This window comes from Rutidosis leptorrhynchoides, chromosome 7 (assembly GCF_046630445.1).
Source record: "Rutidosis leptorrhynchoides isolate AG116_Rl617_1_P2 chromosome 7, CSIRO_AGI_Rlap_v1, whole genome shotgun sequence".
NCBI lineage: Eukaryota > Viridiplantae > Streptophyta > Magnoliopsida > Asterales > Asteraceae > Rutidosis > Rutidosis leptorrhynchoides.
Genome location: NC_092339.1, coordinates 14,419,465 through 14,491,553, shown reverse-complemented (window position 1 = coordinate 14,491,553; position 72,089 = coordinate 14,419,465). Strand labels below are relative to the sequence as shown.

The following is a 72,089-nucleotide window of genomic DNA, read 5'->3' as shown; positions in this document are numbered from 1 at the left end:
TCTGGGCGGAGAATCACTTCTTTTTCCGAAATAGGAGAAGAATTGTCTACATCTTACATCCTCATATATGTGGGATTGAGTTTTGTTATTTTTGTATACTTATAATTAGTTGTAGACATACTCTGTCGGTGGATTTATCCGTTTTATGATGTATTTAACATTTTCAAAGTCCTTAGGTACGTCATCAAGATTGTCGGCTTCTACCTCTCCAATGAGGCGTATATCATTAAATGCATGAACACCCCCGCTAATGCAATAGCGTATCAACCGGGCTAACATCTTATAATTCGGCTCTGGAAAAAAAAAACATAAGATGATAGAAAAATAAGATTTTTCATCAAACCCTTTACATCTCGTCCTGAAATATGCCACAACATTACGACAGCATACGGCGTTGGCAACGTCGTGCCGGAGGATGAGCTTGAGGACAGGTTTGAGGGCGGTATCCTTAGGAATCCTCTTACTACTTAAACTCCAAAAACAAAAAGAACAAACAATCTGAAATTGGTACTTTGTGTTTCTTCCCAGAAACTAAAGCCCGATAATTTGAGTATTCCATCTTCTTCATTGATGATGTTGTTTGCAGTCAAATTATTATGTGAAGAACCATGTTTGTGAAAAAATGATAACCCTTCAACTATACTTATGTAACTAAAATAGATAATAATAAAAAAATATAATAATTTATAAACAGCTATACTTCATAAATAGTATACGGAGTATTATTTTTATTACTACCTGAAGTTTTCTATAGCTCCACAAAGGTTAAACTTCTATCTCGTAAGACATCCCATATGTTATCGACAACATATTTCCTCAGAGTTTTATCCGCCAACTCGAAGGCCATTAGCCAATGGTTTTTCTTTTCATGGTGCTGTGCACCGAAAAACTTGACAATGTTAACACAGACGGATGTGTTGGCCCACATCATTTTGTATAAATCAGTATAACATGATAACTTCGGAACAATCCTCATTGCTACCTTTATGTCACCAAAACGTCCATGATACCAATGAACTTCTTTTTCATCGTTCATGACCCTTTTCTCTTCATTTGCATGTTTGTCTATTGTTATTTCGATTGAGTGACTCGTAGCAATATACCTATGGAACATAATTTGATCAAACGTGTCCTTATGAAATGAAGAAATCTTTAAAGAAGAAACATTCATGACCAATGTTTGGTATATCATAATCTTTACTGGGCGAGTTTGAATTTCTTTTGGAGATTCCTACATTTGGTGACGAAATGTTTAATCAAATTATGTTCCGAAGGAGGATTGCCACGACTCACTCAATCGATATAACAATAGACAAACATGCAAATGGAGAGAAAAGGGTCCTGAACGATGAAAAAGAAGTTCATCGATATCATGGACGTTTTGAAGACATAAAGGTAACAGTTAGGATTGTTATGAAGTTATCATGTTATGCTAATTTATACAAAAAGTTGTGGGCCAACACATCTATCTGTGTTAAAATTGTTAATTTTTCGACGCTAAGCACCACGAATAAGAAGACCATTAGCTGATGGACTTCGAGTTGAGTGATAAAACTATCAAGAATATATATTGTCGATACAATATGGGATGCCTTACGAGATAGAAGTTTAACCTTTATGGAGCTATGAAAAACTTTGTTTAGATAGCAATAAAAAACATACTCCGTATACTATTTATGAATACAGCTATTTATAAATTATTAAATATTCTTTACTATTACTATTATTAACTACAAAAATATAACTAAAGGGTTATCATATTTTTACAAGCAAGACTTTTTACATAATAATTTAACTTATGACAACATCATCATTGGAGAACATGAATAACCAAATTATCGGGTTTTAGTTTCCAGGAAGAACTCAAAGAAACACGACGTAAGTACCAATTTCAGGTTGATTTTTTTCTTTCTAAGTTCGTGTTTTTGGAGTTTAAGTAATAAGAAGATTCCTAACGGTACCGCCTTCAAACCCATCGTCAAGCTTGCCCTCTATCATGTCATTGCCAACACCGCGTGCTGTCGTAATGTTGTATATTTCAGGACGAGATAAAAAAAGCTTGATGAAACATCTTATGTTTCTATCATCTTATGTTTTTTTTTTTAAGGCTGAACTACAAGATGTTAGCTCGGTTGATACGCTACTGCAATAGCGAGGGTGTTCATGCGTTTAATGATGTACGCAGAGAGGTAGAAGCCGACAACATTGATGACGTACCTAAGGACTTTGAAAATGTAAAATACCTCAGAAACTGATAAATCCACCGTCGAAGAATGTCTCAACTAATTATAAGTATACAACAACAAAACCTAATCCCACATATGTGGGGTACAAGAGAGGTAAGATATAGACAATTCTTCCTCTATTCATAGAGTAAAGAGAAGTCATTTCTTCACCCAAAGTGAAGAATAAAGAAAACTCTATGGATAGAGAGATTGCTTTCAAATGGGACCTCTGGCCAATAAGCAGGTAAAAAAAAGGAGACGTCATGGAAATGGTAGAATCAAATTTTCCATGGGTTTCAAACCTTCCTGAAGTTCAATTTAGGCTCCAAGCGGCCGACAAGTCGCCAATGAATCGATGCTTGTTGACTCGATTAATAGAGCCATTAATTATAAGTATATATGTTCGTATTTATTGTTTTATAAAATGATAACGATAATTCTATTCCATTCTATGCAACATGAAACTAGGTGAGATTTTAACTCACTTGTGGCTGAAGTCCATTACTGACATTATCCAGTTTGTGAGAGATGTAAGCAACTTTTTAGAAGAATATGTCCTTGCGAACGATCTCAGCTCGATTGACGAAGTCACTCTTGAACAAGGAAAACTCATCAGGACCATCGATCCTAAAGTCCTCCCTTTTTATACGAACGAATTTCTGTTCTTCCAATTTGATGTTCGCGGGTCCGTCGTGATCATGAGTTTCGGATTTAATAATTGCTCCAATACGTCGTTCAAGGTGTTGACGGTCACCAGGCTTCATATCAACCTCAACCTCAAAGAAGCAAGAAGATTACGAAGTTAATTACTGATAATTTCTAAAACATTATCTAGGTGATTACAAAGTTAATAATTTCTAAACCATTATCTAGGTTTAGAAGATCAACATAAGATTAAAGGTATATAGTATGGTGTGTCCAATTTTATCTTCTTCGAATTGTTCAAGTACCAAATTGTTATTTACAAAGTGAATCACTTTGATGTGGTGTTATTTTATCTCATTTCATTCATTTATATTTATATTTATATTTATATGTATATATGTATATGTATATATGTATTTATTATGAAAGAATTAATAAAACGGAAGTTGCATTCATTCCTGAAGTAAATGATTGGATACTCAAAACTGCTCTAAATATGAAGAGGTATGTATTTTAGAGGTTGTAAGGGTAGGTCTGGTGGGCATTCCGTTGGACATCGACTTACGATGAATATGTGTTTAGTATATTTTGGTATTGTCCTAAATGTGAGATACAAACCATTATATTCGGATAGTTTTCAAGAAGATTCTCCATGTTTCTCCTCGTTTTCTTTTTCTAGTCCACAAACACCTTCAACTAGAAGAGTAATAAGTTAAAAAAACAAAGGATGAACAAAACAATAATTTGAAATAACATGCAAGTTAGGTCTAAGTCGGTGTAGATTTATTTTTGAATAAACAAAGGCTCGGTATCTCCCCTCTATCACATAAAAAGTTGCTTATACAGGGCATATGGCTCCATAGCACCATAACCCTAACCATAGTCCAAACACACGGATGGGCCAAACCCAAGTGCACAACTTATTGTGGTTAAGGTGGGCCTAAAATAGTTTGTTAATAAAAGACTTTTCTTTACCGACTCATATATTCATGCTTTCCTAGATCTAGCTAGGAGATGTTACAATGAGCATTCATAAGTTACATATCCAAACATACATCCATACGAAAAAATAAATACAAACTAAAACCCGGTCATATATATTTTTTTCAGCTTTTTTCAGTTCCAAGCCAAAATGTGAGGTCTAAAATCTTTAAATTTTTGCCAAAAACCCATATTCTCATGACCGCGAGAATGTCTATCGCCACGGGAATAAACTTTGCTCGCAACGCTGAGAGTACTCAGCTCGCAACCGCGAGGTTTAAGTTTTACCTCCCGCTCATGAAAATTTCACAGATCTTAGTAAGCCATTTCGCCACTTTTTGACCCGAACCATCTTATCCAACCACATTCAATTCAAAGATGTCGGAACCCAAAATGGCATCTTGCATTCAATCTTACTACAAGGTTCCAAATAGTCAAAAGTAATACACTCACCAACTCGTTGTGTAGTAATACATCCACAAGCAACTCTATTCTTCTTCCTCAATTTGATTTCTCCTTCCCCTTCATACTTCTGATTCCCCTACGAAACATGATAATAAACACTTCAATATGTAAGATAAAGACTTGTATATGCAATATGGAACGAAGACTTTACGAATTTCAACCGCCAACAACATCGCATCAATGTAACTTATTCATGTTTGCTAAATCCATTAACGAAACTTCAATCGTTATTTCGCAAGAAGAATACTCAGATATAACAGATATAACAGACCAATTAGTTCAATATTACTTACTCCGTAACCATCCGGGCCTAGCCTGGGTGGCCACCCATGAAATCTCCCCTGTTTCCAGCAATGGTGCAGGTTCGATCCTCGTGGGGGGGAGTTTTCCCTGATTTAATTTCCAATGGCTTTGAGAGTGAAATAGATCTCAGAGCCCTCTTGTGAGATTCGATCCTGGGTTTCTCCTCGACGCGTGCGTGTGTCTTACCAACTAACCAAGCCGTTCAAAAAAAAATATTACTTACTCCGTATTACACTAAGCTATATCACACAACGCAAATAAAGGTACAATATGATATACCATACAACACGAGTAAAGGTACCCCTTAAGTTCCACTATGCGATTTTCCACCATCAATAACACTACATCAATAAAATTCTTTCACGACTTGAGAATTCAATTTACAAAACCATAGCCCATTAACAAATATGAGTTGTAATCACTTGCATCCATAAATTTGCTTGAAAACAAAGGGACCAATGAGAACGCGACATGTGGCGCGAAAATCACATGTGATAGAAAAAAAATTTCGAAATTTTTTTTTTAAATATTTTTTTTCGAAAATTTTTTTTTTTCGAAATTTTTTCCCGAAAATTTTTTTTCGAATTTTTTTTTTTTAAATCATATGTGATTATGCATGTCAATCACATGTGATTGTAAAACCAATCACATGTGATTATGCATGGCAAATCCAATCACATGTAATTGTACAATTCAATCACATGTGATTGTGCAGGTAAATCACATGTTATTGTAAAAAAAAAAAAAAATTAAATTTTTTTTTTAAATTTCAAAAAAAAATTAAAATTTTTTTTTTCAAAAAAAAATTTTTGAATTTTTTTTTTCAATCACATGTGATTTTCGCGACACATGTCGCGCTCTCATTGGTCCCTTGAATCTCAAATTAATTTATGGAATCAAATGAATATTCCTCTAACAAATATACAAGTTCATTTAAATTTATAACACTACTATTTTTACAACATTTATTTATTACTTCAAATTATAAACATGCTTCTACCCTTCTGTGAACCAGGTGGTTATTTATAACCTTAGCTATCACAATCTAAAAATCAGAACAAATGCAATTTAAGAATTAGTAAAATATATCATACCTAGGTTTAGGGTTTGGTAATATTCTAAAATCCACTCCGATAAATCAGATGAAAGACAAATTGTCAAGCTAAGCTTTTGCTAACAGAATCTGCTTCTGGTGGAGAAACTGCAGCAAAAGGTACGACCGCCGGAGACGGATTCCGGCAAGGAAGAAATAACCAGAGGTGAAAAAGCAAAACGGGAACCAGGGATTAGAAAACGCGGAAACCTGCAAAAAATAACACTCCGGTGAACCCAAAAAACCGCCGGAAAAAGAGGCACCGACAGAAATTCCGGAGACCGACAAGAAACAAGCGAAAGAAACAACCCCTTACTCGTCGCCTGTTGAGAGAGACGAAAAAAGAGTGTCGAACGAAACAAAGATCAGGTGACCGGAAAACGGCATGGAATATCTCAGAATAGATCTGCGATGAAGAAAGCCGAACCACACCATACCAGACCCAACAACCCACTAAGTACCAAAGTAGTCGCCGCCAGTTGGCCGGCGCTGGAAAAAAAAGTCATATGGCTGAAAACATGGCCAAATATCCGGAAATGGAGGAGAGAAAGAAGAAGGCGGAAGAAAAGGAAAAATGGAGAAGAACTGCTGAAAGGAAGAAGCGAGTGGCCGGAAAAGCTAAAACAGTCGGATCTGAACCAACAATTTGAATTCTAGGGTTTTGTGCCTGAGAAAAAAACGAAGAGAGAAAATGATGAAGGGTAGAAGTGCTAGGGATGTCAATACTATCCACCCTATTTTAATGCATATGAATGATATGAATGATGAATGAAATTAAATGTATATAGATACGGATATAGAAAAACCTAAATGGATATGAATATGGATATGGATGAAAAAGTATCATCCATAGATATATTCATTAAAATCCGAAATACATATGTTAATACATAAATATAGATATATGTATACACGTCTACTATTAAAAATGCATTTACTGTTACACATACATTTTGCTTGCAACCATATAATAAATTAACTATTAACTATGATAGTTTATAATAAAACACATATATCTAACAAGATAAACATACAAATTACAAATTTAATTTGTCATAATCTATGTTTGATGGTAAATTCAACAAATTGTGTTCTATTTTCGACAAAAAGTACACGTTTTTGTAGATATTCGGAAATATTATAATAGTTTTTGAATATCCAACGGATATCCATTAACCCGCTTAATCCAGTGGATATGGATATGGATGGATGAACTGAAATTAAATGAATATGGATATGGATATGGATGAACAAAAACTAAATGGATATGGATATGGATACGGCACTACCCGATTCATATCCGATCCATTGTCATCCCTAGGTAGAACTCTAGGGTTTTATGTCTAATATTTCTATGTTTTACATTCTTCTTATACTGTAGTTTTTTTTTTTTCTCAAAAAAAAAAAATTAAATCGTAAAAAAAACTAGGTAAATTTCATTAAAGGTAAACCTTTAGAGAGAGCAAGTACGAGCTCACAACACGATTACAACAAACCAAACATTCTTCTTATAGTTTGGATTATTATCCTACATTTTAATCATGAAACTAAATCTATATTTATATGTCGATTAACCGATATTTATTAGCAAATGTTGAATTTTTAACTAACGATCACATGTAAACATTATGAGAGAGAGGAGCGATTTTATGTTTAAACATCTCAGTTGATTATTTTGCATTTTACTCTGTAACACGTATTACATCACATGAGTCTCAAACCTAACAAAAAATAGCATATGAAAGCATTCTCTGTAGAAAAGTTATGTATGGTCAAGTTGCAGTAGTTGTTGCTATTTCGATGCAATCGGTTTGTTGGTTGTTCTTCAAGTCTTCAAAGACGTTCGATGCCATTTTTGACAGGGTCAAACTATGTGAGGAGTTTCAGTTGTGGTTTCACATGTTGGTTTTCAAGTGATTTGTATTTGTGCAACGTATTGGGATGTAATTTGATTTATCTTCATTATATATGTCAAATAGATCATTGGATTTATTGACTTAGTCGAGCCTGAATATTATATTGTAATACTTTTAGATCTTTTCAATCTCTTTTATTTATAATTCATGTTTTTTTCACTAAAAAAGGTCTCGTACATGCGAAAAATACGTATAACCAACTTGTCCCATAATACCACAAGGGTGGTAGCTATTGGTCAAACTTTACCTCTAAAAATGGTGAAACTCCCAGAGGTCCCATGTTCGAATCTCTCCTAGTGCAAATGTTTCCCCTTTGTTCATGGAGGTTCATTCGTATGGAGGTTCATTCGTGATGACTCCGGACTATTCTTGCACGGGTGGTCGCCTGGAATAAGTCGGATCGCAAAGCAGATCGGAAACCAATATATACCCAAAAAAATACTTGTCCCACAACATATGTGTCTAATGTAGGTGGTTCAACGCCTAAAAAAAGGTCTTCATAAAAATAAAAATAAAAAAAAGTTGTTGCAAGTGAATTGGAATGAAAGGAAGTAAAAACCTATGGAATTTGGAAAGATACCAAATAGAGCAACTACCACCTATTTACGTTAACTTGTATAATAATATCATTCAATACAAAGTTCATTTTATCCATCCACCGGTTTCTTAACAGCTAAACTTTCACGAGGACTTCATCTGTAGTGATAAAACGTCCCCATCCCTTCTGTGTGATTGTTCTGTGTTTGTTTCTTCAAGAGACAACATCAAGTCCCGAAGCTGATAACCACATAGGAAGATCAGCAATACTTCAAGAGACAATTTCGACTCAATTATCATTATCATTTTTGGATACAAAATGGTACTGTTTTTTAGACTTGGATAAAAAAAAAAAGGAAGCGGAACAAATCAGTTGACCAGGCGAAAATCGGCCAACGTGTTTCCAAATGCTTAATAAGTTCATAAATTGCATTATCAAACAAACAACACTTTTAAAAATTATAGTTTCCACAACGCTTGTGGTACATTAACTTTTATTATAATTATAAATTATATTATAAATAAGAAAATAAATATATCAATGGCCTGGACAACCTGACCAGAACCTCTTCCAACTCATTACCAAACCCACCCATTTTGCCACCAAATACGTAATACAAGTTTAAATAGCTCGAAGAATCATCAATGTGGAACTGTACCTGGGCCTCCAGTTCTTGTATCTTTTGATCTTTGAGCCTTGAAGCCTCTTTCTCCCTACAAATAAACAATAATAAGTTCATAGAAAAAATGACTACGGGAACACGTATAACTTAGCTATTTATCAAACTTGAGTTTTATTTACAAAATTAATCAAAAGAACATAAACAAGATTAAAGATCTCTTGCAAAAATAATGTGTTAAGGATACCTTTCTTGATATTTCAAAATGATCCCTTCCCAAAAAATATTATTATTGATTTTTGTTCTTTTTCGTGTACGTATCAATCAATCAGTACGGAGATAAACAATTACATCGTCTAGAAACTTCTTCTCTTTAAGAGCTTTATCTAGCTTGGCTTGCATCTTTTGCAACTTTGTATTGTGCTTTAAAGAATCTTTTACAGCACCTGAAATATCTCTCTCGTTTTGTTCTTCAAATTCATTGAGTAAAGATTCATAATACTGCAAAAAAGAAACAAATCCAGTATGTAAAGCACTAATTTCATTCATTAATACATGCATCATTAAACAGTATTATAATATTATAATAATTTATAAGTGCAAAAATTAAAGAAAAACTTTATGCTAATTCATTCCTGTGAATTATAAAAGTGAACTTACAGTCTTTTGATTCTCGAGTTGGGTAGTAAGAAGCTCGTTATACTCGTTAACAATCTGCAAATAAAACAAGAGTGATCACTCGTGATTTGCACCGTAAGAGGCAGTTGACCCATATACTTATAAATGGGTCAATTGAGTTATGCTATACCTCTAATGGATCAAACAAGTCAAAAATTGCTTAATTTTTGTATTTTGTAAGTATAGAACCTCAAGTAACTTTAATTAAAATATTAGGTTTTATAGAATACTAAGCCTTGGCTATCAAACTTCACAGTTATATAAAATATTTAAAATAAAAAGTTGGACAAACTGTTTCATGCCAATCCCGCCTGACTTGTTTCAACCCGTAACACTAATACCTTTTTTGACCCTTTATCCAACCCGCCCATTTTCCACCTCAAATTATTACTTCCGAAATTTTAAATTCAAAATGAAGACAGAAAGTAATAGTACAGATTCAACTCGACTATTCAAAAGAGCCTCGTGAAATCCAGGGCAATCACCGTCATTACGCTCACTGTAATTATTCAATTCCACCAGTTTTCCATCCGTTTTAGATTGAATTAAACGGTGGACATAATTGTCTCCAACATAATCCCAGACACGTTGTGTTTCAACTTCAAGAGAGTAACAATGTTGTGTTTCTTTCCAGTGTTCAATAGCATGTCCTTCTTTATACCTACACCACAATCAACATTGTGTTGTCATGCTGGATGATGCTGCACATCGATTAAATCACAAATGAAGTAACAACGAGTCACCTGCCACATCCAACAAAGCCACAAAGAAGACATATCCAGACATTTTCTGAGGTTTGACAGATCATGCATTTTGACTTTTCAGGTTGTTGTTGGCAATATCGACATACCTACAATAATATTGAGAGTTTTAAGAACAACTACATGGACACCCACAATTGACTATTTATCAATCATGCGCTCCCCTTGACCTTATATACGGATATAAACAAGGTTCAAACGGGAAGGTTGATATCAACATGTTAGATATGTTTTTAACTGAACTTGTGCCAAGTACAAAACAACTTTTAAACTACTATAGGCTTGTCATCACTCATCAAAGGGGGCACAAAATAAGACGGTATGCACTACACTTATACTTACAGGACATGAAGAGTCCGTCCACTTCGATATACACGAGCAGTGGAATGAATGATTGCACATAGTTGTCAAAATCCCACTCGTATCTTGGTCCAATCTCTCTACATAGAAAGATATGTTAATATGTGATAATTCACATAGAAGGAAAAACAGCTTATGTTCTATAATTCATGATTTTCAGATATGAATATCGACAGTTTCATGGGGACATTCATAAAACTTCTTGGATGCAACGTAAAAATACATTCAAACGCATCAATAAACCAAATACTGCAGCATTTAAGAAGGGAACAGAAAACTTATTAAACATAAAGAAGCCAAAGAGATAATACACTGATCAAAATAAAGATCAAGTCAAACAAAGGACTATAAAGCTAGAATGGAGGGTCAGAACGTTATGATAGATTTGCATAAACACTTGACGATATGTAACACCTTATTCCTTCTTTGGTAAAAATAGCATATAAGTGTGGAATCAGAAGTTACAAATTACCGAGACAGACTGGACAAGAAGGCTGCTCTGTATTTGCAGCAGAAGTATGTGCGTGTTCAATTGAGCTTGTATATTGCACATCAACCGTGAAAAGCACACGGCATGACTCTGTCTGCAATCATCCACAACAATTTACTACAAAGCATATATACACCACTAATTCTCAAACAAACTATAGCTAAAGAAGAATAGAAACCTCCAGAGATGAAAAACGTCGTCCATTGAAATGCTTATGAAATGCATCAGTTGATTTTTGCTCATCAAACCTTACCAAAATACTGTAACAATTCTCCATTCCATCATTCCTAAAACACAAGACGTTAAGCAATAACATAAGCTAGGTCATATAATAAAAGCTTTTATACAGAGTACTATATGCAAATTAATTGTAAATAGCAACCTGATTATGCGCATGTCCAAGATATGATGAATAAAAGAGCCACAAAACTGACAAAAGTCGGCATACGTCATGTGATTTGGTACTCCAAGTACACATATAAGAGGCATTCTTCCAACCTAAACAATATCAGAGAAATTAAAAGATCATCACTAACATCACGTAGTATCGTGATCGATTGTTAATTAGCAAACTGAACATGTTATTAGTAGCCAGTATCATGCTGCAGTTAATAAATTGAGATACGAATACATATAATCTAATTAATTAGCGAAAAATTAGAACATATGATTATAGAAAATAGTACTAGACATGTGAGAATTTACAGGTAAATTGGAGGATGACGAAACGGCGTCGTCTAGAAAGAGTTGCATCACGGCTCTGATTTCTTCGATTCTAGGGTTTCCGGAAGAGAAAGGGAAGGCCTGAGTTACGTAAGCATTGGATGAGGATGGGGAGGATGAATCACCGACATCGGTGATCGGAAGCTTACTGACGGACGACGGCCGGAAGTAATCATCGGCGACGGTTGATGTAGGAATCGAAATTGCGTTTGCTGAAGTTGCTTCCGACATTGTGCTTTTTTCTTTCCCGGTTAGAATGACTGACTGATCATACACGCTTGCTTGATGAGGTTCAAAGAGAACAAGGTTAATCGTGAGGCGGTTAGACCGCGAGCTAAGAGTGGTTGAGTGCAACCCGAAACTGGAAGTCACGTTAGCGGCCCATCATGATTTTCACTAACGTGAGAACTAACCACTACTAATCATGACATACTCCTTCAAATAAATTGAGACCCACTTATATTATTTAATTAAAAAATATACAATCTTTAATACTACTAGTACAATAAATAAATACATATGCTCCGTCTTCAAAAATTTTACAAAAAAGCTAACACAAGGACCAACTGGAGGACTAACAGGAGGACTAGCCGCTGCCAATGGCGTCCTGTCGGGCTAAGATGTGGACGTAGAGCAAGACACAACCAATTGGAGCAGCCTAAGGGTAGAAAAGTTACCTAGCTTGTTTCGGAAACGCCAAAGTATCCACCAAACAAATGTGTTTAAATGACGAATTTCATGTATTTTTCTACCGAAAACATTCTTTCTCACTTTAATATTTTAAGCAACAAAATGATACACTTGGTCGGCAGGGGCTAACTACTATTCAAAAGGTTACATCCGTTATACGTCAATTAGTGTATAGTATGACGCCAGATATGTTTGTCGAGTATTTAAAAATAAGTGAAATGACATCATTGAGATGTTCTCAAATCTTTTGTCAATGCGTATATGATTTATATACTGAGTATTAAAGAGTGTCTGAGGGAGCCTATTGCATAGCACGTTATATAGTGCACACAAAGAAAACTATAGTTTACGGGACACCATCGTCTAACTTGATGAAACATGTCGTCACATGTTCCCGATCAATTTCCCGTGTGCACACTTTCCAAACCTTCGAGACACGAGTACATTTGGTACTCGCTACCAGACAATATAAACCCTCATACTTCTCTCCCTTCATCAGGACCTTCCTGCCACGTGTGATTTTCATAACTCCACCTACGGCCGAATAGCCGTATCCTTGAGAATTCAACTGGCTTAAGAAAATTAGATTCTTACACATCTTTGGTGCGTACGCCACACCACCAAAAGTGTAAGCAGCTCCGTGAAACAATATTATTTTCACCATGCCAACACCCTCAACATCACATGTTGAACCATCACCTAAAGTCAGCACCCCCGCTTTCTTTAATATTAGCTTATCAAAATAAGCTTTCTTGGAACACACATGCATCGTACAACCAGAATCTAAAATCCATTCATCTTTAGCAGAAGTAGAACCTTTAGAGACTGTGAGAACATCTCCTAAATTAACGGACTCATTAACTGCTACTACAGCTGATGAACCCCTAGATTTATCTTAACCATTCTTCCAGAGTGGACAATCCTTCTTGTAATGACCCCACTCTTGACATTTGAAGCACCGGACACCCTTCACACCGTCTCTTGATCTGAACCTACTTTTATTACCAGATCTCTTTTCGGCAAACCTTCCCTTTCCATGACCAACCATAGCAAACTCATGATCATAACGGCCATCAGATCTTTGTCTCTTATCCTGAGATAAAAGTGCCGGTACTACCTCCTCCATCTTTACAGTAGCCTTTCCGTAAAGAACAGTAGTAACCAAAGTATCATACGAACTGGGAAGAGAGGTAAGAAGAATAAGGGCTTTATCTTCTTCCTCAATATTAACCTCAACTTTTGCAAGTTGATCCACCAGACCATTAAACACGTTCATGTGTTCAATGATATTCCCGCCATCCTCCATCTTCAACCGATAAAGATCACGCTTCAAGTTTAGCTTTGTGGTCATATTCTTCCCGAGATATAACTTCTCGAGGGCCACCCACAACCCTGTCGCGGTTGTATCGCCACTGACATTATTAATGATCTTATCACTGATGAAAAGGCGAATGGTACTGACACATCTTTCCTCGATGTCATTCCAATCGTCATCCGTCATCTTTTCTGGCTTGCCGTCCTTTTTACCCTTCAACGGCTTTGCCAAGCCCTGCTGAACCAGGACATCCTTCACCCTTGCTTGCCACAAGGTGAAATTCCCGGTTCCATTAAATGGCTCCACCTTAAACTGCATACCGCTATTTCCCGCCATCTCAAACCAAAAAACTACCCGATAAACCTGGATACGCTCTGAGACCACTTGTTATGACAATTTGCCTAGCACACCCACACCAGCGGAAGCGAGGATATAATTTGTTTGAGACAAATTTGCGAGAAATAATAGAAAGCAAATAAAGTAACTGATAACACGACGATTTAACGTGGTTCGGCAAACCCTGCATACGTCCACCCCAAGAGTCTCCTTTATTCGTATAATATAAAAGAACCCGGTACAAGAAAAATACACTATGAGTTAAACCCAAACCCAAGCCCCTTAGATTTTGGTATAAAATCTAAGTTTCCCGTACACTCGTTTACACTCCTTACAAGAATAAAACTCTCAACCTCACAAATACACACTCTCCGTTGATATTATCGATCAACTGTGTTTTTCTTTTTGATCTTATTTTTTTGGATGATCTTCACCTTCTCCATGGCCATGTATTTATAATGCATCTTACACGTGTATTACGTACATGTGAACACAATGTATGAAAACATACCACAAAACATAGCCATACTATTCTTCTTTCAACTTCAACATTTTCACATGCATTAAATGTTTGTCAAAATGGTAGGCTACCGTCCAACAGATCGTTTACTTCAATCAAAGCATACATCACATCGGCTCGTTTGAGATTATTGGAGTTTCGATCAATGTGAATAACTCTACCAAAGTTTTTCGCCATTTCAATAGTGCAATTAGGAGAGCCATTGTTGAACGGAATGCCCTCGATCATAACTTTGGTAATTCTGAAAAAACTATTCTTCTTCTGGATCATTGGAATAACCTCCATAGATTTTAGTTCATTCATTGTTGGACCCATAGTCATTCTTTTGTAGCTCTGCTCGTCACTACATTGAACGATATAAGCATATGGGTCCCAAGCAGAGATCGACGAGATTGCAATATAATGGCTTTTCCACCATTTAAATAACTTAAGAGATTTAATTGAACATTTATCAAAAATAGCCACTATGATAAACGATCACATGTTTCTTGATTAGGAGAAAGATTGATATTGAAGTTCGTGTTTGGACTATTGGGTTGTAAATTCGAATCTTGTGCAGGTTGTTCTTGTGGTGTGATTGTGGTATTAAGATCCTTTTTGCCGATTCCTACATAAAGGCACCTCCCATTAATGATATTACCATTCATCACTGAAACGACACTGTTTGCTTGATTCTTGTCGTCGAATTTTACAAAAGCAAAAGAACGATCCTGCTTTCATGAGATATCTTTGATTGTTCCAAATTTTTTAAGGATGTTGTAAATTGTATCTGTTGTGGTAAACTTTGATAATCGACCTAAAAATACAGTACATTTTTTTGGGAATGACGAAAATTGATGATTAGGGGTGAAGGGAATCTGTTGTTCAATGGGGATGGAATTGGGGTATGAAGGTTTGAATTGTTGAACCAACGGATCTTCGGTCCAGCGGTACCGCGGTTACACTTGTGTACTCGCCGGGCTAGAGGTCTCGGGTTCGAACCTCGTCACCCGCTCCAGGAATTGAAATATATTCCTTGAAGGTGGCCCAGAGGGAAGGTTTTACCGACCCGCTCCGGGACTAAGGTCCGGCCCGCCTGCCCCTCGGGATGGTTTAAGGGTCGGATCCTCAGAGTGTGGTTCGGGTTTCCTGCCCGAACGCGCGTGTGTGTGCAAATGATGAGTGTCGTTGAAATAAATGATACGCTGATTCAAGCTTGCCGTTCAAAAAAAAAAAAGGTTTGAATTGTTGATGGTTTATGCTGTTTGAATGTAGGTTGGAAGGATAGAGAGATGGAGCCATATTTTTATGGGTACCAATTATTATAATATTGATTAGTCACAACTTTAAAGTTATAAGACACTCAAATGTTGTAACGACCCGACCAAAACCGTTATTGACGGCGCCGTTAACTTAGGTCCCGTTGCGTGGTCGTAGTCCCTATATGAGACTCGTTTGACCAAAATTATGTCGCATTCATTTGAAAGGTACAAGACTTGCAAGTTTAGTTTACAAAACCGTTCGACAACAAGTCTAAGTTTACAAAAGTCATAAAGTATAAATGAAATAACTTGCGACATAATATAAGTTGAAAAACACAGTTGCTATAAATAGCGTAAGTATGTAAACAAAAGTTTGAATCCAAAAGTGCTATCCCTAGCGTATGTATGTATGTATGCTTGACCCCAAGCAAGAAATCAGAGTGTATGCATGTATGCTCGACTCCAAGCAAGTATGAGTGTACGCGGAAGCATGTATCAAATAGCCAAGTATGAACCTGAGAAACATATAGAAAACTGTCAACGAAAAACGTTGGTGAAATCATAGGTGTTTGTAATAAACGTTGTTTTTGAACCACAAGATTTAGTATTTCCATAACGTTGATTATCATAATCGTTTGCATTCCAAAAGTATTGTTCGCGAGCACCCAATTATCAAGACTTAACGTTTCCTTCCATAGAACCCCATCACAATAGTGTTAGAACATACACTGTTTCTCGAAAATATATTTCATCCGTAGACGGTAGCGAACCGTCCGTAATGAGGGTTTGTCAAACCCGTATGGCCACACAATATAAGTTCTCGCTTACACCCTGCAGGTGTAACTAATGATAATCGAATTGAGGATTTTTGTTCTAACTCGCTGTGGAATGTTTGTTTTCCTTGTACTTGTGTTCAAAGTATAAAAGTAAGTAGTACAAAATGTAACAAAGTATATGTTTCTCAGCCCACAATTTAAAAGTATAAAAAGTTGTTGAAAAGGTGGGACTATGATCTCACCTCGAGTGCACGAGTATAAAGGTACTTCAACAAGTAAACGTGTACATGAAAGTTGCTTAGCCTTGACCTAAACAAGTAAGTTATATCAATTAACCGGTTACGATACAAGGTCGGGTGAAATGTGTTCAATTAGTCCTATGGCTCGTTACGACTCGAATAGTATAGCATGTGAATCACGTTGTCAAGTTTCATGCAAGAATCACGTATAAAAGCATGTTAGAACGTTTGCATAAAAGTTTGGTTAAGTTTGACTAAAAGTCAAACTTGGTCAAAGTCAACGAAAAAGTCAACACGTTCGGGTCGGGTCCCGGACTATTTTTCTATGCTAGTTATTCATATACAAGTATATTAGAACAAGTTTCATGTGAATCGGAGGTCGATAGCTAGTCAAACATTTCGCGTGAAATGCGCCAAACAAAGCAGAATCTGGCCAGGCCAATCCGCGCGCCGCGCGGGGATGGGGCGCGCCGCGCCACCATCTGGGCAGACACTTTTCTGTTTTTCAAAGTATGCACGAACCAAAACATTTTCCAACCCAACTCTTGACCCGCAAACACTTATAATGCCTATCATATATCGTCGAAAAGGTATTTTGACGAGGAATACAACTAACCACATATCATCAATCAAAAACATCATTTTCAACAACCGATTTCTCGTCAAGTGATCAATAAAAGTCTATTTTCAAATTTTCAAGTTCCTCAAATGCATTTTGAGTTTCGGGAATCCAATTCTCACATATGATATGCCGTTTTGAAGGTAATGAAGCATACATTACAACTAAACACTAACAATTAACATTCCATGGCATTCAAGCATCCAAAAATTCATGTCAAGAACTATCAAACCCTAGTCAAACATCTCAAAATCAATAATCATGCTTTTGAAGTTTTCTTAATCAACCTACACATCAAATTGAAGCTAAAGATGCTAGTAACACATTTAATACATGAACTTTAACAATTAAACAACATTTAATCATCCAAAATCAAAGATTAAGCACACCCATTTCAAAGTTCATACTAGTTACTCCCAATCAACAAATCGAGCAAACAAAACATATATTCATGTTATACACGAGCCATAGACACTAACTAACACAATTTCAAGTCAAAAACACGAATTTAAAGAAAATTAGTGATTTTATAAAGTTACCCAAATGAGATGAAGTTGGTATCAAATTGTAGAGGATGAAGAGAGGATTCCAAATATGTAATTTGTTTTGTTGTAAGCCTCCTAGATCGAATTTAGATGATGAATGATTGAATTGGGTGTTTGTGTGTGTGTTCTTGCTAGAGAGAAAGAGAGAGAGATGGAGGTGATTGAATGGTGGTGATTGGGGTGGACTAGTTGACCTAGTCAACTAGTTTGCCCCGTGTCAATTTTAGTCCCTCGAGTTTAGAAGCGGGTGCGGGATTTTACCGAACGGATATTTTTAAAACGCAAGTTAACGAGAGATGTTATAATTAAATAACGAGAATATTATAAACGTTAGTCAACGGAAATTGGGAATTTAAATAGCGAAAGATATTATTAAAAAAAAAGACGGTGTTAAAAATAAATTTAACGGAAAAACGCGGGATGTTACATTATCCACACCTCAAAAGAAATTTCGTCCCGAAATTTAGTTGGAAGTAGTAGTCGTTGTTTCTTCCTCGAGATCTTGCGTTGTCGGTTCTACGAATAGGTGAAGGTACGTCTTTGGGCATTTCAACGAACTTGAAGGTCGGGGTCGTATGTTGTTTTAAGGTTTGGCTTCACGATTTACGGTTTCAACCGGTCCTCCTAGGAAGTGAGGGTTATCGTCGATAGTGAGTTCATCAAAGGAGATAACAAGTTCTCGTTTCGCAAAACACGTCTTTGAGTTGATACATCGCATGTAGGATAAACGGAGACCCAAAATGAGTCGGAAAAATCTAAACGGCTAGCGACGGGTCCAAAACACCCCAAGAATTTAAAGGATCGAAATATAGCGGATTTAGCTTCCTACGTTTCCCGAAACGGATTGCACCTTTCCAAGGTGTGACTTTTAACGTGACGCGGTTTCCCACGTGGAATTTGAAATGTTTACGTCTAACATCGGCGTAGCTCTTGGTGATTACGAGTCGCGTAGGGTTTTACCTGAATATGAATAAATTTTCTCGGTTGCTCATGAATAACCTCGGCCCCGGTGAATTGATCATCGTTTACTTGGTTCGACAAAGGAAAATGACGTTTCCGGTCACATGTGGTTTCAAAAGGAGTGACGTTAAAACTCGAATGAAAATCATTGTAGTACGAGGATTCGGTTAAAGGAAAATACTTTTCTCAAGTAAATTTGAAGTTGGTAATACAAATTCGTATTATGGTTTTCAAGACTTAAATCGTATGTTTGTTCGGTCCGTCGGGTTGTGGATGGTACGCGGTACTCATGTCTAAACGCGGTCCCGAGGCTTTTTGTAAGGTACTCCAAAATCTAGAAGTGAAACGAGGATCTCGATCCGAAACGAGGTACATTTCCTTAAGGCATATCAAACAAGTTTGTTAGGACAAGTTTCTCAAGAAAATTCGCGTCGCGGAAGATTTATCGGTTTCCAAAAACGTTCGTCGGGGCAAGTTCTTATCGGGTTTTGAAAACGATTGTTAGGACTATCCACCCTCGCGGCGAATACTTGTACGACGTGAAGAGTCGCTCTCCATTGAGAATTTAGAATAAGGACCTCCTGAACCGGAAGTACGAGGGTGATGCAAGAGAAGTTTCCGCCCCGATGTGAGCATAACGAGTAAATTGTAGTCAGTCAATAAGACTGCGCGAGGACGAGCTAGTATACCCGTGTGACATACGGTTGAAGTCGAATGGAATCGGTAATTCATTCGGAAGCATAAATATAATTTGACGATAATTGAAGGTGTGTCCCCGGTATGGTTGTTATAAATATTCTCGGAGTTTTCGGATGTCCAAACCTGAAAAGATGAAGTCATGTACATGGCACATGGTGGTGTTTAGGTTGATCGAGTCTAACCACCATCACGCGTCACTAGAACTTTGGTATGTCTTACCGTAATATAACTACGTTGATCGAGTGTAGTTATATTACGCTAACTCATACTTCCATTCCCACATCACTCTATAGTTTCAAGTTCGTGTCATCGCGAAAATCTAAAATGAACAAAATGTAACGACGTCTCTAACGTGACTCGTATTGAATCGAAAGAATTAGTGCATCTATAAAGAAGCGTTCCCCGAGGGAAGTGTATAAATGATTGTTCACGTCAATGTGGTTCGAGTCAGACAATAAGGTATTCAGGTATGAAAAGAGTAACGAGTCATGATAACGAGTAGCACGCAACCGTAGTAATAAATGTTGATAACGATACTCCCCTAGAGTAGTGATGGTAGTAACACCAAAAAGTAAATAGTAAGAAACACCAGTGGGAAACCGACAGTAAGTTGAAACGGTGGCAAATAACAATCCGGGAGACAGAGTTCCCGAACAAGTGTGACTAATGAAGTCGTCGTCATCCATACGTGTATGAATCATGAATTTACGTGTGTTACCAAAAAGTGGCGGAATACGAGTTCGTATGATGAAGGTTGGGTACCATTAAAAAGTTTGCCTAAGAATGATTCAAGTATAATGCACAAGTAGTCAAGTAAGTGCTATCTATAGCAAATGTATGTCAGAATGCAAATGCTAACTATCCGGTTGTAGTCTAGACTCACTAATGCGTCCTAACGACTCTGTTAGACACACTAATGCACGTCCTAGTTCCCTACAACCAACGCTCTGATACCACTTGTAACGACCCGACCAAAACCGTTATTGACGGCGCCGTTAACTTAGGTCCCGTTGCGTGGTCGTAGTCCCTATATGAGACTCGTTTGACCAAAATTATGTCGCATTCATTTGAAAGGTACAAGACTTGCAAGTTTAGTTTACAAAACCGTTCGACAACAAGTCTAAGTTTACAAAAGTCATAAAGTATAAATGAAATAACTTGCGACATAATATAAGTTGAAAAACACAGTTGCTATAAATAGCGTAAGTATGTAAACAAAAGTTTGAATCCAAAAGTGCTATCCCTAGCGTATGTATGTATGTATGCTTGACCCCAAGCAAGAAATCAGAGTGTATGCATGTATGCTCGACTCCAAGCAAGTATGAGTGTACGCGGAAGCATGTATCAAATAGCCAAGTATGAACCTGAGAAACATATAGAAAACTGTCAACGAAAAACGTTGGTGAAATCATAGGTGTTTGTAATAAACGTTGTTTTTGAACCACAAGATTTAGTATTTCCATAACGTTGATTATCATAATCGTTTGCATTCCAAAAGTATTGTTCGCGAGCACCCAATTATCAAGACTTAACGTTTCCTTCCATAGAACCCCATCACAATAGTGTTAGAACATACACTGTTTCTCGAAAATATATTTCATCCGTAGACGGTAGCGAACCGTCCGTAATGAGGGTTTGTCAAACCCGTATGGCCACACAATATAAGTTCTCGCTTACACCCTGCAGGTGTAACTAATGATAATCGAATTGAGGATTTTTGTTCTAACTCGCTGTGGAATGTTTGTTTTCCTTGTACTTGTGTTCAAAGTATAAAAGTAAGTAGTACAAAATGTAACAAAGTATATGTTTCTCAGCCCACAATTTAAAAGTATAAAAAGTTGTTGAAAAGGTGGGACTATGATCTCACCTCGAGTGCACGAGTATAAAGGTACTTCAACAAGTAAACGTGTGCATGAAAGTTGCTTAGCCTTGACCTAAACAAGTAAGTTATATCAATTAACCGGTTACGATACAAGGTCGGGTGAAATGTGTTCAATTAGTCCTATGGCTCGTTACGACTCGAATAGTATAGCATGTGAATCACGTTGTCAAGTTTCATGCAAGAATCACGTATAAAAGCATGTTAGAACGTTTGCATAAAAGTTTGGTTAAGTTTGACTAAAAGTCAAACTTGGTCAAAGTCAACGAAAAAGTCAACACGTTCGGGTCGGGTCCCGGACTATTTTTCTATGCTAGTTATTCATATACAAGTATATTAGAACAAGTTTCATGTGAATCGGAGGTCGATAGCTAGTCAAACATTTCGCGTGAAATGCGCCAAACAAAGCAGAATCTGGCCAGGCCAATCCGCGCGCCGCGCGGGGATGGGGCGCGCCGCGCCACCATCTGGGCAGACACTTTTCTGTTTTTCAAAGTATGCACGAACCAAAACATTTTCCAACCCAACTCTTGACCCGCAAACACTTATAATGCCTATCATATATCGTCGAAAAGGTATTTTGACGAGGAATACAACTAACCACATATCATCAATCAAAAACATCATTTTCAACAACCGATTTCTCGTCAAGTGATCAATAAAAGTCTATTTTCAAATTTTCAAGTTCCTCAAATGCATTTTGAGTTTCGGGAATCCAATTCTCACATATGATATGCCGTTTTGAAGGTAATGAAGCATACATTACAACTAAACACTAACAATTAACATTCCATGGCATTCAAGCATCCAAAAATTCATGTCAAGAACTATCAAACCCTAGTCAAACATCTCAAAATCAATAATCATGCTTTTGAAGTTTTCTTAATCAACCTACACATCAAATTGAAGCTAAAGATGCTAGTAACACATTTAATACATGAACTTTAACAATTAAACAACATTTAATCATCCAAAATCAAAGATTAAGCACACCCATTTCAAAGTTCATACTAGTTACTCCCAATCAACAAATCGAGCAAACAAAACATATATTCATGTTATACACGAGCCATAGACACTAACTAACACAATTTCAAGTCAAAAACACGAATTTAAAGAAAATTAGTGATTTTAGAAAGTTACCCAAATGAGATGAGGTTGGTATCAAATTGTAGAGGATGAAGAGAGGATTCCAAATATGTAATTTGTTTTGTTGTAAGCCTCCTAGATCGAATTTAGATGATGAATGATTGAATTGGGTGTTTGTGTGTGTGTTCTTGCTAGAGAGAAAGAGAGAGAGATGGAGGTGATTGAATGGTGGTGATTGGGGTGGACTAGTTGACCTAGTCAACTAGTTTGCCCCGTGTCAATTTTAGTCCCTCGAGTTTAGAAGCGGGTGCGGAATTTTACCGAACGGATATTTTTAAAACGCAAGTTAACGAGAGATGTTATAATTAAATAACGAGAATATTATAAACGTTAGTCAACGGAAATTGGGAATTTAAATAGCGAAAGATATTATTAAAAAAAAAAGACGGTGTTAAAAATAAATTTAACGGAAAAACGCGGGATGTTACAAATGTGTCTCAACTCAAGCTTTAAAGTTCAAAGAAACTACGTTTGTTAAAGGGTGGTATTAAAGTTTGGAATTTCTCTCATAAAGATCAAGACGAATCTCAACTCAAGCTATGTGATAATGAAATTAAATCACTCAAAACTTGCTTTCTATGTCGTGATCTCTCTGATGTCGAATTGGCGTTTCTTGCCGAGTTGAAATTAATCAAAAAGAGGTTATCAATCAGAATTGAATCAAAACATCGTCTTCACTCTCGTTTTTTATGGTTAAAATTGGGCGACATAAACTCTCGTTTCTTTCACATGGTATCAAGAATCCGACTTCAATCTTCTTATATTTCTTATATTTCTGGTCTAAACATCAATGATTCGTTCACGGCCTTCAAACTTACGTTTGGGAACAAAATCCGTTTCTTCTTTGTCAATCGGTTTTTTAGTTTGCACTCTTTGTTGTAATTTATTTCAAGACGATGTTTAGTCGTTCTCTTGTAATCGGTAGCTTTCATCGATTTGATGAAGCCTTATATTAATATATTCTCTTTTTTCGCCGAAAGAAAAAGACACTCAAATGTATGTGAAGTCTTAAATCGATGTGGAACGGATTATTAACATATCAGTATTTATGAGTATGTGTGATAATTTAGCAAATAGGTGCGCTATAATGTACGCAGTACATATGTGAATGGTCTCAAATTTTTGGGAGCCAATGCTTATGTTTCAGTTTTCAACAGTAACGATCTTGGATCTTGACAAACTTCAATACTGCAACGTAAGTATGAGAAATCACCTTGGCCCGGGCTGGCTTTTTGGGAAGCCCGTTCCGACTGTGCTCACAGCCTGGTTGGCCTGCCTGCGGAACAAAATAGCTTGCCTAATTATTAAAACGACAAATTATTAAAACTATTTTTTACCCTACAATTTAACGACAAACATAGACCAAAGTGTTTTCAAACGCTTTATAAGTTCACAAACAAATTGCATTACAAGAAAAACAACAATTTTAATACTCCGTAATATACTTTTCACAACTCCTATGTGGTACACACAAACCTAAGCTATTAATCAAACTTGAGCTATAATCCGTTTGGGCCCACTTAAAAGTAGACCTGGCAAAATGGACCCAAATTCTTAAAAATGGGTCCATTGGGTTTACTTGAAGACCCAAATGGGTCAAAGCACATAATATAACAAATATCTTAAAGACCCAAATGGGTCCAAATGGGTCCAAATGGGTTCACTTCAAAATATTTGTTTTTCGGAGCGCGTTTTCGACGCGCGTTTTTCGGCGTGCTTTCAGGGCGCGATTTCGGCGCGCGTTTTCTCTGCGCGGCGCCCTTTTTCGACGCTCGTTTTCGGCGGGCGATTTCGGAGCGCATTTTCGGCGCGCATTTTCGGCGCCCCATTTCGGCATGCGTTTTCGGCGCCGGTTTTCGGCGGGCGTTTTTGGCGCCCGTTTTCGGGGCTCGTGTTCGGAAGAGATACATCAAAAAATACAAACAAGAAATTTTTTACTAGCCCGACCCAACCGACCCGGGACTCGACCCAACCCGTTCGACCCATTTTAATTCTGACCCGTTTCAACCCATGACCCATTTCGACCCGAACCCATTTGATCTTTGACCCAACCCGACCCATCTCGACCCGTTTGCCAGGTATACTTAAAAGCTACCAATTTTGACCCGAACCTGTTCCAAATCATTACCAACCCGCCCATTTAGCCACCTCCAATAATTACGAAATACAAATTTCAATAGCTCGAATAATCATCAATGTATGTACATGGACCTCCTATTCATGTATCTTTTGATCCTTGAGCTTTGAGGCCACTTCCTCCCTACAAATAAAGCGAGATAAGTTCATAAAAAGAATGAATATGGTACACATAAACCTAAGCTATTAATCAAACTTGAGCTTTAGTTACAAAGTTAGAAGATCATAAACAAGTTTTATTATTTCTTGCAAAAATCCTAGATCACGTGTAAGTGTAAGCTGCAGCTACATGTGTTAAGGATACCTTTCTTGATATTTCAAAATGATCCCTTCCCATATCTCCTTATTTCTCAAAAGATTCTCATTGATCTACAAGTAGTGCAAAAGGAAAAAAAGAATTAGTAAGAAAATGTTCTTAATCGTGTATGAATCAACAAGACAAGAAGTAGGGAGGAAAAACAATTACATGGTCTAGAAATTTCTTCTCTTTAAGAGCTTTATCTAGCTTGGCTTGCATCTGTTGCAATTTTGTATTCGCTTGTAATTATTTAATATCACATAATCACTCTCAATCGCACATCCAAACGACCCCTATGTCATTGTTGACGCATACAAGAGTGAGTATTATTTACATTCAATATTTGAATACTATTATCATCCAGTAGAGATTATAAACAGTAACAAGCCAATCCGCCACTATCCAAGTAATCATATAACCGTCTCTACATCTCTTGGTCCATCCAGACCATCCCATATTACATCTGTTTGTTAAACTAAATTATTACAGTATAATGTAAGGGACCATTATTGCATCATTTTTGTTAGTTATTCTAACATCGGCTATAATCCCACAAATCTCTTTTTTACTATTCCATGTTTAAAACAGGTGAAAATATGTATTAATCAACTTGTCCTACAATAGCAACCATATGTGCGTCTTAGATCGGCAGCACAACGCCTATATCTTTGGAAAATAAAACAAAACTTCTTAGGGTTAAGCTGGAATGAGAGGAAGTAAAAAAAATGTATGGATTCAAAGTAAGATAAAAAAAATGGAGCAACTAACACTTATAGTATTATTTACATTCAATATGTGAATATTATCATTTAGTAGAGTAGATAGATAGAAGGTTCAATTTATCTGGCCACTAGTTTCTAAACAGCTAAACTTTCACGAGCACTTCATTTGTAGAGATAAAACGTCCCCATCCTTTCTTTGTGAAGTTGGTGATTGTTCAGTATTTGTTTCTCGACAACATCGAGCACCACATAGAAACATTGCATACTTGTAATTGATAAATCAATCAACAATTTCAACCCATTTACCCTGAAACTAGTCAACTAGAGTTGTATACCAGTAAAAAAAAAAAAAAAAAAAAAAACGCTTTTATAGATATAGACTTGGATAAAAAGGAAGTGGAACAAATTGGTTGACCGGGCAAACATCGGTCAAAGGGATTTCAAATGATTTTAAAAAAGTTCATTTCATAATGTAGTAGATTAACTCTTATGAATAAATAAAAAATTATCAACAACCTGACCTAATGATCCCCTACCCATTTGGGCACACTTAAAAAGCAACCAGAATGTAGAAGAATAACTAATACTGTATAATTCTTTCAGTGTATAAATGCCATACTGTGATCTAATCCCATAAAAATTTTCTATCAACACTGATAAGATTAATATTACAGGATTTTCAATTCGTGTAGCAGCGTTTTTATCAGAAAAAATACGTAAAAATATACCCAAAAAAACCCCCTAACACCTTAATACTTACACTGCTAATGGAATCATAATATTTATAACATAAAGAACCTATCAAAGAATCTAAGAACTAAAGTTCAATTAAGGGGTGTTTGGATTTGCGTTTTGAAAATTGATTATGCGTTTTATATAATCATAATCAAATAATCAGCTTTATCAAAACGTGATTTCACTGAATGGTGTTTGGATTTGATTATGTTGTTTGATATCGTAATAATCAGATGATCAGTTTTTTTAGTGTTTGGGAAAATCAAATTATTTCATAATCTGAAGGTAAATTACCAAAAAGGACATTTTTCTAAAAAAAAATGTAAGGGTTTAAGATGTACACGTAATAAACATATTGTATGAATTGTTCAAGCTATTATCAAGTACTCTATATATTATAAAAATATTACGTAGTAACATATACCGTCTACGCAATAATAATGTAGATACAGTACTTCTTATATTCTATTGTAATTCATAAAGAGATGTGTCATGCATGAATTGAAAAAGAGGAACAGATTCTTCGTATAGGTAAAGGGTACGCTTGTAAATTAAATTAGATGGGATAATTGCGTTTAGAAACAGTAACAAGTATGTGGATTATTAAAAACACGTTTTGAAGGCAATTAAAACGTGAAAAATCAATTTTCTTGTAAGATTGCCAAACACTTTAAAAAAATTATTTGCGTTTCTAGAACGTGATAATCAAATAATCAGCATCAAAACGCTACCCCAAACACCCCCTAAGTAATACAAATGACACTTGCATATAACACAAACACAGTACCTGATAAAAGCAATTTTCCTAAAATGATAGAAGCACCAGTCTGATATGTGATAACAGTGGGATCAGCTGCAACCATAACACCATATTCGTTAACCGCATCTTCAACTATATTATATTATATTATATTATATTATATATAAAATATTATATATATATATATATATATATATATATATATATATATATACATATATATATATATACGAGTTTATCTAGATTTTGAATTTTTGTATGTACGAGCCTTCGAGCTTGGTCAAAGGAACAGACAACTTAAATTTTTTATGTAGTTTTATTAAAAAAAATTATAAGTTAAAAACTATCGAGCTAAGGATAGAATATTTTGACTGTTATGTTATGTGATTCAACTCAACAGCCCTAGCCCCTAGCCACGGTAGCCGAATTATATAAAAGCGTCATTTAATTACCTGGCATAGCACTCCAAAACATTTGCTGGCAAGGAGACTACTTTTGTCGTTGTCACGTTAGGTGCCAAAATATTGTAGACGTCTAATACTAGTGAGTCGTTTTCGTGAAGATTGATGTATTGCTTCATAAGTCACACCGAAATTCATCCTGTTGGACTCGCTGACTGAAAAGGTATGACCAGCGTAATTACTTATATGGCATAGTACTTGCAAAATTGACGTCGGATCGTTGTACTTCTTGTGATCCTTCTCCATCCCATAAATAGAATTAACGAGAAAGGCGTCGGTCCACTTGCCGTCTGAATTTTTCTGAATGTCGTTGACTAAAAATTTGATGGGGCGACATCCATTTACCACATCACGATGATCTTGATTAAGATAAATTTTTGTCCCTTTTAAATATTCTTCTTAAAATTTGCTTACATCTCTCACAAACTGGATAGTTTTGGTAATGGACTTCAGCGACAAATGACTCGAAATCTCACCTAGTTTCATAGAATGAAATTAAATTACCTTTTTATAAAACAATAAGTATGAACATATATACTTATAATTAATGGCTCTATCGAGTCAACAAAGCGTCGATTTATCGGCGACTTGACCGCCGCTTATAGCCTAAATTGAACTTAAGGCAGATTTAAAACTCATGGAAGTTTGATTCCACCATTTCTATGGCATCTCATACTTTTTTTTACCTACTTATTGGCCGGAGGTGCCATTAGGAACTCTCTGGGCGGAGAATCACTTCTTTTTCAGAAATAGGGGAAGAATTGTCTACATCTTACATCCTCATATATGTGGGATTGAGTTTTGTTATTTTTGTATACTTATAATTAGTTGTAGACATACTCTGTCGGTGAATTTATCCGTTTTATGATGTATTTAACATTTTCAAAGTCCTCAGGTACGTCATCAAGATTGTCAGCTTCTACCTCTCCAATGAGGCGTATATCATTAAATGCATGAACACCCCCGCTAATGCAATAGCATATCAACCGGGCTAACATCTTATAATTCGGCTCTGGAAAAAAAAAACATAAGATGATAGAAAAATAAGATTTTTCATCAAACCCTTTACATCTTGTCCTGAAATATGCCACAACATTACGACAGCATGCGGCGTTGGCAACGTCGTGCCGGAGGATGAGCTTGACGACAGGTTTGAGGGCGATATCCTTAGGAATCCTCTTACTACTTAAACTCCAAAAACACAAACATAAAAAGAAAAAACAATCTGAAATTGGTACTTTGTGTTTCTTCTGTGAGTTCTTCCCAGAAACTAAAGCCCGATAATTTGAGTATTCCATCTTCTTCATTGATGATGTTGTTTGCAGTCAAATTATTATGTGAAGAACCATGCTTGTGAAAAAATGATAACCCTTCAACTATACTTATGTAACTAAAATAGATAATAATAAAAAAATATAAACAGCTATACTTCATAAATAGTATACGGAGTATTATTTTTATTACTACCTGAAGTTTTCTATAGCTCCACAAAGGTTAAACTTCTATCTCGTAAGACATCCCATATGCTATCGGCAACATATTTTCTCAGAGTTTTATCCGCCAACTCGAAGGCCATTAGCCAATGGTTTTTCTTTTCGTGGTGCTGTGCACCGAAAACTTGACAATGTTAACACAGACGGATGTGTTGGCCCACATCATTTTGTATAAATCAGTATAACATGATAACTTCGGAACAATCCTCATTGCTACCTTTATGTCACCAAAACGTCCATGATACCAATGAACTTCTTTTTCATCGTTCATGACCCTTTTCTCTTCATTTGCATGTTTGTCTATTGTTATTTCGATTGAGTGACTCGTAGCAATATACCTATAGAACATAATAATTTGATCAAACGTGTCCTTATGAAATGAAGAAATCTTTAAAGAAGAAACATTCATGACCAATGTTTGGTATATCATAATCTTTACTGGGCGAGTTTGAATTTCTTTTGGAGATTCCTACATTTGGTGACGAAATGTTTAATCAAATTATGTTCCAAAGGAGGATTGCCACGACTCACTCAATCGATATAACAATAGACAAACATGCAAATGGAGAGAAAAGGGTCCTGAACGATGAAAAAGAAGTTCATCGGTATCATGGACGTTTTGATGACATAAAGGTAACAGTTAGGATTGTTATGAAGTTATCATGTTATGCTAATTTATACAAAAAGTTGTGGGCCAACACATATATCTGTGTTAAAATTGTCAAGTTTTTCGACGCTAAGCACCACGAATAAGAAGACCATTAGCTGATGGACTTCGAGTTGAGTGATAAAACTATGAGGAATATATATTGTCGATACAATATGGGATGCCTTACGAGATAGAAGTTTAACCTATATGGAGCTATGAAAAACTTTGTTTAGATAGCAATAAAAAACATACTCCGTATACTATTTATGAATACAGCTATTTATAAATTATTAAATATTCTTTACTATTACTATTTTTAACTACAAAAATATAACTAAAGGGTTATCATATTTTCACAAGCAAGACTTTTTACATAATAATTTAACTTCAGACAACATCATCATTGGAGAACATGAATACCAAAATTATCGGGTTTTAGTTTCCAGGAAGAACTCAAAGAAACACGACGTAAGTACCAATTTCAGGTTGCTTTTTTTCTTTCTAAGTTCGTGTTTTTGGAGTTTAAGTAATAAGAAGATTCCTAACGGTACCGCCTTCAAACCCATCGTCAAGCTCGCCCTCCAGCATGTCATTGCCAACACTGCGTGCTGTCGTAATGTTGTATATTTCAGGACGAGATAAAAAAAGCTTGATGAAACATCTTATGTTTCTATCATCTTATGTTTTTTTTTCAAGGCTGAACTACAAGATGTTAGCTCGGTTGATACGCTACTGCAATAGCGAGGGTGTTCATGCATTTAATGATGTACGCAGAGAGGTAGAAGCCGACAACATTGATGACGTACCTAAGGACTTTGAAGATGTAAAATACCTCAGAAACTGATAAATCCACCGTCGAAGAATGTCTCAACTAATTATAAGTAAACAACAACAACAACAACAAAACCTAATCCCACATATGTGGGGTACAAGAGAGGTAAGATGTAGACAATTCTTCCTCTATTCATAGAGTAAAGAGAAGTCATTTCTTCACCCAATGTGAAGAATAAAGAAAGCTCTATGGATAGAGAGATTGCTTTCAAATGGGACCTCTGGCCAATAAGTAGGTAAAAAAAAGGAGACGTCACGGAAATGGTAGAATCAAATTTTCCACGGGTTTCAAACCTTCCTGAAGTTCAATTTAGGCTCCAAGCGGCCGACAAGTCGCCAATGAATCGACGCTTGTTGACTCGATTAATAGAGCCATTAATTATAAGTATATATGTTCGTATTTATTGTTTTATAAAATGATAACGATAATTCTATTCCATTCTATGCAACATGAAACTAGGTGAGATTTTGACTCACTTGTGGCTGAAGTCCATTACTGACATTATCCAGTTTGTGAGAGATGTAAGCAACTTTTTAGAAGAATATGTCCTTGCGAACGATCTCAGCTCGATTGACGAAGTCACTCTTGAACAAGGAAAACTCATCAGGACCATCGATCCTAAAGTCCTCCCTTTTTATACGAACGAATTTCTGTTCTTCCAATTTGATGTTCGCGGGTCCGTCGTGATCATGAGTTTCGGATTTAATAATTGCTCCAATACGTCGTTCAAGGTGTTGACGGTCACCAGGCTTCATATCAACCTCAACCTCAAAGAAGCAAGAAGATTACGAAGTTAATTACTGATAATTTCTAAAACATTATCTAGGTGATTACAAAGTTAATAATTTCTAAACCATTATCTAGGTTTAGAAGATCAACATAAGATTAAAGGTATATAGTATGGTGTGTCCAATTTTATCTTCTTCGAATTGTTCAAGTACCAAATTGTTATTTACAAAGTGACTCACTTTGATGTGGTGTTATTTTATCTCATTTCATTCATTTATATTTATATTTATATTATATGTATATGTATATATGTATTTATTATGAAAGAATTAATAAAACGGAAGTTGCATTCATTCCTGAAGTAAATGATTGGATACTCAAAACTGTTCTAAATATGAAGAGGTATGTATTTTAGAGGTTGTAAGGGTAGGTCTGGTGGGCATTCCGTTGGACATCGACTTACGATGAATATGTGTTTAGTATATTTTGGTATTGTCCTAAATGTGAGATACAAACCATTATATTCGGATAGTTTTCAAGAAGATTCTCCATGTTTCTCCTCGTTTTCTTTTTCTAGTCCAGTCCACAAACACCTTCAACTAGAAGAGTAATAAGTTAAAAAAACAAAGGATGAACAAAACAATAATTTGATATAACATGCAAGTTAGGTCTAAGTCGGTGTAGATTTATTTTTGAATAAACAAAGGCTCGGTATCTCCCCTCTATCACATAAAAAGTTGCTTATACAGGGCATATGGCTCCATAGCACCATAACCCTAACCATAGTCCAAACACACGGATGGGCCAAACCCAAGTGCACAACTTATTGTGGTTAAGGTGGGCCTAAAATAGTTTGTTAATAAAAGACTTTTCTTTACCGACTCATATATTCATGCTTTCCTAGATCTAGCTAGGAGATGTTACAATGAGCATTCAAAAGTTACATATCCAAACATACATCCATACGAAAAAATAAATACAAAATAAAACCCGGTCATATATATTTTTTTCAGCTTTTTTCAGTTCCAAGCCAAAATGTGAGGTCTAAAATCTTTAAATTTTTGCCAAAAACCCATATTCTCATGACCGCGAGAATGTCTATCGCCACGGGAATAAACTTTGCTCGCAACGCTGAGAGTACTCAGCTCGCAACCGCGAGGTTTAAGTTTTACCTCCCGCTCATGAAAATTTCACAGATCTTAGTAAGCCATTTCGCCACTTTTTGACCCGAACCATCTTATCCAACCACATTCAATTCAAAGATGTCGGAACCCAAAATGGCATCTTGCATTCAATCTTACTACAAGGTTCCAAATAGTCAAAAGTAATACACTCACCAACTCGTTGTGTAGTAATACATCCACAAGCAACTCTATTCTTCTTCCTCAATTTGATTTCTCCTTCCCCTTCATACTTCTGATTCCCCTACGAAACATGATAATAAACACTTCAATATGTAAGATAAAGACTTGTATATGCAATATGGAACGAAGACTTTACGAATTTCAACCGCCAACAACATCGCATCAATGTAACTTATTCATGTTTGCTAAATCCATTAACGAAACTTCAATCGTTATTTCGCAAGAAGAATACTCAGATATAACAGATATAACAGACCAATTAGTTCAATATTACTTACTCCGTAACCATCCGGGCCTAGCCTGGGTGGCCACCCATGAAATCTCCCCTGTTTCCAGCAATGGTGCAGGTTCGATCCTCGTGGGGGGGAGTTTTCCCTGATTAATTTCCAATGGCTTTGAGAGTGAAATAGATCTCAGAGCCCTCTTGTGAGATTCGATCCTGGGTTTCTCCTCGACGCGTGCGTGTGTCTTACCAACTAACCAAGCCGTTCAAAAAAAAATATTACTTACTCCGTATTACACTAAGCTATATCACACAACGCAAATAAAGGTACAATATGATATACCATACAACACGAGTAAAGGTACCCCTTAAGTTCCACTATGCGATTTTCCACCATCAATAACACTACATCAATAAAATTCTTTCACGACTTGAGAATTCAATTTACAAAACCATAGCCCATTAACAAATATGAGTTGTAATCACTTGCATCCATAAATTTGCTTGAAAACAAAGGGACCAATGAGAACGCGACATGTGGCGCGAAAATCACATGTGATAGAAAAAAAATTTCGAAATTTTTTTTTTTAAATATTTTTTTTCGAAAATTTTTTTTTTTCGAAATTTTTTCCCGAAAATTTTTTTCGAATTTTTTTTTTTTAAAATCATATGTGATTATGCATGTCAATCACATGTGATTGTAAAACCAATCACATGTGATTATGCATGGCAAATCCAATCACATGTAATTGTACAATTCAATCACATGTGATTGTGCAGGTAAATCACATGTTATTGTAAAAAAAAAAAAAAATTAAATTTTTTTTTTAAATTTCAAAAAAAAATTAAAATTTTTTTTTTCAAAAAAAAATTTTTAAATTTTTTTTTCAATCACATGTGATTTTCGCGACACATGTCGCGCTCTCATTGGTCCCTTGAATCTCAAATTAATTTATGGAATCAAATGAATATTCCTCTAACAAATATACAAGTTCATTTAAATTTATAACACTACTATTTTTACAACATTTATTTATTACTTCAAATTATAAACATGCTTCTACCCTTCTGTGAACCAGGTGGTTATTTATAACCTTAGCTATCACAATCTAAAAATCAGAACAAATGCAATTTAAGAATTAGTAAAATATATCATACCTAGGTTTAGGGTTTGGTAATATTCTAAAATCCACTCCGATAAATCAGATGAAAGACAAATTGTCAAGCTAAGCTTTTGCTAACAGAATCTGCTTCTGGTGGAGAAACTGCAGCAAAAGGTACGACCGCCGGAGACGGATTCCGGCAAGGAAGAAATAACCAGAGGTGAAAAAGCAAAACGGGAACCAGGGATTAGAAAACGCGGAAACCTGCAAAAAATAACACTCCGGTGAACCCAAAAAACCGCCGGAAAAAGAGGCACCGACAGAAATTCCGGAGACCGACAAGAAACAAGCGAAAGAAACAACCCCTTACTCGTCGCCTGTTGAGAGAGACGAAAAAAGAGTGTCGAACGAAACAAAGATCAGGTGACCGGAAAACGGCATGGAATATCTCAGAATAGATCTGCGATGAAGAAAGCCGAACCACACCATACCAGACCCAACAACCCACTAAGTACCAAAGTAGTCGCCGCCAGTTGGCCGGCGCTGGAAAAAAAAGTCATATGGCTGAAAACATGGCCAAATATCCGGAAATGGAGGAGAGAAAGAAGAAGGCGGAAGAAAAGGAAAAATGGAGAAGAACTGCTGAAAGGAAGAAGCGAGTGGCCGGAAAAGCTAAAACAGTCGGATCTGAACCAACAATTTGAATTCTAGGGTTTTGTGCCTGAGAAAAAAACGAAGAGAGAAAATGATGAAGGGTAGAAGTGCTAGGGATGTCAATACTATCCACCCTATTTTAATGCATATGAATGATATGAATGATGAATGAAATTAAATGTATATAGATACGGATATAGAAAAAACTAAATGGATATGAATATGGATATGGATGAAAAAGTATCATCCATAGATATATCCATTAAAATCCGAAATACATATGTTAATACATAAATATAGATATATGTATACACGTCTACTATTAAAAATGCATTTACTGTTACACATACATTTTGCTTGCAACCATATAATAAATTAACTATTAACTATGATAGTTTATAATAAAACACATATATCTAACAAGATAAACATACAAATTACAAATTTAATTTGTCATAATCTATGTTTGATGGTAAATTCAACAAATTGTGTTCTATTTTCGACAAAAAGTACACGTTTTTGTAGATATTCGGAAATATTATAATAGTTTTTGAATATCCAACGGATATCCATTAACCCGCTTAATCCAGTGGATATGGATATGGATGGATGAACTGAAATTAAATGGATATGGATATGGATATGGATGAACAAAAACTAAATGGATATGGATATGGATACGGCACTACCCGATTCATATCCGATCCATTGTCATCCCTAGGTAGAACTCTAGGGTTTTATGTCTAATATTTCTATGTTTTACATTCTTCTTATACTGTAGTTTTTTTTTTTCTCAAAAAAAAAAAATTAAATCGTAAAAAAGACTAGGTAAATTTCATTAAAGGTAAACCTTTAGAGAGAGCAAGTACGAGCTCACAACACGATTACAACAAACCAAACATTCTTCTTATAGTTTGGATTATTATCCTACATTTTAATCATGAAACTAAATCTATATTTATATGTCGATTAACCGATATTTATTAGCAAATGTTGAATTTTTAACTAACGATCACATGTAAACATTATGAGAGAGAGGAGCGATTTTATGTTTAAACATCTCAGTTGATTATTTTGCATTTTACTCTGTAACACGTATTACATCACATGAGTCTCAAACCTAACAAAAAATAGCATATGAAAGCATTCTCTGTAGAAAAGTTATGTATGGTCAAGTTGCAGTAGTTGTTGCTATTTCGATGCAATCGGTTTGTTGGTTGTTCTTCAAGTCTTCAAAGACGTTCGATGCCATTTTTGACAGGGTCAAACTATGTGAGGAGTTTCAGTTGTGGTTTCACATGTTGGTTTTCAAGTGATTTGTATTTGTGCAACGTATTGGGATGTAATTTGATTTATCTTCATTATATATGTCAAATAGATCATTGGATTTATTGACTTAGTCGAGCCTGAATATTATATTGTAATACTTTTAGATCTTTTCAATCTCTTTTATTTATAATTCATGTTTTTTTCACTAAAAAAGGTCTCGTACATGCGAAAAATACGTATAACCAACTTGTCCCATAATACCACAAGGGTGGTAGCTATTGGTCAAACTTTACCTCTAAAAATGGTGAAACTCCCAGAGGTCCCATGTTCGAATCTCTCCTAGTGCAAATGTTTCCCCTTTGTTCATGGAGGTTCATTCGTATGGAGGTTCATTCGTGATGACTCCGGACTATTCTTGCACGGGTGGTCGCCTGGAATAAGTCGGATCGCAAAGCAGATCGGAAACCAATATATACCCAAAAAAATACTTGTCCCACAACATATGTGTCTAATGTAGGTGGTTCAACGCCTAAAAAAAGGTCTTCATAAAAATAAAAATAAAAAAAAGTTGTTGCAAGTGAATTGGAATGAAAGGAAGTAAAAACCTATGGAATTTGGAAAGATACCAAATAGAGCAACTACCACCTATTTAACGTTAACTTGTATAATAATATCATTCAATACAAAGTTCATTTTATCCATCCACCGGTTTCTTAACAGCTAAACTTTCACGAGGACTTCATCTGTAGTGATAAAACGTCCCCATCCCTTCTGTGTGATTGTTCTGTGTTTGTTTCTTCAAGAGACAACATCAAGTCCCGAAGCTGATAACCACATAGGAAGATCAGCAATACTTCAAGAGACAATTTCGACTCAATTATCATTATCATTTTTGGATACAAAATGGTACTGTTTTTTAGACTTGGATAAAAAAAAAAAGGAAGCGGAACAAATCAGTTGACCAGGCGAAAATCGGCCAACGTGTTTCCAAATGCTTAATAAGTTCATAAATTGCATTATCAAACAAACAACACTTTTAAAAATTATAGTTTCCACAACGCTTGTGGTACATTAACTTTTATTATAATTATAAATTATAATTATATTATAAATAAGAAAATAAATATATCAATGGCCTGGACAACCTGACCAGAACCTCTTCCAACTCATTACCAAACCCACCCATTTTGCCACCAAATACGTAATACAAGTTTAAATAGCTCGAAGAATCATCAATGTGGAACTGTACCTGGGCCTCCAGTTCTTGTATCTTTTGATCTTTGAGCCTTGAAGCCTCTTTCTCCCTACAAATAAACAATAATAAGTTCATAGAAAAAATGACTACGGGAACACGTATAACTTAGCTATTTATCAAACTTGAGTTTTATTTACAAAATTAATCAAAAGAACATAAACAAGATTAAAGATCTCTTGCAAAAATAATGTGTTAAGGATACCTTTCTTGATATTTCAAAATGATCCCTTCCCAAATCTCCTTGTTTCTCGAAAGATTCTCGTTAATCTACAATTAGCGCAAAAAATATTATTATTGATTTTTGTTCTTTTTCGTGTACGTATCAATCAATCAGTACGGAGATAAACAATTACATCGTCTAGAAACTTCTTCTCTTTAAGAGCTTTATCTAGCTTGGCTTGCATCTTTTGCAACTTTGTATTGTGCTTTAAAGAATCTTTTACAGCACCTGAAATATCTCTCTCGTTTTGTTCTTCAAATTCATTGAGTAAAGATTCATAATACTGCAAAAAAGAAACAAATCCAGTATGTAAAGCACTAATTTCATTCATTAATACATGCATCATTAAACAGTATTATAATATTATAATAATTTATAAGTGCAAAAATTAAAGAAAAACTTTATGCTAATTCATTCCTGTGAATTATAAAAGTGAACTTACAGTCTTTTGATTCTCAAGTTGGGTAGTAAGAAGCTCGTTATACTCGTTAACAATCTGCAAATAAAACAAGAGTGATCACTCGTGATTTGCACCGTAAGAGGCAGTTGACCCATATACTTATAAATGGGTCAATTGAGTTATGCTATACCTCTAATGGATCAAACAAGTCAAAAATTGCTTAATTTTTGTATTTTGTAAGTATAGAACCTCAAGTAACTTTAATTAAAATATTAGGTTTTATAGAATACTAAGCCTTGGCTATCAAACTTCACAGTTATATAAAATATTTAAAATAAAAAGTTGGACAAACTGTTTCATGCCAATCCCGCCTGACTTGTTTCAACCCGTAACACTAATACCTTTTTTGACCCTTTATCCAACCCGCCCATTTTCCACCTCAAATTATTACTTCCGAAATTTTAAATTCAAAATGAAGACAGAAAGTAATAGTACAGATTCAACTCGACTATTCAAAAGAGCCTCGTGAAATCCAGGGCAATCACCGTCATTACGCTCACTGTAATTATTCAATTCCACCAGTTTTCCATCCGTTTTAGATTGAATTAAACGGTGGACATAATTGTCTCCAACATAATCCCAGACACGTTGTGTTTCAACTTCAAGAGAGTAACAATGTTGTGTTTCTTTCCAGTGTTCAATAGCATGTCCTTCTTTATACCTACACCACAATCAACATTGTGTTGTCATGCTGGATGATGCTGCACATCGATTAAATCACAAATGAAGTAACAACGAGTCACCTGCCACATCCAACAAAGCCACAAAGAAGACATATCCAGACATTTTCTGAGGTTTGACAGATCATGCATTTTGACTTTTCAGGTTGTTGTTGGCAATATCGACATACCTACAATAATATTGAGAGTTTTAAGAACAACTACATGGACACCCACAATTGACTATTTATCAATCATGCGCTCCCCTTGACCTTATATACGGATATAAACAAGGTTCAAACGGGAAGGTTGATATCAACATGTTAGATATGTTTTTAACTGAACTTGTGCCAAGTACAAAACAACTTTTAAACTACTATAGGCTTGTCATCACTCATCAAAGGGGGCACAAAATAAGACGGTATGCACTACACTTATACTTACAGGACATGAAGAGTCCGTCCACTTCGATATACACGAGCAGTGGAATGAATGATTGCACATAGTTGTCAAAATCCCACTCGTATCTTGGTCCAATCTCTCTACATAGAAAGATATGTTAATATGTGATAATTCACATAGAAGGAAAAACAGCTTATGTTCTATAATTCATGATTTTCAGATATGAATATCGACAGTTTCATGGGGACATTCATAAAACTTCTTGGATGCAACGTAAAAATACATTCAAACGCATCAATAAACCAAATACTGCAGCATTTAAGAAGGGAACAGAAAACTTATTAAACATAAAGAAGCCAAAGAGATAATACACTGATCAAAATAAAGATCAAGTCAAACAAAGGACTATAAAGCTAGAATGGAGGGTCAGAACGTTATGATAGATTTGCATAAACACTTGACGATATGTAACACCTTATTCCTTCTTTGGTAAAAATAGCATATAAGTGTGGAATCAGAAGTTACAAATTACCGAGACAGACTGGACAAGAAGGCTGCTCTGTATTTGCAGCAGAAGTATGTGCGTGTTCAATTGAGCTTGTATATTGCACATCAACCGTGAAAAGCACACGGCATGACTCTGTCTGCAATCAACCACAACAATTTACTACAAAGCATATATACACCACTAATTCTCAAACAAACTATAGCTAAAGAAGAATAGAAACCTCCAGAGATGAAAAACGTCGTCCATTGAAATGCTTATGAAATGCATCAGTTGATTTTTGCTCATCAAACCTTACCAAAATACTGTAACAATTCTCCATTCCATCATTCCTAAAACACAAGACGTTAAGCAATAACATAAGCTAGGTCATATAATAAAAGCTTTTATACAGAGTACTATATGCAAATTAATTGTAAATAGCAACCTGATTATGCGCATGTCCAAGATATGATGAATAAAAGAGCCACAAAACTGACAAAAGTCGGCATACGTCATGTGATTTGGTACTCCAAGTACACATATAAGAGGCATTCTTCCAACCTAAACAATATCAGAGAAATTAAAAGATCATCACTAACATCACGTAGTATCGTGATCGATTGTTAATTAGCAAACTGAACATGTTATTAGTAGCCAGTATCATGCTGCAGTTAATAAATTGAGATACGAATACATATAATCTAATTAATTAGCGAAAAATTAGAACATATGATTATAGAAAATAGTACTAGACATGTGAGAATTTACAGGTAAATTGGAGGATGACGAAACGGCGTCGTCTAGAAAGAGTTGCATCACGGCTCTGATTTCTTCGATTCTAGGGTTTCCGGAAGAGAAAGGGAAGGCCTGAGTTACGTAAGCATTGGATGAGGATGGGGAGGATGAATCACCGACATCGGTGATCGGAAGCTTACTGACGGACGACGGCCGGAAGTAATCATCGGCGACGGTTGATGTAGGAATCGAAATTGCGTTTGCTGAAGTTGCTTCCGACATTGTGCTTTTTTCTTTCCCGGTTAGAATGACTGACTGATCATACACGCTTGCTTGATGAGGTTCAAAGAGAACAAGGTTAATCGTGAGGCGGTTAGACCGCGAGCTAAGAGTGGTTGAGTGCAACCCGAAACTGGAAGTCACGTTAGCGGCCCATCATGATTTTCACTAACGTGAGAACTAACCACTACTAATCATGACATACTCCTTCAAATAAATTGAGACCCACTTATATTATTTAATTAAAAAATATACAATCTTTAATACTACTAGTACAATAAATAAATACATATGCTCCGTCTTCAAAAATTTTACAAAAAAGCTAACACAAGGACCAACTGGAGGACTAACAGGAGGACTAGCCGCTGCCAATGGCGTCCTGTCGGGCTAAGATGTGGACGTAGAGCAAGACACAACCAATTGGAGCAGCCTAAGGGTAGAAAAGTTACCTAGCTTGTTTCGGAAACGCCAAAGTATCCACCAAACAAATGTGTTTAAATGACGAATTTCATGTATTTTTCTACCGAAAACATTCTTTCTCACTTTAATATTTTAAGCAACAAAATGATACACTTGGTCGGCAGGGGCTAACTACTATTCAAAAGGTTACATCCGTTATACGTCAATTAGTGTATAGTATGACGCCAGATATGTTTGTCGAGTATTTAAAAATAAGTGAAATGACATCATTGAGATGTTCTCAAATCTTTTGTCAATGCGTATATGATTTATATACTGAGTATTAAAGAGTGTCTGAGGGAGCCTATTGCATAGCACGTTATATAGTGCACACAAAGAAAACTATAGTTTACGGGACACCATCGTCTAACTTGATGAAACATGTCGTCACATGTTCCCGATCAATTTCCCGTGTGCACACTTTCCAAACCTTCGAGACACGAGTATATTTGGTACTCGCTACCAGACAATATAAACCCTCATACTTCTCTCCCTTCATCAGGACCTTCCTGCCACGTGTGATTTTCATAACTCCACCTACGGCCGAATAGCCGTATCCTTGAGAATCCAACTGGCTTAAGAAAATTAGATTCTTACACATCTTTGGTGCGTACGCCACACCACCAAAAGTGTAAGCAGCTCCGTGAAACAATATTATTTTCACCATGCCAACACCCTCAACATCACATGTTGAACCATCACCTAAAGTCAGCACCCCCGCTTTCTTTAATATTAGCTTATCAAAATAAGCTTTCTTGGAACACACATGCATCGTACAACCAGAATCTAAAATCCATTCATCTTTAGCAGAAGTAGAACCTTTAGAGACTGTGAGAACATCTCCTAAATTAACGGACTCATTAACTGCTACTACAGCTGATGAACCCCTAGATTTATCTTAACCATTCTTCCAGAGTGGACAATCCTTCTTGTAATGACCCCACTCTTGACATTTGAAGCACCGGACACCCTTCACACCGTCTCTTGATCTGAACCTACTTTTATTACCAGATCTCTTTTCGGCAAACCTTCCCTTTCCATGACCAACCATAGCAAACTCATGATCATAACGGCCATCAGATCTTTGTCTCTTATCCTGAGATAAAAGTGCCGGTACTACCTCCTCCATCTTTACAGTAGCCTTTCCGTAAAGAACAGTAGTAACCAAAGTATCATACGAACTGGGAAGAGAGGTAAGAAGAATAAGGGCTTTATCTTCTTCCTCAATATTAACCTCAACTTTTGCAAGTTGATCCACCAGACCATTAAACACGTTCATGTGTTCAATGATATTCCCGCCATCCTCCATCTTCAACCGATAAAGATCACGCTTCAAGTTTAGCTTTGTGGTCATATTCTTCCCGAGATATAACTTCTCGAGGGCCACCCACAACCCTGTCGCGGTTGTATCGCCACTGACATTATTAATGATCTTATCACTGATGAAAAGGCGAATGGTACTGACACATCTTTCCTCGATGTCATTCCAATCGTCATCCGTCATCTTTTCTGGCTTGCCGTCCTTTTTACCCTTTAACGGCTTTGCCAAGCCCTGCTGAACCAGGACATCCTTCACCCTTGCTTGCCACAAGGTGAAATTCCCGGTTCCATTAAATGGCTCCACCTTAAACTGCATACCGCTATTTCCCGCCATCTCAAACCAAAAAACTACCCGATAAACCTGGATACGCTCTGATACCACTTGTTATGACAATTTGCCTAGCACACCCACACCAGCGGAAGCGAGGATATAATTTGTTTGAGACAAATTTGCGAGAAATAATAGAAAGCAAATAAAGTAACTGATAACACGACGATTTAACGTGGTTCGGCAAACCCTGCATACGTCCACCCCAAGAGTCTCCTTTATTCGTATAATATAAAAGAACCCGGTACAAGAAAAATACACTATGAGTTAAACCCAAACCCAAGCCCCTTAGATTTTGGTATAAAATCTAAGTTTCCCGTACACTCGTTTACACTCCTTACAAGAATAAAACTCTCAACCTCACAAATACACACTCTCCGTTGATATTATCGATCAACTGTGTTTTTCTTTTTGATCTTATTTTTTTGGATGATCTTCACCTTCTCCATGGCCATGTATTTATAATGCATCTTACACGTGTATTACGTACATGTGAACACAATGTATGAAAACATACCACAAAACATAGCCATACTATTCTTCTTTCAACTTCATAATTTTCACATGCATTAAATGTTCGTCAAAATGGTAGGCTACCGTCCAACAGATCGTTTACTTCAATCGAAGCATACATCACATCGGCTCGTTTGAGATTATTGGAGTTTCAATCAATGTGAATAACTCTACCAAAGTTTTTCGCCACTTCAATAGTGCAATTAGGAGAGCCATTGTTGAACGGAATGCCCTCGATCATAACTTTGGTAATTCTGAAAAAACTATTCTTCTTCTGGATCATTGGAATAACCTCCATAGATTTTAGTTCATTCATTGTTGGACCCATAGTCATTCTTTTGTAGCTCTGCTCGTCACTACATTGAACGATATAAGCATATGGGTCCCAAGCAGAGATCGACGAGATTGCAATATAATGGCTTTTCCACCATTTAAATAACTTAAGAGATTTAATTGAACATTTATCAAAAATAACCACTATGATAAACGATCACATGTTTCTTGATTAGGAGAAAGATTGATATTGAAGTTCGTGTTTGGACTATTGGGTTGTAAATTCGAATCTTGTGCAGGTTGTTCTTGTGGTGTGATTGTGGTATTAAGATCCTTTTTGCCGATTCCTACATAAAGGCACCTCCCATTAATGATATTACCATTCATCACTGAAACGACACTGTTTGCTTGATTCTTGTCGTCGAATTTTACAAAAGCAAAAGAACGATCCTGCTTTCATGAGATATCTTTGATTGTTCCAAATTTTTTAAGGATGTTGTAAATTGTATCTGTTGTGGTAAACTTTGATAATCGACCTAAAAATACAGTACATTTTTTTGGGAATGACGAAAATTGATGATTAGGGGTGAAGGGAATCTGTTGTTCAATGGGGATGGAATTGGGGTATGAAGGTTTGAATTGTTGAACCAACGGATCTTCGGTCCAGCGGTACCGCGGTTACACTTGTGTACTCGCCGGGCTAGAGGTCTCGGGTTCGAACCTCGTCGCCCGCTCCAGGAATTGAAATATATTCCTTGAAGGTGGCCCAGAGGGAAGGTTTTACCGACCCGCTCCGGGACTAAGGTCCGGCCCGCCTGCCCCTCGGGATGGTTTAAGGGTCGGATCCTCAGAGTGTGGTTCGGGTTTCCTGCCCGAACGCGCGTGTGTGTGCAAATGATGAGTGTCGTTGAAATAAATGATACGCTGATTCAAGCTTGCCGTTCAAAAAAAAAAAAAGGTTTGAATTGTTGATGGTTTATGCTGTTTGAATGTAGGTTGGAAGGATAGAGAGATGGAGCCATATTTTTATGGGTACCAATTATTATAATATTGATTAGTCACAACTTTAAAGTTATAAGACACTCAAATGTGTCTCAACTCAAGCTTTAAAGTTCAAAGAAACTACGTTTGTTAAAGGGTGGTATTAAAGTTTGGAATTTCTCTCATAAAGATCAAGACGAATCTCAACTCAAGCTATGTGATAATGAAATTAAATCACTCAAAACTTGCTTTCTATGTCGTGATCTCTCTGATGTCGAATTGGCGTTTCTTGCCGAGTTGAAATTAATCAAAAAGAGGTTATCAATCAGAATTGAATCAAAACATCGTCTTCACTCTCGTTTTTTATGGTTAAAATTGGGCGACATAAACTCTCGTTTCTTTCACATGGTATCAAGAATCCGACTTCAATCTTCTTATATTTCTTATATTTCTGGTCTAAACATCAATAATTCGTTCACGGCCTTCAAACTTACGTTTGGGAACAAAATCCGTTTCTTCTTTGTCAATCGGTTTTTTAGTTTGCACTCTTTGTTGTAATTTATTTCAAGACGATGTTTAGTCGTTCTCTTGTAATCGGTAGCTTTCATCGATTTGATGAAGCTTTATATTAATATATTCTCTTTTTTCGCCGAAAGAAAAAGACACTCAAATGTATGTGAAGTCTTAAATCGATGTGGAACGGATTATTAACATATCAGTATTTATGAGTATGTGTTGATAATTTAGCAAATAGGTGCGCTATAATGTACGCAGTACATATGTGAATGGTCTCAAATTTTTGGGAGCCAATGCTTATGTTTCAGTTTTCAACAGTAACGATCTTGGATCTTGACAAACTTCAATACTGCAACGTAAGTATGAGAAATCACCTTGGCCCGGGCTGGCTTTTTGGGAAGCCCGTTCCGACTGTGCTCACAGCCTGGTTGGCCTGCCTGCGGAACAAAATAGCTTGCCTAATTATTAAAACGACAAATTATTAAAACTATTTTTTACCCTACAATTTAACGACAAACATAGACCAAAGTGTTTTCAAACGCTTTATAAGTTCACAAACAAATTGCATTACAAGAAAAACAACAATTTTAATACTCCGTAATATACTTTTCACAACTCCTATGTGGTACACACAAACCTAAGCTATTAATCAAACTTGAGCTATAATCCGTTTGGGCCCACTTAAAAGTAGACCTGGCAAAATGGACCCAAAGTCTTAAAAATGGGTCCATTTGGTTTACTTGAAGACACAAATGGGTCAAAGCACATAATATAACAAATATCTTAAAGACCCAAATGGGTCCAAATGGGTTCACTTCAAAATATTTGTTTTTCGGAGCGCGTTTTCGACGCGCGTTTTTCGGCGCGCTTTCAGGGCGCGATTTCGGCGCGCGTTTTCTCTGCGCGGCGCCCTTTTTCGACGCTCGTTTTCGGCGGGCGATTTCGGAGCGCATTTTCGGCGCGCATTTTCGGCGCCCCATTTCGGCATGCGTTTTCGGCGCCGGTTTTCGGCGGGCGTTTTTGGCGCCCGTTTTCGGGGCTCGTGTTCGGAAGAGATACATCAAAAAATACAAACAAGAAATTTTTTACTAGCCCGACCCAACCGACCCGGGACTCGACCCAACCCGTTCGACCCATTTTAATTCTGACCCGTTTCAACCCATGACCCATTTCGACCCGAACCCATTTGATCTTTGACCCAACCCGACCCATCTCGACCCGTTTGCCAGGTATACTTAAAAGCTACCAATTTTGACCCGAACCTGTTCCAAATCATTACCAACCCGCCCATTTAGCCACCTCCAATAATTACGAAATACAAATTTCAATAGCTCGAATAATCATCAATGTATGTACATGGACCTCCTATTCATGTATCTTTTGATCCTTGAGCTTTGAGGCCACTTCCTCCCTACAAATAAAGCGAGATAAGTTCATAAAAAGAATGAATATGGTACACATAAACCTAAGCTATTAATCAAACTTGAGCTTTAGTTACAAAGTTAGAAGATCATAAACAAGTTTTATTATTTCTTGCAAAAATCCTAGATCACGTGTAAGTGTAAGCTGCAGCTACATGTGTTAAGGATACCTTTCTTGATATTTCAAAATGATCCCTTCCCATATCTCCTTATTTCTCAAAAGATTCTCATTGATCTACAAGTAGTGCAAAAGGAAAAAAAGAATTAGTAAGAAAATGTTCTTAATCTTGTATGAATCAACAAGACAAGAAGTAGGGAGGAAAAACAATTACATGGTCTAGAAATTTCTTCTCTTTAAGAGCTTTATCTAGCTTGGCTTGCATCTGTTGCAATTTTGTATTCGCTTGTAATTATTTAATATCACATAATCACTCTCAATCGCACATCCAAACGACCCCTATGTCATTGTTGACGCATACAAGAGTGAGTATTATTTACATTCAATATTTGAATACTATTATCATCCAGTAGAGATTATAAACAGTAACAAGCCAATCCGCCACTATTCAAGTAATCATATAACCGTCTCTACATCTCTTGGTCCATCTAGACCATCCCATATTACATCTGTTTGTTAAACTAAATTATTACAGTATAATGTAAGGGACCATTATTGCATCATTTTTGTTAGTTATTCTAACATCGGCTATAATCCCACAAATCTCTTTTTTACTATTCCATGTTTAAAACAGGTGAAAATATGTATTAATCAACTTGTCCTACAATAGCAACCATATGTGCGTCTTAGATCGGCAGCACAACGCCTATATCTTTGGAAAATAAAACAAAACTTCTTAGGGTTAAGCTGGAATGAGAGGAAGTAAAAAAAATGTATGGATTCAAAGTAAGATTAAAAAATGGAGCAACTAACACTTATAGTATTATTTACATTCAATATGTGAATATAATCATTTAGTAGAGTAGATAGATAGAAGGTTCAATTTATCTGGCCACTAGTTTCTAAACAGCTAAACTTTCACGAGCACTTCATTTGTAGAGATAAAACGTCCCCATCCTTTCTTTGTGAAGTTGGTGATTGTTCAGTATTTGTTTCTCGACAACATCAAATCGACAGTAGCTGAGCACCACATAGAAACATTGCATACTTGTAATTGATAAATCAATCAACAATTTCAACCCATTTACCCTGAAACTAGTCAACTAGAGTTGTATACCAGTAAAAAAAAAAAAAAAAAAAAAAAACTTTTTATAGATATAGACTTGGATAAAAAGGAAGTGGAACAAATTGGTTGACCGGGCAAACATCGGTCAAAGGGATTTCAAATGATTTTAAAAAAGTTCATTTCATAATGTAGTAGATTAACTCTTATGAATAAAAAATTATCAACAACCTGACCTAATGATCCCCTACCCATTTGGGCACACTTAAAAAGCAACCAGAATGTAGAAGAATAACTAATACTGTATAATTCTTTCAGTGTATAAATGCCATACTGTGATCTAATCCCATAAAAATTTTCTATCAACACTAATAAGATTAATATTACAGGATTTTCAATTCGTGTAGCAGCGTTTTTATCAGAAAAAATACGTAAAAATATACCCAAAACAACCCCCTAACACCTTAATACTTACACTGCTAATGGAATCATAATATTTATAACATAAAGAACCTATCAAAGAATCTAAGAACTAAAGTTCAACTTAAGGGGTGTTTGCATTTGCGTTTTGAAAATTGATTATGCGTTTTATATAATCATAATCAAATAATCAGCTTTATCAAAACGTGATTTCACTGAATGGTGTTTGGATTTGATTATGTTGTTTGATATCGTAATAATCAGATGATCAGTTTTTTTAGTGTTTGGGAAAATCAAATTATTTCATAATCTGAAGGTAAATTACCAAAAAGGACATTTTTCTAAAAAAAATGTAAGGGTTTAAGATGTACACGTAATAAACATATTGTATGAATTGTTCAAGCTATTATCAAGTACTCTATATATTATAAAAATATTACGTAGTAACATATACCGTCTACACAATAATAATGTAGATACAGTACTTCTTATATTCTATTGTAATTCATAAAGAGATGTGTCATGCATGAATTGAAAAAGAGGAACAGATTCTTCGTATAGGTAAAGGGTACGCTTGTAAATTAAATTAGATGTGATAATTGCGTTTAGAAACAGTAACAAGTATGTGGATTATTAAAAACACGTTTTGAAGGCAATTAAAACGTGAAAAATCAATTTTCTTGTAAGATTGCCAAACACTTTAAAAAAATTATTTGCGTTTCTAGAACGTGATAATCAAATAATCAGCATCAAAACGCTACCCCAAACACCCCCTAAGTAATACAAATGACACTTGCATATAACACAAACACAGTACCTGATAAAAGCAATTTTCCTAAAATGATAGAAGCACCAGTCTGATATGTGATAACAGTGGGATCAGCTGCAACCATAACACCATATTCGTTAACCGCATCTTCAACTATATTATATTATATTATATTTTATATATATATATATATATATATATATATATATATATATATATATATATATATAAACGAGTTTATCTAGATTTTGAATTTTTGTATGTACGAGCCTTCGGGCTTGGTCAAAGGAACAGACAACTTAAATTTTTTATGTAGTTTTATTAAAAAAAATTATAAGTTAAAAACTATCGAGCTAAGGATGGAATATTTTGACTGTTATGTTATGTGATTCAACTCAACAGCCCTAGCCCCTAGCCACGGTAGCCGAATTATATAAAAGCGTCATTTAATTACCTGGCATAGCACTCCAAAACATTTGCTGGCAAGGAGACTACTTTTGTCGTTGTCACGTTAGGTGCCAAAATATTGTAGATGTCTAATACTAGTGAGTCGTTTTCGTGAAGATTGATGTATTGCTTCATAAGTCACACCGAAATCCATCCTGTTGGACTCGCTGACTGAAAAGGTATGACCAGCGTAATTACTTATATGGCATAGTACTTGCAAAATTGACGTCGGATCGTTGTACTTCTTGTGATCCTTCTCCATCCCATAAATAGAATTAACAAGAAAGGCGTCGGTCCACTTGCCGTCTGAATTTTTCTGAATGTCGTTGACTAAAAATTTGATGGGGCGACGTCCATTTACCACATCACGATGATCTTGATTAAGATAAATTTTTGTCCCTTTTAAATATTCTTCTTAAAATTTGCTTACATCTCTCACAAACTGGATAGTGTTGGTAATGGACTTCAGCGACAAATGACTCAAAATCTCACCTAGTTTCATAGAATGAAATTAAATTACCATTTTATAAAACAATAAGTATGAACATATATACTTATAATTAATGGCTCTATCGAGTCAACAAAGCGTCGATTTATCGGCGACTCGACCGCCGCTTATAGCCTAAATTGACCTTAAGGCAGGTTTAAAACTCATGGAAGTTTGATTCCACCATTTCTATGGCATCTCATACTTTTTTTTACCTACTTATTGGCCGGAGGTGCCATTAGGAAGCTATCTCTCTGGGCGGAGAATCACTTCTTTTTCAGAAATAGGAGAAGAATTGTCTACATCTTACATCCTCATATATGTGGGATTGAGTTTTGTTATTTTTGTATACTTATAATTAGTTGTAGACATACTTTGTCGGTGGATTTATCCGTTTTATGATGTATTTAACATTTTCAAAGTCCTCAGGTACGTCATCAAGATTGTCGGCTTCTACCTCTCCAATGAGGCGTATATCATTAAATGCATGAACACCCCCGCTAATGCAATAGCGTATCAACAGGGCTAACATCTTATAATTCGGCTCTGGAAGAAAGAAAAAAACATAAGATGATAGAAAAATAAGATTTTTCATCAAACCCTTTACATCTCGTCCTGAAATATGCCACAACATTACGACAGCATTCGGCGTTGGCAACGTCGTGCGGAAGGATGAGCTTGACGACAGGTTTGAGGGCGGTATCCTTAGGAATCCTCTTACTACTTAAACTCCAAAAACACAAAAAGAACAAACAATCTGAAATTGGTACTTTGTGTTTCTTCTGTGAGTTCTTCCCAGAAACTAAAGCCCGATAATTTGAGTATTCCATCTTCTTCATTGATGATGTTGTTTGCGGTCAAATTATTATGTGAAGAACCATGCTTGTGAAAAAATGAAAACCCTTCAACTATACTTATGTAACTAAAATAGATAATAATAAAAATATATAATAATTTATAAACAGCTATACTTCATAAATAGTATACGGAGTATTATTTTTATTACTACCTGAAGTTTTCTATAGCTCCACAAAGGTTAAACTTCTATCTCGTAAGACATCCCATATGCTATCGACAACATATTTCCTCAGAGTTTTATCCGCCAACTCGAAGGCCATTAGCCAATGGTTTTTCTTTTCGTGGTGCTGTGCACCGAAAAACTTGACAATGTTAACACAGACGGATGTGTTGGCCCACATCATTTTGTATAAATCAGTATAACATGATAACTTCGGAACAATCCTCATTGCTACCTTTATGTCACCAAAACGTCCATGATACCAATGAACTTCTTTTTCATCGTTCATGACCCTTTTCTCTTCATTTGCATGTTTGTATATTGTTATTTCGATTGAGTGACTCGTAGCAATATACCTATGGAACATAATTTGATCAAACGTGTCCTTATGAATGAAGAAATCTTTAAAGAAGAAACATTCATGACCAATGTTTGGTATATCATAATCTTTACTGGGCGAGTTTGAATTTCTTTTGGAGATTCCTACATTTGGTGACGAAATGTTTAATCAAATTATGTTCCAAAGGAGGATTGCCACGACTCACTCAATCGATATAACAATAGACAAACATGCAAATGGAGAGAAAAGGGTCCTGAACGATGAAAAAATTCATCGGTATCATGGACGTTTTGATGACATAAAGGTAACAGTTAGGATTGTTATGAAGTTATCATGTTATGCTAATTTATACAAAAAGTTGTGGGCCAACACATCTATCCGTGTTAAAATTGTCAAGTTTTTCGATGCTAAGCACCACGAATAAGAAGACCATTAGCTGATGGACTTCGAGTTGAGTGATAAAACTATGAGGAATATATATTGTCGATACAATATGGGATGCCTTACGAGATAGAAGTTTAACCTTTATGGAGTTATGAAAAACTTTGTTTAGATAGCAATAAAAAACATACTCCGTATACTATTTATGAATACAGCTATTTATAAATTATTAAATATTCTTTACTATTACTATTTTTAACTACAAAAATATAACTAAAGGGTTATCATATTTTCACAAGCAAGACTTTTTACATAATAATTTAACTTCAGACAACATCATCATTGGAGAACATGAATACCCAAATTATCGGGTTTTAGTTTCCAGGAAGAACTCAAAGAAACACGACGTAAGTACCAATTTCAGGTTGCTTTTTTTCTTTCTAAGTTCGTGTTTTTGGAGTTTAAGTAATAAGAAGATTCCTAACGGTACCGCCTTCAAACCCATCGTCAAGCTCGCCCTCCAGCATGTCATTGCCAACACTGCGTGCTGTCGTAATGTTGTATATTTCAGGACGAGATAAAAAAAGCTTGATGAAACATCTTATGTTTCTATCATCTTATGTTTTTTTTCAAGGCTGAACTACAAGATGTTAGCTCGGTTGATACGCTACTGCAATAGCAAGGGTGTTCATGCGTTTAATGATGTACGCAAAGAGGTAGAAGCCGACAACATTGATGACGTACCTAAGGACTTTGAAGATGTAAAATACCTCAGAAACTGATAAATCCACCGTCAAAGAATGTCTCAACTAATTATAAGTATACAACAACAACAACAACAAAACCTAATCCCACATATGTGGGGTACAAGAAGAAATAAAGAAAGCTCTATGGATAGAGAGATTGCTTTCAAATGGGACCTCTGGCCAATAAGTAGGTAAAAAAAAGGAGACGTCATAGAAATGGTATAATCAAATTTTCCATGGGTTTCAAACCTTCCTGAAGTTCAATTTAGGCTCCAAGCGGCCGACAAGTCGCCAATGAATCGACGCTTGTTGACTCGATTAATAGAGCCATTAATTATAAGTATATATGTTCGTATTTATTGTTTTATAAAATGATAACGATAATTCTATTCCATTCTATGCAACATGAAACTAGGTGAGATTTTGACTCACTTGTGGCTGACATTATCCAGTTTGTGAGAGATGTAAGCAACTTTTTAGAAGAATATGTCCTTGCGAACGATCTCAGCTCGATTGACGAAGTCACTCTTGAACAAGGAAAACTCATCAGGACCATCGATCCTAAAGTCCTCCCTTTTTATACGAACGAAATTCTGTTCTTCCAATTTGATGTTCGCGGGTCCGTCGTAATCATGAGTTTCGGATTTAATAATTGCTCCAATACGTCGTTCAAGGTGTTGACGGTCACCAGGCTTCATATCAACCTCAACCTCAAAGAAGCAAGAAGATTACGAAGTTAATTACTGATAATTTCTAAAACATTATCTAGGTGATTACAAAGTTAATAATTTCTAAACCATTATCTAGGTTTAGAAGATCAACATAAGATTAAAGGTATATAGTATGGTGTGTCCAATTTTATCTTCTTCGAATTGTTCAAGTACCAAATTGTTATTTACAAAGTGAATCACTTTGATGTGGTGTTATTTTATCTCATTTCATTCATTTATATTTATATATTATATGTATATATGTATTTATATTGAAAGAATTAATAAAACGGAAGTTGCATTCATTCCTGAAGTAAATGATTGGATACTCAAAACTGCTCTAAATATGAAGAGGTATGTATTTTAGAGGTTGTAAGGGTAGGTCTGGTGGGCATTCCGTTGGACATCGACTTACGATGAATATGTGTTTAGTATATTTTGGTATTGTCCTAAATGTGAGATACAAACCATTATATTCGGATAGTTTTCAAGAAGATTCTCCATGTTTCTCCTCGTTTTCTTTTTCTAGTCCACAAACACCTTCAACTAGAAGAGTAATAAGTTAAAAAAATAAAGGATGAACAAAACAATAATTTGAAATAACATGCAAGTTAGGTCTAAGTCGGTGTAGATTTATTTTTGAATAAACAAAGGCTCGGTATCTCCCCTCTATCACATAAAAAGTTGCTTATACAGGGCATATGGCTCCATAGCACCATAACCCTAACCATAGTCCAAACACACGGATGGGCCAAACCCAAGTGCACAACTTATTGTGGTTAAGGTGGGCCTAAAATAGTTTGTTAATAAAAGACTTTTCTTTACCGACTCATATATTCATGCTTTCCTAGATCTAGCTAGGAGATGTTACAATGAGCATTCAAAAGTTACATATCCAAACATACATCCATACGAAAAAATAAATACAAAATAAAACCCGGTCATATATATTTTTTTCAGCTTTTTTCAGTTCCAAGCCAAAATGTGAGGTCTAAAATCTTTAAATTTTTGCCAAAAACCCATATTCTCATGACCGCGAGAATGTCTATCGCCACGGGAATAAGCTTTGCTCGCAACGCTGAGAGTACTCAGCTCGCAACCGCGAGGTTTAAGTTTTACCTCCCGCTCATGAAAATTTCACAGATCTTAGTAAGCCATTTCGCCACTTTTTGACCCGAACCATCTTATCCAACCACATTCAATTCAAAGATGTCGGAACCCAAAATGGCATCTTGCATTCAATCTTACTACAAGGTTCCAAATAGTCAAAAGTAATACACTCACCAACTCGTTGTGTAGTAATACATCCACAAGCAACTCTATTCTTCTTCCTCAATTTGATTTCTCCTTCCCCTTCATACTTCTGATTCCCCTACGAAACATGATAATAAACACTTCAATATGTAAGATAAAGACTTGTATATGCAATATGGAACAAAGACTTTACGAATTTCAACCGCCAACAACATCGCATCAATGTAACTTATTCATGTTTGCTAAATCCATTAACGAAACTTCAATCGTTATTTCGCAAGAAGAATACTCAGATATAACAGATATAACAGACCAATTAGTTCAATATTACTTACTCCGTATTACACTAAGCTATATCACACAACGCAAATAAAGGTACAATATGATATACCATACAACACGAGTAAAGGTACACCTTAAGTTCCACTATGCGGTTTTCCACCATCAATAACACTACATCAATAAAATTCTTTCACGACTTGAGAATTCAATTTACAAAACCATAGCCCATTAACAAATATACAAATTCATTTAAATTTATAACACTACTATTTTTACAACATTTATTTATTACTTCAAATTATAAACATGCTTCTACACTCCTGTGAACGTGGTGGTTATTTATAACCTTGGCTATCACGATCTAAAAATCAGAACAAATGCAATTTAAGAATTAGTAAAATATTTCATACCTAGGTTTAGGGTTTGGTAATACTCTAAAATCCACTCCGATAAATCAGATGAAAGACAAATTGTCAAGCTAAGCTTTTGCTAACAGAATCTGCTTCTGGTGGAGAAACTGCAGCAAAAGGTACGAGCGCCGGAGACAGATTCCGGCAAGGAAGAAATAACCAGAGGTGAAAAAGCAAAACGGGAACCAGGGATTAGAAAACGCGGAAACCTGCAAAAAATAACACTCCGGTGAACCCAAAAACCGCCGGAAAAAGAGGCACCGACAGAAATTCCGGAAACCGACAAGAAACAAGCGAAAGAAACAACCCCTTACTCGTCGCCTGTTGAGAGAGACGAAAAAAGAGTGTCGAACGAAACAAAGATCAGGTGACCGGAAAACGGAATGGAATATCTCAGAATAGATCTGCGATGAAGAAAGCCGAACCACACCATACCAGACCCAACAACCCACTAAGTACCAAAGTAGTCGCCGCCAGTTGGCCGGCGCTGGGAAAAAAAGTCATACGGCTGAAAACATGGCCAAATATCCGGAAATGGAGGAGAGAAAGAAGAAGGCGGAAGAAAAGGAAAAATGGAGAAGAACTGCTGAAAGGAAGAAGCGAGTGGCCGGAAAAGCTAAAACAGTCGGATCTAAACCAACAATTTGAATTCTAGGGTTTTGTGCCTGAGAAAAAAACGAAGAGAGAGAAAATGATGAAGGGTAGAAGTGGCCAAGGGATGTCGATGGTCACCCCCGATCCAGTGTATTTTAATGGATATGGATGAACTTAAATGTATATAGATACGGATATATACGAACCTAAATGGAAAGTATCATCCATGGATATATCTATTAAAACCCGAAATACATATGTTAATACATAAATATAGATATATGTATACACGTCTACTATTAAAAATGCATTTACTGTTATACATCCATTTTGCTTACAACCATATAATAAATTAACTTTAACTATGATAGTTTATAATAAAACACTTATATCTAACAAGATAAACATACAAATTACACATTTAATTTGTCATAATCTATGTTTGATGGTAAATTCAACAAATTGTGTTCTATTTTCGACAAAAAGTACACGTTTTTGTAGATATTCAGAAATATTATAATAGTTTTTGAATATCCAACGGATATACATTAACCCGCTTAATTCAGTGGATATCGATATGGATTGATGAACTGAAATTAAATGAATATGGATATGAATATGGATGAACAAAAACTAAATGAATATGCATATGGATACGGCACCACCCGATCCATATCCGATTCATTGCCATCCCTAGGTAGAACTCTAGGGTTTTATGTCCTAATATTTCTATGTTTTACATTCTTCTTATACTGTAGTTTTTTTTTTTTTTCCTCAAAAAAAAAAATTAAATCGTAAAAAAGATTAGGTAAATTTCATTAAAGGTAAACCTTTAGCAACATAAAAACCAGAGAGCAAGTACGAGTTCACAACACGATCACAGCAAACCAAACATTCTTCTTATAGTTTGCATTGTTATCCTATACGGAGTATTTTAATCATGAAACTAAATTTATATTTATATGTCGATTAACCGATATTTATTAGCAAATGTTGAATTTTTAACTAACGATCACATGTAAACATTATGAGAGAGAGGAGCGATTTTATGTTTAAACATCTCAGTTGATTATTTTGCATTTTACTCTGTAACACGTATTACATCACATGAGTCTCAAACCTAACAAAAAATAGCATATGAAAGCATTCTCTGTAGAAAAGTTGTGTATGGTCAAGTTGCAGTAGTTGTTGCTATTTCGATGCAATCGGTTTGTTGGTTGTTCTTCAAGTCTTCAAAGACGTTCGATGCCATTTTTGACAGGGTCAAACTATGTGAGGAGTTTCACTTGTGGTTTCACATGTTGGTTTTCAAGTGATTTGTATTTGTGCAACGTATTGGGATGTAATTTGATTTATCTTCATTATATATGTCAAATAGATCATTGGATTTATTGACTTAGTCGAGCCTGACTCAATATTATATTGTAATACTTGTAGATCTTTTCAATCTCTTTTATTTATAATTCATGTTTTTTTCACTAAAAAAGGTCTCGTACATGCGAAAATACGTATAACCAACTTGTCCCATAATACCACAAGGGTGGTAGCTATTGGTCAAACTTTACCTCTAAAAATGGTGAAACTCCAAGAGGTCCCATGTTCGAATCTCTCCTAGTGCAAATGTTTCCCCTTTGTTCATAGAGGTTCATTCGTGATGACTCCGAACTATTCTTGCACGGGTGGTTGCCTGGAATAAGTCGGATCGCAAAGCAGATCGGAAACCAATATATACCCAAAAAAATACTTGTCCCACAACATATGTGTCTAATGTAGGTGGTTCAACGCCTAGAAAAAGGTCTTCATAAAAATAAAAATAAAAAAAAGTTGTTGCAAGTGAATTGGAATGAAAGGAAGTAAAAACCTATGGAATTTGGAAAGATACCAAATAGAGCAACTACCACCTATTTACGTTAACTTGTATAATATCATTCAATACAAAGTTCATTTTATCCATCCACCGGTTTCTTAACATTTAAACTTTCACGAGGACTTCATCTGTAGTGATAAAACGTCCCCATCCCTTCTGTGTGATTGTTCTGTGTTTGTTTCTTCAAGAGACAACATCAAGTCCTGAAGCTGAGAACCACATAGGAAGATCAGCAATACTTCAAGAGACAATTTCGACTCAATTATCATTATCATTTTTGGATACAAAATGGTACTGTTTTTTAGACTTGGATAAAAAAAAAAAAAGGGAAGCGGAACAAATCAGTTGACCAGGCGAAAATCGGCCAACGTGTTTCCAAATGCTTAATAAGTTCATAAATTGCATTATCAAACAAACAACACTTTTAAAAATTATAGTTTCCACAACGCTTGTGGTACATTAACTTTTATTATAATTATAAATTATAAATAAGAAAATAAATATATCAATGGCCTGGACAACCTGACCAGAACCTCTTCCAACTCATTACCAAACCCGCCCATTTTGCCACCTCTAATAAATACGTAATACAAGTCTAAATAGCTAGAAGAATCATCAATGTGGAACTGTACCTGGGCCTCCAGTTCTTGTATCTTTTGATCTTTGAGCCTTGAAGCCTCTTTCTCCCTACAAATAAACAATAATAAGTTCATAGAAAAAATGACTACGGGAACACGTAAATCTTAGCTATTTATCAAACTTGAGTTTTATTTACAAAATTAATCAAAAGAACATAAACAAGATTAAAGATCTCTTGCAAAAATAATGTGTTAAGGATACCTTTCTTGATATTTCAAAATGATCCCTTCCCAAATCTCCTTGTTTCTCGAAAGATTCTCGTTAATCTACAATTAGCGCAAAAAATATTATTATTGATTTTTGTTCTTTTTCGTGTACGTATCAATCAATCAGTACGGAGATAAACAATTACATCGTCTAGAAACTTCTTCTCTTTAAGAGCTTTATCTAGCTTGGCTTGCATCTTTTGCAACTTTGTATTGTGCTTTAAAGAATCTTTTACAGCACCTGAAATATCTCTCTCGTTTTGTTCTTCAAATTCATTGAGTAAAGATTCATAATACTGCAAAAAAGAAACAAATCCAGTATGTAAAGCACTAATTTCATTCATTAATACATGCATCATTAAACAGTATTATAATATTATAATAATTTATAAGTGCAAAAATTAAAGAAAAACTTTATGCTAATTCATTCCTGTGAATTATAAAAGTGAACTTACAGTCTTTTGATTCTCGAGTTGGGTAGTAAGAAGCTCGTTATACTCGTTAACAATCTGCAAATAAAACAAGAGTGATCACTCGTGATTTGCACCATAAGAGGCAGTTGACCCATATACTTATAAATGGGTCAATTGAGTTATGCTATACCTCTAATGGATCAAACAAGTCAAAAATTGCTTAATTTTTGTATTTTGTAAGTATAGAACCTCAAGTAACTTTAATTAAAATATTAGGTTTTATAGAATACTAAGCCTTGGCTATCAAACTTCACAGTTATATAAAATATTTAAAATAAAAAGTTGGACAAACTGTTTCATGTCAATCCCGCCTGACTTGTTTCAACCCGTAACACTAATACCTTTTTAGACCCTTTATCCAACCCGCCCATTTTCCACCTCAAATTATTACTTCCGAAATTTTAAATTCAAAATGAAGACAGAAAGTAATAGTACAGATTCAACTCGGCTATTCAAAAGAGCCTCGTGAAATCCAGGGCAATCACCGTCATTACGCTCACTGTAATTATTCAATTCCACCAGTTTTCCATCCGTTTTAGATTGAATTAAACGGTGGACATAATTGACTCCGACATAATCCCAGACACGTTGTGTTTCAACTTCAAGAGAGTAACAATGTTGTGTTTCTTTCCAGTGTTCAATCGCATGTCCTTCTTTATACCTACACCACAATCAACATTGTGTTGTCATGCTGGATGATGCTGCACATCGATTAAATCACAAATGAAGTAACAACGAGTCACCTGCCACATCCAACAAAGCCACAAAGAAGACATATCCAGACATTTTCTGAGGTTTGACAGATCATGCATTTTGACTTTTCAGGTTGTTGTTGGCAATATCGACATACCTACAATAATATTGAGAGTTTTAAGAACAACTACATGGACACCCACAATTGACTATTTATCAATCATGCGCTCCCCTTGACCTTATATACGGATATAAACAAGGTTCAAACGGGAAGGTTGATATCAACATGTTAGATATGTTTTTAACTGAACTTGTGCCAAGTACAAAACAACTTTTAAACTACTATAGGCTTGTCATCACTCATCAAAGGGGGCACAAAATAAGACGGTATGCACTACACTTATACTTACAGGACATGAAGAGTCCGTCCACTTCGATATACACGAGCAGTGGAATGAATGATTGCACATAGTTGTCAAAATCCCACTCGTATCTTGGTCCAATCTCTCTACATAGAAAGATATGTTAATATGTGATAATTCACATAGAAGGAAAAACAGCTTATGTTCTATAATTCATGATTTTCAGATATGAATATCGACAGTTTCATGGGGACATTCATAAAACTTCTTGGATGCAACGTAAAAATACATTCAAGCGCATCAATAAACCAAATACTGCAGTATTTAAGAAGGGAACAGAAAACTTATTAAACATAAAGAAGCCAAAGAGATAATACACTGATCAAAATAAAGATCAAGTCAAACAAAGGACTATAAAGCTAGAATGGAGGGTCAGAACGTTATGATAGATTTGCATAAACACTTGACGATATGTAACACCTTATTCCTTCTTTGGTAAAAATAGCATATAAGTGTGGAATCAGAAGTTACAAATTACCGAGACAGACTGGACAAGAAGGCTGCTCTGTATTTGCAGCAGAAGTATGTGCGTGTTCAATTGAGCTTGTATATTGCACATCAACCGTGAAAAGCACACGGCATGACTCTGTCTGCAATCAACCACAACAATTTACTACAAAGCATATATACACCACTAATTCTCAAACAAACTATAGCTAAAGAAGAATAGAAACCTCCAGAGATGAAAAACGTCGTCCATTGAAATGCTTATGAAATGCATCAGTTGATTTTTGCTCATCAAACCTTACCAAAATACTGTAACAATTCTCCATTCCATCATTCCTAAAACACAAGACGTTAAGCAATAACATAAGCTAGGTCATATAATAAAAGCTTTTATACAGAGTACTATATGCAAATTAATTGTAAATAGCAACCTGATTATGCGCATGTCCAAGATATGATGAATAAAAGAGCCACAAAACTGACAAAAGTCGGCATACGTCATGTGATTTGGTACTCCAAGTACACATATAAGAGGCATTCTTCCAACCTAAACAATATCAGAGAAATTAAAAGATCATCACTAACATCACGTAGTATCGTGATCGATTGTTAATTAGCAAACTGAACATGTTATTAGTAGCCAGTATCATGCTGCAGTTAATAAATTGAGATACGAATACATATAATCTAATTAATTAGCGAAAAATTAGAACATATGATTATAGAAAATAGTACTAGACATGTGAGAATTTACAGGTAAATTGGAGGATGACGAAACGGCGTCGTCTAGAAAGAGTTGCATCACGCCTCTGATTTCTTCGATTCTAGGGTTTCCGGAAGAGAAAGGGAAGGCCTGAGTTACGTAAGCATTGGATGAGGATGGGGAGGATGAATCACCGACATCGGTGATCGGAAGCTTACTGACGGACGACGGCCGGAAGTAATCATCGGCGACGGTTGATGTAGGAATCGAAATTGCGTTTGCTGAAGTTGCTTCCGACATTGTGCTTTTTTCTTTCCCGGTTAGAATGACTGACTGATCATACACGCTTGCTCGATGAGGTTCAAAGAGAACAAGGTTAATCGTGAGGCGGTTAGACCGCGAGCTAAGAGTGGTTGAGTGCAACCCGAAACTGGAAGTCACGTTAGCGGCCCATCATCATTTCTACTGATACGAGAACTAAACACTACTAATCATGACATACTCCTTCAAATAAATTGAGAACCACTTATATTATTTAATTAAAGAATATACAAGCTTTAATACTACTTGTGACGATCGCTCCAAATCCATATGGACGAACACGTCATTCATCGATTTCATTGCGAGTTATTTGACCTCTATATGATACGTTTTGTAAACATTGCATTCTTTTAAAAAGGCACACCATAAATGAATATTTAAATCAAAGGTTTTCGACATCTGATGATTTCTACATATAGACAATCACCGTAAATAATAGTTTACAATAGTACTTCCGTTGATAATGCAGTCAAAATAAGATACATGGTGATGATTTGGTGAATGCAACGTTTCCTTGAAAAATATACCATGTAAGAATCCATGCACATAGCTTGTCTAACATATAAGCAAACAGCGGAACACTTCTAGGAACCTGAGAATAAACATGCTAGAAAGTGTCAACACAAAGGTTGATGTGTTCATAGTTTTAATGTTTCGCATAATCTGTATATAAAGGTGGATCACAAGATTTCAGTTGTTTCATCCGAAACGTTTATCAAAAGATTCTACGAAATTGAGCACCCTGGAAACTAAACTTAACGTATATATAATTTATACCCTTTGTATAATCATCTTAATAATACACGCAAACCAACGTGTATGCTTCTCAAATAGCATACGTCCGTTAAAAGGCTAGTGCTCTAGCTTGGACGGGGATATCAAGCCCTATGGATCCATATACTACTACTCGCGCCCACCAGTTCTTATAACCGGCAGTTACTAGTTACCAAAGCTAAGGGATTTTCGGTTCAAACTCGGTGTAGAATTTAGTATGTACTTGTATCCATTGCGTTTAAAATAAAGTGCATGTATTCTCAGCCCAAAAATATAGATTACAAAAGCAATTAAAAAGGGAGCAAATGAAACTCACCTTAGCAGCAGATAAAGTCGTTCACCGAAATGTGACCGAAACTCGGAATACCAAATAACCGTAGATCTCAACCTAGAGAACATATGTTGGTCAATAAATGTCTATCAAGTTAGGTCAGGTCATAGTGTATCACAATCCTAATGCTCGAGATCGACATACAAAAGTTATCAAAAGTCATTTCAAAAAGTCAATCTGACTCAATACAATAGTTGAATGATCATGGCAATCGAAACATTTTAACATTTCACATAGTTTCTCAATTCTTGTAAAATTAAACTATAGTTTTTATAAGGCTTTAAAATATGATAAAATAATCAGTTTTGACAATTGTTTAACAAAACGAGACATGTCTTATATAAGAATTCATTTACTCGGCTGGTAATATTTAAAATCCAATTTATCAATCTCATAAACAAGTTGTTTAAATATCAATTGCAGATTCAAAAGCAATTTCAATTAACGTCAATTATAATTCAGTTGACCATATCTTTAAATTCGTTCATCGAAATTACGCGATTTCTAAATGAAAAGTTATTGATTTTTCGCCAGCTTTCCAGAAACATGCATATCATATACTTTTTATCAGTAGCATATGTATCAAATTCGTGTTTCATCATAAACTATCAAATGACAAAATTAAAGCATACCAGCATGCATAAACATATATACTCGAGCACTAGACATGGATACAATATTAATATATAAAAGATAAGATATGAATGCTCACGTATCAATATTGTGATTCAATATTGCAGGAAAGTACGTAGACGCAACAGAGATGATAAACACTAGGTTTGACTTGCGAACAATACCCACGAATATTACCCATAACCTCCATAGCTATAACCAATTTAAGAACTCGTTTTGAAAGTGACATGCTCATGACCTCGTTGTAGTATTTTATGTATAATACTAATTAATAATAATACTACTAATAATATTAAGATTAATAATAATATTAATCTTAATAATAATAATAATAATAATAATAATAATAATAATAATAATAATAATAATATAAATAATAAATATAACTGATAGTGCTCCAAACGAACATATATTTAGTCGCAATATCATCCCAATATGTAAAGTTTTTAGTTGCAATTATTCTATTTTTAAGTTGTAATCGTTTAAATAAATAAAGGCGAAAACGAAGATTCGAAGACAAAAACGTTCAAAAAGCTCAAATGTACAAGATACAATTCAAGTGGTTCAAATTAATGATGAGAAACGTCTAAAATTGACAAGAGTACAAGTTACGAAACGAAAAGCACGAAGATTAAAGAATTGAAGAAAAAGCGTCCTAAAACTGGAAAAGGGTCCTTAAAGCCATAGTGCACTCAAAAGCGTCCCAAAAATTGAGTTAAAAGACTTGCGCGGATTTTGGGAGTTAAGGAAAATAATTTTTTGTGCAAATTACAAATTGCAAAACGCAAAGTACAAGATATTAAATCGTACGAAAGGACGTTCGATAATCCAGAACCGGGACCTAAGCCAACTATCAACGCCCGACTCAACGGACCAAAAATTACAAGTCTACTATGCACAAGAATATAATATAATATTTAAATAATTATATAAACTATTTATATATTATATATATTTAAATAATACGTCGACAAAGAAGAAAACAAAGCAATGTGGCTGGATCCAGCTGGCCATGCGATCGCATGGCCTGGAAGCATAATTTTCATGCGATCGCATGGGGCCAAAACTCAGGCCACATCTATAAATACCAGGCTTCTGATCGAGTTTAAAAACATAATAATAGTAATACTCCTCTGTAATAATAATATATATATATATATATATATATATATATATATATATATATAGTATAGTGTAGTTTTATATTAAATTAGTTTTGGGTTATGCAAAGGTTATTTTACGGGTTTTAAAGTCGGAGCTCTGTCCGTGTAACACTACGCGATAAATAATCAATGTAAGCTATGTTCTCCTTTTTAAATTAATGTCTCGTACTTAAGTTATTATTATGCTTATTAGAGCCGAAGTAATCGTGATGTTGGGCTAAATATTAAAGACGGGGTAATTGGGCTTTGGACCATAATTGGAGTTTGGACAAAAGAACGACACTTGTGGAAATTAGACTATGGGCTATTAATGGGCTTTATATTAAATTAACGATACCTCGTTAATTTAATATAAAGGTTACAATTTGACGTATCTATATATAACCACATACGCTTAATCGGATACGATGGGCGGGATATTTATAAATACAAATTATTGTTCATTTGACCGGACACGGGGATGGATTAATAGTCAATGGACTCATTAAAAAAAGGGGTGGATTACATTCAAGGGTAATTGGTGTAATTGTTAACAAAGTATTAAAACCTTGGTTTACACACAGTCGATAACCTGGTGTATTCATTAAACAAAGTATTAAGACCTTGTTACAGTTCGAATCCCCAATTAGTTGGAATATTTGACTTCGGGTATAACGTTAAATTTGCCGAGCATTTTATAATTATGACCGATGAACTATTATGGACAAAAACCAGATAGGTTTCAAATACATCCAGGACAAAGGACAATTAACCCAGAGTAATAAATAATCAAAACGTCAAACATCATGGTTACGGAAGTTTAAATAAGCATAATTATTATATTGTTATTTATTTTACGCACTTTAATTATTGTCATTTATATTTACGCTTAAGTTTTAAAATCGACAAACCGGTCATTAAACGATAAACCCCCTTTTATATATTATTACTATATATAATATATTTTATACAAATATAATTGTTTAAAAATATAGTGTAAAAATAAGTCGTCTCCCTGTGGAACGAACCGAACTTACTAAAAACTATACTATACGATTAGGTACACTGCCTATAGTGTTGTAGCAAGGTTTAGGTATATCCCATCTGTAAATAAATAATTAAAACTTGTGTAATTCGTAACGTATTTTGTAATAAAAATATATAGTATATTTCGTACCCCCACGCTACATCATCAAGTTTTTGGCGCCGCTGCCGGGGACTCGGCGAAACGCTATATTTTTAATATATATATATTTGTGTAAATATTTTTATATATAATTTTTATAAAAATAATATAAAATTTAAAAAAAAAAAACTGGAACCCAGGCCCATGCGATCGCATGAGCCGGGTGTTGTAAAACCATGCGGTCGCATGGGGTGACCTGACAGGCCTGATTTCGGGCATTAATTACAAGTAGGTTTTAAATATAATTATTATTATTTAAATCAATTAGGGTTTTAATTAATTTATTATTTAGTTTTAGTTTTAATTAGTAATATTAAGTTTTAATTATTATTATTAATTATATAGTTTAATATGTTTATATAATAAATAATATAAAAATAATATTTTTATAAAATTTGTATTTTTATCATTTTAGTTATAATTTGTATTTTTATCGTTTATTTCGTAATATTTATCGTTCGCTATATAGTTTTAAATTTAGTTTTGCCGTAGTTATTTTATATTTTTGGTTTTTAGGCTTTGCCGTAAAATCCTTTAAGTGCTTTTTCTTTAGAATTAAGATTTAGGCGCTTTAGAATTTTGCGACGCCGTTTTTCGCTTTAATTTTTTTTGTGCCTTATAAGTAATTGCCGTTTTCCGATTAAAATTGCATTTACCTTTAGACCTTTAGGCGCAACTTTTTAGATTTAGTTTTTAGACTTTTAAGTTTCGACGTTTTTCTTTCTTATTTTTATTTTTCGACGTTTTTCGACGCGTAATCTTTTTCTTTCTTATTTCTCGACACGCTAGTTTTTAGGACATAGATTTTTATTTTCCAAACGAAAAATTATTTTAAGCGGTTAAATTGATAGACATCCAAATTTTCTGCTTCGTAGTAATAGTTGGATTTGTTAGTGGCTGAGTTGTGAGCTTCCGATTTAAAGGGTTCTGGCTCCCTGCTGCATCTATTGGCTATTCGAAACGTGGGCAAAAGCAGAAAAGTCTATTAATTTGATAACTTATATAATTTTTATTTTTATAACTAATAGGATAATTAGTAAATGAACTACATTGTAGCTAAAATTTGGTAATAAGTGTTTTATGAAAATTTTTGAGAATATGTTGGAAACTCTTTCTGACATGCGAAATCAATTAAATCAATACTCTCAAACGAGTGTTGATGAAAATTCATTCGGTCAATCTTGGATCACGAATGACGAAACAATAACTGGTTGTGAAATCTGTGGAGATTATCACTCTACATGGGAATGTTTTTATTACATTCCTATGGAAAATTACGCACCCACGGAACTTGAATGGAACGATTATGAAAAATACAATTCAAATTGGGATTATTCCCAAGAATATTTCCAAACTCAACAACCAGAAGATGAGAAAAATTATGTGTCTGAAAATCTTTTAGACAATATGAAAATCAAACTCGAAGAACTCGATGCTCAAAATGAACAAATGAGAGAGTTTGTAAATAGGCAAGCTGAAACTCTATCAGATTACACACATGTTGATATGAGAAATATTGTGCAAGAAAATCTCATATCATCGAATTTTGATGAATTCGAGAGCTCCGAAATCACCAACTATCCCGATGATACTTTTTATTCAGCTTTACCAATTTCACAACATATCGACACATTAGCCTCTACCGACGAAATCATCGATCCATCAATGGATGAAGAAGAAGTAAGGGTGACAAATTGGTACTCTTGGGAAAACGATAACGTTGAAAACTTTACCCCCGAGACCAAAGTGGTGGGACCGATAAGTACCGTTAATGAAAAAGAATCTACTTCGATCCCGAAATTCACCATTCCACAACCTTCCAAACCAATATTCTCAATAGACGAGTCATCTACCGAAGATGAACTACGAGCTGTAATAGATAATGACACCTCGGATTTCACCCAATTGGGTAATAGAGGTGAAAACTTTGATCCATAGAATAAACGGAAGGAAATGTTAGGAATTGTCCACCCTATAGAAATATGTATATCGGTGTATATCGATCCATTTGACCAAGAACCAGAAAAGAGACATTTCCATTTACTAAAAGCTACACTTAAAAAAGAATTAAGTAGTAACGATCGGTTGAGTCTAAACTTTAAATCCATTGATATATCATACACCACCCGAGATATAAATAACTGGCTCACTATTTTAATTCGTGGAACTTATTCTACCGACTTCACATGTCGTCAGCTAAGTGTGGGGAAGTCTAACCCCACTTAACGTTAAATTAGGGGTTCGGGTTAGTGCATAACTCGTTAATAAAAATGCATGATGAGTTAGGGTAAAAGACGCATTTTCAAATATTAGCAAACAGTTCAGAAAAGCAACCATTTTTGAAAAAAAACATGTGTGATAAAACAAGAAAGAATGAACGATGAGGCGCGCCATCTATCATTCGACGAGCTTTGTAATTACAAACTGGGTATTTTCAATCACTTTTCTACACTAATCACCCTCATGAATTTATAATTAGAGTCTGATTTCATGCAAATGAGGGCATTGCATGATCTCAAGTGTGGGGAAGGGTTATAAATTCTCTCGGGTTTATACTTGGCTTATTTTTTAAATATTGTGAAAATTTTAAAATTTTTCAACTAAATGAATTCAAAATCATGTTTATACATATTTATGAACGATAAAACTAGGTGTTAATGCCGAAATTATTGTTACCTCGGAAAGGACATAAATTGAGAAACAACTAAAACGCTTGAATTTATTTATTAGGATATAAAAAGACGCATGAAAAAAGCCAAGTGTGGGGAGAATGTACCAAGTTATTCAATTAAAAACTATCTATCACATGTTTCTGTAAAGTTTATTGCAGGTGCTTTTGTTTTGGACTAAATGAACTGTTTTACCCGATTTATTGTAATACTTTTGAAAGAAAAGATGGATCTGCACGATGAAATAATTCCATCATTAAAAGGAAGTAAAGTCTTCCAAAAAAGACACGCGCTTCTTGATTTAGGTCAAGAAGTTGTCGTCCAGACCAGCTGTAGGTTGACGAAAAATCTAGAAAAGTCATCTCTAAAATCAGCAGGAAATCCACGGACCTCAGCATCAAACAGGGTCGCCAAGTGGTCAGACTTATCCTAACCATGAGAGGATCTGTCTCGTAAAATGGGGAGAGCGCAGTGCAAATTAGCTTGATAAGACTAATGAATCAGACCCCCAGAAAGGATAATCTCCTTAAAGATTAAAAATCAGCTTTTAAGCCTGATATTACTCAATCCTTGAGATTGACCTTAAAGATTGAGAATTACAAACTCATGGAATTCAATGATATCTAAACTCGAGCTTGAACGAGAAAATATTTTGATCAAAATTAAAACCGATTTGTTTTCTGAAAACCTATTTTCAATGCGTTCATTACCATTGAACGTAAAATCCTAGAAATTCACCTGAAATTCATTAGGTCACCTGAACCAAATCGGGTGTCAACCGTATGAACGGTGGTTGCATAGCATGGTCAAAGACAGGACCTTGTGCCAGACCGAAAAACCATAAGGGTGAGCTTTACTATTACTCCTACCAAGGATAGTAATTGCATCCGACACGTTATAGACTATAATTAAAAACATGTCAGGGGACATTGCCTTAACAGTTGCTTGTTCAACGCTTTCCTTTACAACCAGACGGTAGTTTATTAAAAGGTAATATACAGAGCAAGTATACTGGACGTGTTGCTTTCCTAATACAAGGTTAGCAAGTGGGTGACACAAAACCATAAGTTTTGAGCTAAAATTTTTAAATCTGAAACCCACAAAACCCACAAAAACAATTTGCAAACACCGGTGAAGGGTTATTCCGGAAAACCTGTCTAGGGTAAAATCTAGCTTGAATTTTCAAAAGATCAAATGTTTTCATAAAGATCCAATTTTCTTAAAGGATCTAAATTTTCATAGTCATGTGGGACTGTAAACCACAACGTTACTATCATTGTTTATACCGCCGTATCAAAATCACTAATGTATAAAGTGTGAAGAATAAAGAAGTGATTCATGTGATTTAATTTCAAGTTCTGTATTACTTGAGGACAAGCAACGCTCAAGTGTGGGGATATTTGATAGTGCTCCAAACGAACATATATTTAGTCGCAATATCATCCCAATATGTAAAGTTTTTAGTTGTAATTATTCTATTTTTAAGTTGTAATCGTTTAAATAAATAAAGGCGAAAACGAAGATTCGAAGACAAAAACGTTCAAAAAGCTCAAATGTACAAGATACAATTCAAGTGGTTCAAATTAATGATGAGAAACGTCTAAAATTGACAAGAGTACAAGTTACGAAACGAAAAGCACGAAGATTAAAGAATTGAAGAAAAAGCGTCCTAAAACTGGAAAAGGGTCCTTAAAGCCATAGTGCACTCAAAAGCGTCCCAAAAATTGAGTTAAAAGACTTGCGCGGATTTTGGTAGTTAAGGAAAATAATTTTTTGTGCAAATTACAAATTGCAAAACGCAAAGTACAAGATATTAAATCGTACGAAAGGACGTTCGAAAATCCGGAACCGGGACCTAAGCCAACTATTAACGCCAGACTCAACGGGCCAAAAATTACAAGTCTACTATGCACAAGAATATAATATAATATTTAAATAATTATATAAATTATTTATATATTATATATATTTAAATAATACGTCGACAAAGAAGAAAACAAAGCAATGTGGCTGGATCCAGCTGGCCATGCGATCGCATGGCCTGGAAGCATGATTTTCATGCGATCGCATGGGGCCAAAACTCAGGCCACATCTATAAATACCAGGCTTCTGATCGAGTTTAAAAACATAATAATAATAATACTCCTCTGTAATAATAATAAATATATTATATATATATATATATATATATATATATATATATAGTGTAGTTTTATATTAGATTAGTTTTGGGTTATGCAAAGGTTATTTTACGGGTTTTAAAGTCGGAGCTCTGTCCGTGTAACACTACGCGATAAATAATCAATGTAAGCTATGTTCTCCTTTTTAAATTAATGTCTCGTACTTAAGTTATTATTATGCTTATTTGAGCCGAAGTAATCGTGATGTTGGGCTAAATATTAAAGACGGGGTAATTGGGCTTTGGACCATAATTGGGGTTTGGACAAAAGAACGACACTTGTGGAAATTAGACTATGGGCTATTAATGGGCTTTATATTAAATTAATGATACCTCGTTAATTTAATATAAAGGTTACAATTTGACGTATCTATATATAACCACATACGCTTAATCGGATACGATGGGCGGGATATTTATAAATACAAATTATTGTTCATTTGACCGGACACGGGGATGGATTAATAGTCAATGGACTCATTAAAAAAGGGGTGGATTACATTCAAGGGTAATTGGTGTAATTGTTAGCAAAGTATTAAAACCTTGGTTTACACACAGTCGATAACCTGGTGTATTCATTAAACAAAGTATTAAGACCTTGTTACAGTTCGAATCCCCAATTAGTTGGAATATTTGACTTCGGGTATAAGGTTAAATTTGCCGAGCATTTTATAATTATGACCGATGAACTATTATGGACAAAAACCAGATAGGTTTCAAATACATCCAGGACAAAGGACAATTAACCCTGGGTAATAAATAATCAAAACGTCAAACATCATGGTTACGGAAGTTTAAATAAGCATAATTATTATATTGTTATTTATTTTACGCACTTTAATTATTGTCATTTATATTTACGCTTAAGTTTTAAAATCGACAAACCGGTCATTAAATGGTAAACCCCCTTTTATATATTATTACTATATATAATATATTTTGTACAAATATAATTGTTTAAAAATATAGTGTAAAAATAAGTCGTCTCCCTGTGGAACGAACCGGACTTACTAAAAACTATACTATACGATTAGGTACACTGCCTATAGTGTTGTAGCAAGGTTTAGGTATATCACATCTGTAAATAAATAATTAAAACTTGTGTAATTCGTAACGTATTTTGTAATAAAAATATAAAGTATATTTCGTACCCCCACGCTACATCATCAATAACAGAGGGAGTAAGATATAGAATATGTGTGTGTGTGTACGTCGAGCAAACTGGCCAATTTATAGAATGTTTCTGAAACCTGACTGCCATGCAATCACATGGATTCTCAGTGCAATTCCCATGCGATCGCATGGGATGCCCTGACAGCTCACAAACTTTTGTTGTTTTGCTTGTCGACATAATTAAATATAATATATATAATATATATAATTTAAATTAATTAATTATATAATATATTATATTCTCTTGTCTAGTTGACCTGTAATTTTTGTTCCGATGTCTTGTACGTTTACGTTCGACTTATGTCCTGCTTTCGGTTTCTCGAGCGCATTTTCGTACGCTTAGAAAACTAATACTTTTCGTTTCGCGAATCGTACTTTTGTCAAAATATATTCTTAAATTATCCATAAAATATACCACTCGAGATATAACTTATACATTTGAGTGTTTAGGTCATTTACTTCTATAAATCAATGGCTCGTTATCTAACAAAGTATATTTAATAATATTGTTTTAAATCAAAACATTTTGTAACCAAGTTAATATATATTTTCAATATTCATAACCACGTTTTAAATACACGTCGCAAGTTATTCATATTAATTCTTAACAATTAATATTCCAACTTATCATAAATATTCAAATAGATATTTAAACCAATAAGGTTAATGCACAGTATCATATACTTAATAC

At 35.2% G+C, this 72,089-nt stretch overlaps 3 protein-coding genes and 3 long non-coding RNA genes across 10 annotated transcripts in view; all 6 read right to left on the bottom strand.

Annotated features, from left to right (window-relative positions):
- LOC139857808 (uncharacterized) overlaps positions 1-6,398 on the bottom strand; it is an 8,438-nt gene extending 2,040 nt beyond the window's left edge. Inside the window, exons 1-4 of one of the 2 annotated variants that reach the window (XR_011762707.1) lie at positions 6,029-6,398; positions 5,714-5,922; positions 4,305-4,392; positions 2,711-3,001 (exon numbers count right to left, since the gene is read on the bottom strand). This is a non-coding gene — a long non-coding RNA (uncharacterized lncRNA). Of the gene's footprint in view, positions 1-2,710; positions 3,002-4,304; positions 4,393-5,713 lie in introns of both variants that reach the window. The other variant, XR_011762706.1, reaches the window with a different exon arrangement.
- A 1,693-nt stretch (positions 6,399-8,091) lies between these two features.
- LOC139858960 (BRAP2 RING ZnF UBP domain-containing protein 2-like) lies at positions 8,092-12,155 on the bottom strand. Its single transcript, XM_071847786.1, has 12 exons — positions 11,780-12,155; positions 11,457-11,572; positions 11,253-11,361; positions 11,057-11,168; positions 10,567-10,664; positions 10,207-10,313; positions 9,899-10,124; positions 9,446-9,499; positions 9,121-9,286; positions 9,033-9,066; positions 8,825-8,879; positions 8,092-8,405 (listed from the first exon to the last, which is right to left on the bottom strand). Exons 1-12 carry the CDS (start codon positions 12,026-12,028, stop codon positions 8,310-8,312), a joined length of 1,422 nt encoding a protein of 473 aa, XP_071703887.1. The 5' UTR covers positions 12,029-12,155; the 3' UTR covers positions 8,092-8,309.
- Positions 12,156-23,830: 11,675 nt separating this feature from the next.
- On the bottom strand, positions 23,831-35,010 carry LOC139857153 (uncharacterized). Of its 2 annotated transcripts, none has more exons than XR_011762353.1 (9): positions 34,326-35,010; positions 32,918-33,005; positions 31,328-31,618; positions 27,869-28,293; positions 27,444-27,509; positions 25,368-25,865; positions 25,206-25,270; positions 24,977-25,025; positions 23,831-24,041 (listed from the first exon to the last, which is right to left on the bottom strand). It is a non-coding gene; the product is annotated as an uncharacterized lncRNA (long non-coding RNA). The 2 variants fall into 2 exon arrangements; XR_011762352.1 differs by having other exon boundaries at positions 25,368-25,492.
- Positions 35,011-36,866: 1,856 nt separating this feature from the next.
- On the bottom strand, positions 36,867-40,820 carry LOC139857568 (BRAP2 RING ZnF UBP domain-containing protein 2-like). The gene is made up of 12 exons (XM_071846381.1): positions 40,445-40,820; positions 40,122-40,237; positions 39,918-40,026; positions 39,722-39,833; positions 39,232-39,329; positions 38,872-38,978; positions 38,564-38,789; positions 38,111-38,164; positions 37,802-37,951; positions 37,651-37,715; positions 37,443-37,497; positions 36,867-37,017 (listed from the first exon to the last, which is right to left on the bottom strand). The coding sequence occupies exons 1-12, from the start codon at positions 40,691-40,693 to the stop codon at positions 36,922-36,924; spliced, it is 1,437 nt and encodes a 478-aa protein (XP_071702482.1). The 5' UTR covers positions 40,694-40,820; the 3' UTR covers positions 36,867-36,921.
- Positions 40,821-47,379: 6,559 nt separating this feature from the next.
- LOC139858715 (uncharacterized) lies at positions 47,380-55,648 on the bottom strand. Of its 3 annotated transcripts, none has more exons than XR_011763050.1 (7): positions 54,947-55,648; positions 54,285-54,372; positions 53,469-53,546; positions 52,723-53,000; positions 49,326-49,810; positions 48,920-48,985; positions 47,380-47,639 (listed from the first exon to the last, which is right to left on the bottom strand). It is a non-coding gene; the product is annotated as an uncharacterized lncRNA (long non-coding RNA). The 3 variants fall into 3 exon arrangements; XR_011763049.1 differs by lacking the exon at positions 53,469-53,546 and having other exon boundaries at positions 47,383-47,639; positions 54,947-55,155; positions 55,261-55,648; XR_011763048.1 differs by lacking the exon at positions 53,469-53,546 and having other exon boundaries at positions 47,384-47,639.
- Positions 55,649-57,314: 1,666 nt separating this feature from the next.
- On the bottom strand, positions 57,315-61,392 carry LOC139857350 (BRAP2 RING ZnF UBP domain-containing protein 2-like). Its single transcript, XM_071846094.1, has 12 exons — positions 61,042-61,392; positions 60,719-60,834; positions 60,515-60,623; positions 60,319-60,430; positions 59,829-59,926; positions 59,469-59,575; positions 59,161-59,386; positions 58,708-58,761; positions 58,399-58,548; positions 58,248-58,312; positions 58,040-58,094; positions 57,315-57,616 (listed from the first exon to the last, which is right to left on the bottom strand). The coding sequence occupies exons 1-12, from the start codon at positions 61,288-61,290 to the stop codon at positions 57,521-57,523; spliced, it is 1,437 nt and encodes a 478-aa protein (XP_071702195.1). The 5' UTR covers positions 61,291-61,392; the 3' UTR covers positions 57,315-57,520.
- Between the last annotated feature and the right edge of the window lie 10,697 nt (positions 61,393-72,089).

Excerpts from the sequence above, each read along its gene's own strand:
- LOC139857350 (XM_071846094.1), bottom strand. The coding sequence starts at position 61,290 with ATGTCGGAAGCAACTTCAGCAAACGCAATTTCGATTCCTACATCAACC. Across the intron at positions 60,431-60,514 it reads GACGTTTTTCATCTCTGGAG|ACAGAGTCATGCCGTGTGCT; the intron begins GTTTCTATTCTT and ends GGTTGATTGCAG. Across the intron at positions 59,387-59,468 it reads GGCTTTGTTGGATGTGGCAG|GTATAAAGAAGGACATGCGA; the intron begins GTGACTCGTTGT and ends ATTGTGGTGTAG.
- LOC139857568 (XM_071846381.1), bottom strand. The coding sequence starts at position 40,693 with ATGTCGGAAGCAACTTCAGCAAACGCAATTTCGATTCCTACATCAACC. Across the intron at positions 37,716-37,801 it reads AGAAGAAGTTTCTAGACGAT|ATTAACGAGAATCTTTCGAG; the intron begins GTAATTGTTTAT and ends CGCTAATTGTAG. Across the intron at positions 37,018-37,442 it reads TACAAGAACTGGAGGCCCAG|CTTCGGGACTTGATGTTGTC; the intron begins GTACAGTTCCAC and ends TGTGGTTATCAG.
- LOC139858960 (XM_071847786.1), bottom strand. The coding sequence starts at position 12,028 with ATGTCGGAAGCAACTTCAGCAAACGCAATTTCGATTCCTACATCAACC. Across the intron at positions 11,169-11,252 it reads GACGTTTTTCATCTCTGGAG|ACAGAGTCATGCCGTGTGCT; the intron begins GTTTCTATTCTT and ends GGATGATTGCAG. Across the intron at positions 9,287-9,445 it reads AACTCGAGAATCAAAAGACT|TATTATGAATCTTTACTCAA; the intron begins GTAAGTTCACTT and ends TCTTTTTTGCAG.